At 39.2% G+C, this 57829-nt stretch overlaps 2 protein-coding genes across 3 annotated transcripts; one reads left to right on the plus strand and one right to left on the minus strand.

Moving 5' to 3' along the window:
• The first annotated feature begins 11607 nt into the window (after positions 1-11607).
• Positions 11608-27096, plus strand: tbxa2r (thromboxane A2 receptor). Of its 2 annotated transcripts, XM_088622485.1 has the most exons (4): positions 11608-11895; positions 19274-20157; positions 22298-22431; positions 24173-27096. In XM_088622485.1, the coding sequence occupies exons 2-4, from the start codon at positions 19360-19362 to the stop codon at positions 24324-24326; spliced, it is 1086 nt and encodes a 361-aa protein (XP_088478611.1). In that variant the 5' UTR covers positions 11608-11895; positions 19274-19359; the 3' UTR covers positions 24327-27096. The 2 variants fall into 2 exon arrangements, with proteins under 2 accessions (XP_088478611.1, XP_088478612.1); XM_088622486.1 differs by lacking the exon at positions 22298-22431 and having other exon boundaries at positions 11617-11895.
• A 10027-nt stretch (positions 27097-37123) lies between these two features.
• gipc3 (GIPC PDZ domain containing family, member 3) lies at positions 37124-55921 on the minus strand. Its single transcript, XM_088622487.1, has 6 exons — positions 55610-55921; positions 51714-51899; positions 49790-49970; positions 42981-43093; positions 41265-41346; positions 37124-37461 (listed from the first exon to the last, which is right to left on the minus strand). The coding sequence occupies exons 1-6, from the start codon at positions 55904-55906 to the stop codon at positions 37310-37312; spliced, it is 1011 nt and encodes a 336-aa protein (XP_088478613.1). The 5' UTR covers positions 55907-55921; the 3' UTR covers positions 37124-37309.
• Between the last annotated feature and the right edge of the window lie 1908 nt (positions 55922-57829).

The following is a 57829-nucleotide window of genomic DNA, read 5'->3' on the forward strand; positions in this document are numbered from 1 at the left end:
CCTTCAGGTGCTGAAGTTTGAAGCATGTCTAAAGTAAGGTTTGATGGGTGGGCAGATCAGACTAGCTTGTCTACCCTTTCTCTATGCAGATATAGGAGTACGTACTGTGAGCGAAAAATCTTATAAGAAACAACTGGTGATTCTAAAGTAGGTACTTACAAAAAATAAAATTACAAAAAAATTATCAAATTAAGAACAGTTGCAGTTTAAGAAGGAATCAAGAATTCAACTGGGATGAAAATCGAAAGGGAGAAAAAAGTGACTGCCTTGACCGTTTCTTCTAAACTTCCTTAGAAATGTTCCTGTCTAGCAGACAAGTACAGCAGATCAAATCTTTACATGTGCGGCCAGCTTTTGTTCTTCTGACGCACTTCAGTCTATGTGCTGTGCTCTCCAGATGTTACAGATTTTTTTCATTGCATGGCAACTGCAGTTAAGAATTTATGCAGAAAACAAACCTGTTTTGTATTGAATGTTTTAAGCCTTAGTTTGTTTTTATTTTTAGTTTCTTTAATTCAGACCAGTGCATAGTGTTTTTCAAAGAACTGTGATGAAGGTGCTTCTAATTTACCAATAATAACCATAAAAGCTCAAAATCCGATCTGTGGGACAGCTCCATGTTTTTAATCCATTGTTACGATGTGTCTTTCAGGACCCTATGCAGACAGCACAATCCGGAAGGGAGTGAACAGACAAGGGGGGGAAACGAGGAACTGGGCTGGTAGACAAACTGGGGGGTGTGATGAAGGTGCTCGGGGGGGAGTGGTCCAGGCAAACAAGTCTGAAGGGTGTTCGTAGGGAAATCCGTGGGGCAGCAAATGTCCAGAGCCAGGTGATCAATCCAAGACGAACAAGATAAAGTTAAAAGCCGGAGCGGGATCCGGCGAAGGGTCGGGGAGAAAAAGGGGGAACGGGACCAGGCGCTCCAAGTCCCGGACTCAGCTGGTTCGCAACGCTGAGAGGAGGCGATTTCCCCTTGAGCCGCAGACGTAGGGCGACTCGGTGGTAGGCGGGCGTCCGTGTTCCAATGCAGAGCCCGGAACAGAGTGAACATCTGGCTTTTAAAGGTGTGCTGGAAGAGGGAGCAGGTGCAAAAATCAACTAAAATGTGAAAGAGCCGGAGCGCCCTTGAGGGGGAGGGATTACAATCGTGACATCCATCAATAAATTATTTAACCCATAGCAGTCAATGGACTTCAGTTTTACACTCTCAAGCATGTTACACTAATACTTGGTTAGGGAACAGAATATGGAAAGGTTTGCATTTTTAATGCTCTACCAAAATATTAGAGAATCCTCTAAAATTCTGACATTGAGCAGACACTCAAACTGATGGATTGAAACAGCAGATTTAGAATGTTAAGCTTCAAATGTTAAGTGACAAGTATCTGAGGGATAACTAGTGCTTCTCACTTCTTTTCTGTTTATTTAAATTGAGCATTTTGTATTAGGCTATGTACTTTCTTGATGGCTCTTGTTGTAAAATTGTTCATTATCAGCTGTCAGACATAAAAAACATTGTGACCAGACTTTTACCGGTCATTTGTTTAGTTGCCTTTCCAGTCCAAAACTGGGAAGTTGCTGAGCCTAGTAAACAACGGAAATGTTCAGATTTTCCATAAAATGCTTCTTATTGCTATCATCTGTATTACTGGACTGAATTAAAAGAGCAACTGTGTCAGCTCCATCTAATTGTTTTACACACTGAGCAAACTGGAGTCCCATGAGCGCAAAGGCAATGTTGTGTAGCCCTGTGTGAACTTATGTAAATAGTTTTAATATGTTGTTTAAGAACAATTGTGAATATAAAGGTAATGTGAATATGTTCAGGTGAAACCCAAGTTGCATTTACTTGACCCAGTTGACCTACAAGTACAGTATGTACTGTGCTCATTGAACTCAAAAACGTCTGAGACTGCATGTTGTGAGAGCTGGGGTCCAAAAAAAAAAGAAAGATGGGAACCGTGTGACACTCTAACAGAAATAGATTGGTTTTCAAATATTGTCAATTTGGGATAGGACGTGTATTGAAATTTTCTCTGCTTTGGAGTTTACGTTATTATGAGGCCTGACAGTGTGTAAAATGAAATAAACAAAACCCTAACAGATGCCACTCCTTCAATTTTAGCCCATAAGAAGCAAAACAAAAACAGTGTTATCACAATGCCAGTATCTGAGGTAAATTAAAAACAGAGATGTTCAAGAATCCACCTGACAGCAGATTCTTTCCAGTACAATCATATGAAAACTAACCACAGGTATTTTTATCTGATGGGAATTACAGATACTCTACACACCAGTTGGAAGTGATACAATATACAGTATACAGTCTGTTAACACATCAAAAGGAGATTTAAAAACCCAGTATCTATTATTAATGGCATGTTTTATGTTCCTAGGATACCAAGAGCACTTATTATTTTAACTGTACTGATATTACGTGACCTGCGTGTGTTAAGTAATGGGTCCTCTTTGCACATTTGATGTCGAGACAACAATGCCTTTATCAAATGTAGCATAAACATAGCTCACTTATCCGTGAAATTGTTAAAAACAGACCCAATTCTCACACAAAAAGTATACAAATATAAACAAATAGACCTGTCCCAGAGAAAAAGAAAAACTGAAAATTCTACTGAAAATAAATACAGCAAAATGCTGCATATGATCATGGAATCTGTCTTGCTGTTAACAAAAATTCCAATATTGTAAAATAAATATTGTAGGAATAGAAATGTTTGATTCAGTTTGGTTGACATTTTTGGGGAACTAACATTTCATTTTTTTGAGTAAGATTTTTAAAATAACATTTGGGACGACTATCAAACAGACTTGCTTTTTAATCATATTCTTATAACGTGTACATATTTAAAAGTGTGCAACTGTTTCCAGATTTGCAGGGGTGTTTCATGCGTAGCAAAATTCAGATAATTAGCTATGCCTAACAAATAATACATGTCCTAGGGTGTGAGCTTCTGTGGTTTTACCTGAAATTATGTCTCTATATGTTGTTCTGCTCCTTTTGCTTCTTAATTAAACTCAAATATGTTAATTGTCAGTGACGACTGCTTACTTTCAACTTTTAATGTCTCAATTATATCCCTCCTTCCATTTTCTAATCTGCTTACCCAGTGCAGGGTAATGGGTGTTGGAGAGATTTCGTCTTGCATCTTACAGTTGTTTTTCTATCATTATTATTATTATTTTTGAATTATCAGTGTCCTCTCAGAACCACTACCCTACAGTTTACTCCTGTTTACGTGTTTCTATGGTGATCGCTTCCTGCTTAGGCCTGCCTGTCACAGACATTACTTCTTTAAAAAATTACAAGAATTTGTCTCAAACAATCCAAAGTTAAACATTTTCAACAAATATACAGTATGTGAACAAGGCCCCCCAAATTACAGTCCCACCCCAAAAAGGAAGAGCCAGAGCCCAACCAGGAAAGCAATAGACACAAGACACACCCTGGTGTCTGGATGCCAGTCATCACAGGGCACACACTCACACCAGGCCCAATTTTCCCAGACGCCAATGAACCTCCCAGCATGCCTTTTGACTGTTGGAGAAAAACTGAGAACCTGGCAGAAACCAAGAGGAATGTAACCCAGGGCCCTAGCACTGCAAACACTACTTTTAAGGTAAAATGATCTTTTTGGAAAAGAAATATGCATGTAAATGTACATAGCCTCACAGCCAGTCAGAATATTTTTTGGAAAATTGGAAAATGTTGATTTTGAATGGCAATTTTTTTTTTTGCTAATTAATACAGTTTTCCACTGCTTTGGTCATCTATAATGAATGAATAGTTCAAGATATTCTGATGAAACCATCAGTCCTGGGTTACCTAAGGACTGAAGGACCAGTTATTCAGATCCCTAAAGATATTTCCATGTTTCAGTATGAAAAATGTACCATAGGGAAATATATTTTCTTTTCTAATCAATTAATATAATTTCTAGCAGAATCTACTGCAAGATTCAGACATACATCTATGATCAAGACTGTCTAAATAAAAGAGGGGAAATGAGTCACCATGATTCTTGTTATTAAGTTTTTCTTTTTATTTTGGGAACATACAAACAGTAACAAAATTAATACAGTAATCCTCAACACTGTTTTCAAAAATGAAGTTTTCAACAGAAGATAAAATTCACAAGCAAACCCAAATTATTACTTTGAAAATTTTGGGTTTGGTTCTAAGCAATACTTCGAATTTCTGTATCCCTTTGTTTCTATGCCACGGAAGATTTACCATCTGCAAATATATTAATCCCAGCACCGAGACCAGAGACCCTACATCATCAATCACTATACACCAGATGATTAGCTCTGTGTTTTAGCACAGTTTCAAAGATTCTAAAATACTCCAGCATTCTCACTTGCCTGGTACTTCAATAGTAGTAATCACATTGGCGGATTGAGTCAGTTTTAAAACAGTATACAGTTTTATAGTACAGTATACAGTATACCTTCCTCAGACAAAGGAGTTGCAGGCTAGCCTAAGAAGCAAGTGCAATACCACCCAATCTGCATCTAGGGGCCCCAAAATGGCCTGTAATTCCTGTGAACAGGTTCTCTGGTGTCATTTATTAGATTGGCAATGGGTGGAAAAGGACTGTTACAAAACCTCCATAACTGTAGATTTACCACTTCGTACCATGATCTTTCCATACAAAGATCATGGTACAAGATCATTCATTTGAATGATGTTTAAGGGTGTGATTACTTGGTCAAATTAAAATCCCATGGCACTTCTCTTAATAGTAGGGATGTTAGCTCTTGTGTCTTGGCTGAATTGCACTCTGGTCTTGAACAGTCTGGCCTTCCTCCTTATTTCAAATGAAAAGCAGATCCTCTCTCTTCCCCACCTGATTGTGAGGTACGGTAAAATTATGCTGTTCATAATTACAGATATTGAGCGCTGTGTGGCCGCAGTTCTCAAACTGCCAGACCTCTGCTCTCTGATCAGAAGTTTCCAGTAACTGCTCTCTAATGTGTCACTTCAGTTTATCACACCTGTTTCCAATAATCATCCAGACTTGTATATACACCAGCTTCCCTCCTCAATCACTGCTCACTCTTGAACCTTGTGTCAGCCTCAGCAGCCTTGCTTTTGACCCTGGCTTGAACAGACTTCGACTGTAGTGATTGTTTCTTGGCTTTGACCCTTGCCTGGTTTTTGACTATGCTCCTGCCTAGTGATTTTGTTAATCAAGGTTTTGAAGTTTCGGGGACCACTTGCCTGTCCCTGCTGCTGGCAGGTCCTACCACAGGATCCTACTCAACTATCACCCGGATCTGCTGTGTAGTGGAGTTGTTGGCACATACAGTAGGTACTGCACTTCAGTGGTGGATGAAATGGATCTCTTCAACTCTGTAGAGCACACTGGAATTCATTGGGATGAAAAGTCCTGTATAAGTGCAATTACATAATAATATTTTATATTTACTATATATAATAAATATATACAGTTAAAGAATATTTTTAAATACAAGAACTAACCTTGCTGCCAATCTGTATTGTTTCTAGAGAGGCAATGTCTATGGTGATTGTATTTTATTTTTTACTTGTAATTAAGATATGCTCACACAAGTTAAAAAGTGTTTAAGGGAATGTGTTTTGTAAGCAAGACATGTAGTAAAACAACTGAATACTTCAGGAAATAAGACACCCTCAGCTCATAGAATCACAAATGTTTTTTTATCATATTAACATCTTTAACACATTTATCCGTTGAGTTAAATAATCTTTTTTTTTTTCAATTGACTGAAAATGTGCTACGAAACTATCTTTTCCATGTTAAATTCAATATAAAGTTTATTTGCCACATCAAGACAAGTGCCAGAGACAAATGCTTTGGACAGAGTAAGGTGAGGTATCACGTGGATTGCAACATTTATAAGTTGAGGCCAAGTTATGTTCTTTATTACAGTATACAGTATATGGCAGGAAGTGTTCGTTTCTTCGAGATGTCATTGACCCTGTTTGACTTTTTGAACTATGAGGATTTTAATTATTTTTACACGTGCCTGGTAGCAATTAAGAAGTGGTGCCTGGTTTGCTAAATAGAGCTGGCAGCTGTCCGATTCCATAATTACATGGCAACTTTCAGACTGCTGGAGACTGAAATCGGCTACATCTAAGACTCAGAATTTATTCACCGAGTACATCTGTGTCCTCTCCCTCTGCCTCTAAATGCTTGCAGACAATTGGACAATATTTACTGTGTGTGTGTGATGTTTGGCACTCAAAAAATAATAATATGCAATATTCTAACTTTTTTTTTCTAGTGGACACGTAACAGTCTCTGTCACAGACAAGGTTGTCCTTCGTGTAAAGGACAGATTGCTTTTGGAAATTTAGAACTAATGACTCGCATCTTGGCTCCACTGAGCACCAGACTACTTATTAACAGTAACAACTCTTACATTACTATTAATCTTCAAGCATTACCACGGACATTTGCTGGAGGGGTTCTACTCCTCTAGAATTTTTTACTGCAGGCAAAAAATATCTTGCAAAGCTCGGAGGAGCAACAGCACACAGTTTCTGTTCATGTGCTGTTGCTGTGAATGAGGGACTGTGGGTTATCTTTCAGTTTTTTTCCCAATCTGGAGCAATACTTCATCTACTTTTCAATATACAGATTAAGATTCTCCGATTGGCCTAGTCCTCATAGAAGTCATTTAGTTTTGGAGACTAAACAACATTTAGCTGTAACAGATGTCTTTTTAACTAAATAAGGGACATGCAAACATACATTTGCTGGAAGGAATACCTCATGCATAATTGATAACATAAGTGTGTCACAATTAAAGGGTACCATTGTATTTTAGGTACCCATTTGTATTGTAAAGCAAGTAAAGCTGCTATATACAGTAATGCATGAAAAATGTAACAGTTACTTAACATCAGCTAAATTAAAACATAAATTCTAAACACAAAACACTCTTCTCTGTACTTATCACTTTTTATGTAATAAAATATAAAAACATTTAATCTGACTTGTTTACAGGTCAAGGGATAAACATAACTTAAACATGAATTGAAGTGGCACTTAAATTGCTAAAATGATACTTAAAGAAATCCAAAGATTGAGCATCTTATTACAAATCATGAGAGTGAAAATCAAGGACAGCACTCACAAAAAGAAACATTTCTGAACTCTGTCTTTAAATATTCTAATTTGGGGTTTGATCTGTTTCTCATCTTTCCTACAACTTACTGGTTACATTGTGGGGGATGAACAAACATTCCAGACTCCCTAGAATCCTTCAAGAGCCAGAAGGATGAAAGCCTTTAATCAATAAGCAACTAAAAACCAAATGAGCAAGAGAGGCTGACAGGCCTACTCGCATTCGGAACAGATGTTCTTATACATTAATCTTTCTTTTTGGACGAGTAGAAAGCTGGCAACAGTCCCAAGCACAACTACTGTATAGACTGCTGATCCTTTAAGGCTCAATGTATTTCTCACTCGATAGACTTTTCTGGCCCATTGGAACCTTTTTGTTTCTGCATTGCAATCTCTGGTTACAATCTCACTGGAGGTAGGTTTTGCCTTCCAATTGCTATTTTAAACTGCTATCAGATGGAAGTAGTTATTTTTCTTTTTAAAGTGCAAATAACATTTAACAAGCATTTCACCTGATGCTCTAGCTATAAGCCATATGTTCTTATAAGGTAGAAGTTTTTAAATGTTATAAACCGAGCCTCCTGCTATGTTACAATTTGTGATTGTACTTACTATTAATTAGTGCCAAAGAAGGCTCACACAAGAAGGCTCCACAGCCAAAAGTTGTGTTTCCTTTCTTCTCTTTTCAGCATGGAATAAACCTTTACTTGTTCCTATTAATTAGTGGCCATTATCTTTCTTAGTTTGATCAGTTGTTAAGTCTATTTCAGAGAACATACAATCAGTAAAATTGTCATATTCATTACATAATAAAGGTGAGAATTAGATTTAAATGATCATCCTTTTATTTTAAACAAAAGCCAAGCAAATGAAGACAAATTTGTATTTCAGGTACAGGAATGACTCCAATAGGTTTAGTCCATGAAGTAGTACAGAAAAGTTGAAACCAGAGGCTTCAGCATCTGAACAGTACTACATTATTAAACCTTCTGATATTGTTTTTTATCACATACAACATGTTGTAACATGTTGTAAAATTCTGTATATACACAGTATACCATATGTATATCATATTTTAATCAACACTAAACTAATGCACTAGAATCAGTTTATACACTTGTGCCCATTTTGAGGAGAATACAGCTTTTTAAAGTAAATACAGTATTTATAGAAAAGATTGAAGTGTTTATTGCAATAATTCTTCTGATTTACCTGTAGACAAGATGATTAACTGATTGACAGATGCCAGGGAAGCACGGAAAAAGTTCAAGTGTTTTGGGAATCCTGTTTAAGATAACTACATCTCCACCAACAATTTTAATTGGCTAATTATAGCTGGAATCCAGCAATGTCTGTGTCCTGGAGCCCTTCCTGTCTGCTTGGCAAACCTAACCTTCTGACTGACATGATACAAGGCAGTGCCTTCGTGTAATTAAAGAATCACTTCATCTACTTTGGGGATTAATGCTCCATTGCAGTCTATAGCAGTACACTCATTTAAAAATGAGTCCTAACTATGAGACTGCCTTAAAAGGATAAACCAACTATTCTTCTAAAGCTAACTTCACATATTGTACATGCACCCTGTTTCAGCATATAGTGTAACAATATGCCAGTGTGAAACACATGCTTTATGTCTCCTGACAATATAGCATTATATACAAACATATTACAGAGGGAAAAAAATGATCTCCAGTAAAATTAAAACACACACAGTCTAATTCCTTATGTTGTACAAAAAGAAAGGTTAGATATTACATGGCATGTTCAAAAATATTTTTGAAATTGCTAGATGGGGTGTTAGACCTGCTGACCAGAAAACCAGAAATATTTGAAAACTATACAAAACGGACAATGAATTAGCTTGAAGTCTAATTAGTAAAATTAGCCATGCACTGACAAAAATCCACTGGTTTCTTGCAATAGTGGCAGTAAACTGGAGATGATTCCAGAAGCACTGGGCTCCAGACAGCTCACCAGTCCATTAGAGGACCAAGACACAATTCGGAAACCTATGAACCCAGCTGGCATTGGTTTTAATGTGGGACGCAACCAGACCACAAAGAGAAAACCCAGCAGAAAAAAAAGGCACTCCACACAGCAGGCACCACAGGTCAGAATCAAACCCAGAGCACAAGAGCTGTGGGCTCTGTGAGTGTAATGTAACGTACATAGTAAGCAGAAGTAACATTCTGCATGGATTTAGAAGGAGTCCTTTAAAGAATCAAAGATAAAACTCGATGAGATAAAGGCTTAGTATGATATATCTACATTATCAAAGAGTTCTTGATAACAACCCACATGATTCTTAAGATGAGATAAGTGGGAAGACAAAGCAAAGTATGAATCAAGCTTAAAAACTTCACAGATAACTGTGATGCGAGATTTACTTACTACTTACAGTACTATCATCTGTGATAGGGTTTTCTATTCTATCTCATTGGTTTTGACTTATATCACTTCAGCTGCAAAAGATAGCTCATTAAATGCACCTGTTTGTGTATGGTGATTTATCTTTATACTGAAGGCTTGCTGCCAGGAAATACAGAGATTGGAAGTGTTTAATCTAATTCTCCAATTTGGCTTCAGACGTGAAGTGAACAAATATAGTACTAATGTATGTCTAGCTGAATAAGGTCGGTATGTGTTTTTCTCCATTAATTCAGCTTCAAGTGGAGGAATGTTTTGCGTATGGTGTTCAGAAAGCATGTTTAACTGACAGTTATCTCCTTTTATGGACAAAGATTTCTTACATTGTAAGAAACTGCAGTAATAACCTATATTGAAATGCGACTTATTTACTCCTATCATTGTTTTTTTAATTGAAAACAAAACCTAATTCAGACCAGAATAAAACACCCTTCAACAAGGGCCTCTTAAGTATGTACTTTATATTTTAATGTGGTAAATGACTCAAGATGTGAAATAAACGCTGATTTATTAAACTAAGCACTTCAAATGTTCTAGTAGTTCCTAAGAATGTTGGCTAATGTGACCTTCTCAGAATAGCAAACAAAAATGTTTTAGGAAGTTTTATTTTTAAAGCAATGATTTCCTATATTCATAGGAAAAGATGGGAATGACTGTCATTCATTAGCAAAAACAAATTTGTACATGCAAGTTCTCACATGTGAAATGCATTATTTAGCAGGAGCCTTGTGAAATGTGGATGCTGTGGCTCTCCGCAGATTCATCTTTACTTTCACACACTTTCCAATATTCCAAACCACATCTGCTTTTCTTCATTTTTCCCAAAGTCTTGAGTGTCTGCCATTGTCTGAGAGTCCAGCCTGGTGGGTAGACACCTGAACACCTGCTTTTAAGGCCTCATAGAAAAAACGGTAGGATAAACTAGCCTTTAGCAGTGTGCTTGACTAGAGTAAAAAGCAGACAAATGCCTCTTTCTTATTGTTGTAGACAATTAAATATCCACCTGGTCCAAATATACTGTATATCCCTCCAATTTCTAACCACTTGATCCAGTAGAGGGTCATGCGGGGAGCCTGTGCCTATACCAGGCATGCAAAGGGCAAAAGGATAACAGTCCATTGCAGTGCACACACCAGGTCCAGTTTTCCCAGAAGTGAATTAACCTACCAGTCTGCCTTTGGACCGTGGGAGGAAACCAGGAGAAAACCCACACAAACACAGGGAGAACATACAAACTCCACACAAACAGCACCTCAGAAACGCTGAGGGGCAGCAACGCCGACCACTTTACCAACCTGAAGCAAATATCTCAACCTGTGTTATCATCCCAACTATTCTTTTTATAGTTTTTTTTTATCTGCTGGATTAGTTTTGCAGACACCCTTGATACAGGGAAACAGACAACAACAACAACAACAACAATAATAATAATAATGATACACTTTTATAATTATAACCCAAGAGAGACAAAACTTCCCACTAGTCCTGTGGCCTTCACAGAGCAAAGTACCCCCATCTCCCGGCCACTCTCTCCTGACATTCCTCCCCTGCTGATCTTCCATTTAGGAAACAAAAAAATATCCTTTCAAGTTTTCGCATTGCTTTTTGAATCTTTTAGTTCTCTTATTTTTCTGCAGTGCGTTTGTGAAATGATTATGGACTGATTGACTGATAATGTCCCTGTTGGACTCGGGCGTCTGATCTTCATCTCGGTTATTTCGGTCAGCAGACGCTGAGCTGTGTAATATGCGCTTTATCATCTTGCAGTACCACCGGCACTTTGCGCTTCTGCTCAGCGCTTCTGAAGTGTGACATTCATTATGAGAACATAAAAAAATACTGCAAACGAAAAGCAGCAACCCGGCACGATTACCTGGGTATACAGTATATTATGCCTAATTCATGCGAAGGTTGTATCTAGCTGTCTTCATGAAAGAAGGGGTATTAGCTTCAGCTGCATAGCTAGGTGGTTAATTTCCGAACCCACAACTTCCCCCGTTTTGTAAGCGCGTCCTCGCCTTCTGAGCCATGCGAGCCCGGAGGGATCAGAGGAGAGACGCAGAGTAGCTCGATAGCCCGGAGTCAATTTGTGCGGGGTGGACCGCTGACGTATGCAGCTGTAGTCCTGTGTCTTTAAAAGCATGCAAAACAGTTCGGCATTTCAGAGAAACCGTTACGTACACAGTAACTCCCTGTACTTCACAAGGAAAGAGGGCATTTATCGGATGTATAGAAAGTAGGTTTATTTTCCCCTTCAAACGCCTAAACTGAATTTCTTCGTTGCTGCTGGTTGAGTGGATATTCACAGGCTGTTTCGTCTTAGTAGGTAAGATACTTCTTTTTTTAAAAAAAAACTTTTTTTAGTACCATTTGGGACCAAGGGCAGTGTGTCTGTAATATATTGTATGATGTAAAGTACATGCGAAACAATTCTATTGAAAGGAAACACAACAGAATACAGAATTACATCTTAACCTTTAAACTGAGTTAGCTACAGAGGATGTCCAATATGCTTTTATTTCTACTGGTTTGGAGGGAAGAGCAAATAGATTCAAATCTACACAAAATCAGTAAGATTTGTTTTGTTTTAGTTTAAAAATCAATGTACCATTTTCCCATCAAAACTGATGACTGAGTGTTTCATTTTTGTTTGTTCTAAAAACAAAATAGTTTCTTTTGAGATTTTTACTAGTTCATTGAAACTATTTCCTAATGCCTTGGAATGATTGCACTACAGACGATTCCATACATTTTTCACAGGGAATGAGTGCAACATGTCTGGGAGCATGCATGTACTAACTACAAATCGTGAATTACAAGGGTAAAGCCAATTAAATATTGTAAAATGTAAGATGTTTTAGAACTTTGTTAGTGTTTCGGGAAAGATAGAGTCTTTATTATCCTTATTATTTTATGAGATTAGATCCACCCAATGTGTTACTTATGCTGGAATGCGTAATAATAATACATTAAGTAATTAGATTTTGAATAAGGCTATTTGGAATAATATTTTGAAAATTATAGATATTAATTACGTTTACTTTTGCAGCCCGTGTGACAATGATCTGTAAGACCTTAAACTCCCTGGGAAAAATTGCACCTTCAAAAATAGCGTGGACTCTGTCTTCTAGTGGTGTAAACATGGTGTTGAAAACTCAAGATTTAGATCCATCATGGTGTTATAAGAAGGGTGGTTAATTTAAATTACAATTAGAATTAATAAAATCAGTTGCAAACAAGAGAAGGCCATTATAGCTTATTATGTTTTCAGTAGCTTAAGTTATGTCCAGCCATTTCTTGAAGGAAGCAAAGATATCAACATATCAGCAACATAGCTTGTTCCAAACTCAAACAATGCATTGTGGTAGAAATGACTCCTGTTCTCTGCTTTAAATGCACTTCCCTTTGGTTCTCATTTGTGTCCTCTCGTTTATGTTTCAGTGTTCATTCTAATAACATCAGTAGGGTTGGACAAGAGTATCCATATCCATTAACAAGCCTTTGAAGATACTGAGCACTTTAATCAGGTCTTCTCCTAGTCTTCTCTTTTCAGAACTGCAGTTGTTTAGTTTTTTTTTACTTGTTACCGAAGTGTTTAAATGAGCAGGTCTGATTAAGAGTAAAAGTTACTATACTGTAGTTTGAAGGCATATCCTGACTTCCCTGGTTGATTTTATCTCTCAGTTTATCTTCTCAGTTTCAAAATGGAAAATTTAAAGTTCTGTAGTAAATCCCACTTGGAAGGGGATTACTTGTTAAAGAAGAGATTAGTTTCCTTTAACCTCACTTCACAGCAGGAAACCTAATTCAGAAAAACTAATCTGCAGATATCTCCAGGTTAATCAGGCCTTGGGGATACTGTGGTCAATTTATGATATCAGTTTAGTTTCACCCTCTGCTTTTGCTTTCATTCTGTGAATTATACCAGACTTAAATAAATTCAACTCCTTTTTCCCAAAGATCAAAGTTTAGGAATGCAAGCGCAGTTTTCAGTGTAATAATGATTTAATATCTTGTTTTAGAATTTAAATAAAGTCCAGCAGTTTATTCTGTATTGTAATGAAGCATGAATTCTGAGCTTCTTAAACAAAGTGTTCATTGTCTTCCATCTAAGTATATTGGAAATATCCAGATAAATACAAAATACTTCAGTTTTGAGTCTTTCAAAAATTGTCAATAGGAATGAATGTTACATCTGGAGGACACAATGTCAACCAGATCATCCCTACCAGAAAATGTCAGGAAGTACATTTTCTGCTGATTCTTGGCAGGAATTATGAAAATTACAAAAAGATTCTTTCTTTTTTTTTTAATGTCGACACTACATCTGAAAAAACACAAATGCAGCTTTGTTTCTGAAGTTTTGGGTCTTTTGGGTTTCTGAAGTCATCGATGGAGCCTATGGCACATTAGAAAACAGACACCTGGAATCTCAATCAGTCTTTCTGAGTCAAACCAGAGACATTCCCACTGTTTTTATCACGACCGTGCCAATGTAAACATCCTAATTAAGAGTTAAAACAATATCTGCCTGCTACAAAGTCCAGACACTGGTGTTCTTTCTACACTGACATGCTTTGCCTGGGTAACACCCTGCCAGGGAAGAAACCTAGTGTGATATGGGTACTGTACTGTAATTGTTCTTACACCATTTGAGCAGGCTGGCCATAGAAGCTACAGTAGTCCACAATGTCCAGACACAATAACCTAGAAAGGGTATTTAAATCCCACGGCCTCCTGTTGATTCCACTGTATTTTTGTTTCTTCTTATTTATAGTCATGCTCTTCATTAGAGTGGCAACCAGCAAAATCCTTTCTCCTTTAAACCATTCCAACGTTTTTGGATGATGTGTTGTTGTTTTGAGATAGAACCCAGACAGGAAAAAAGATAAACAAAAAACAAAATTAAACTCAAAATTAAAAGAGTTAATTTGTCGCCTTTTGTCTTCAGGGATTTCCAATAGTGAACCATTATACAAAACGCCTAGAATTTCCAATTTACACATGCACTGAAAGATTGAAAAAATATCAGTTTCTATATAAAGCAGTGGAAAATATTGGCAGGGTCAAAATGGGTGTGTTTGAAACTGAAAATTGGAGACACGTTTTTGCCAACGAGTTGTGGTTATTTGGAGCTTCTCTTTCAACTTGATGTTTATATGCACTGTTTCAGAAGACAATGCGAAACAGTAGGATAATCATAGCATAGCATAGCTACCTAAAACCTATTTAAAAACATGACACTACTTCATTGTAAATATGATCTCAGATCTCAAGCAGGGAGATGTATTGTACCCACACCCAGTGCAGCTAAGTGAAAATGTTTTTTTCCTTTTTTGAGGTATAAATGTGTAAAAGTGAAACTAAAAAGGAGAACCATCTAAGAACACTCTCACACTAAGGTCTAACAACATTGCCAGCAACTATCTTTCTGCAATGATTCAAGTGGGGAGCTGGGTCAGAATGCACTGGAGGCGAAAGAACAAGTAAAGGTTAATTATATCCAAAAATGTAGAAAGAATAAGCACTACATGTTGGCTGTTAAGTTGAAAAGAAAAGGGCTCAACAGCTGAAACCTTTTTTTTTTTTGCTTTTCATCATTGAATTGGACTTGGTACCTTACACTGCCAAGTTACAACAATAGTGCCTTCACCTGAGCCTGGATCACTTCACTAGCCAGCTGTTTGCAGGAGTCCCCAGGCAATGGTGCTCAATGGACAGAACACCACCCAGGTTTGGATTAAGGCCAAGGCATTCTTGGCTTTTGGTGAAACAGCAGCTTCCCAAGTGGAGCAGGCATGTAGTGATGTCAGTGACAGACATGCCACTCCTGCACTCAGTACTGAACACACAAGAACATAAGAGCATTGGCCATATCCCGCCACAATCAATGCCTCAGTTGTCATATAAGTGCCGAATATGAATTGTAAGCGAATTTACAATAGTATGAAAATTTCTTCTCTAACTCAATTAAGAGTGAGCTTTGCGGAAGACAGATTGTACAAACTGAGAAAAGAAATTAGACCGGATATTAGGAATAATGGCATAGGATCTTTAATGACCAAGTTGTCCGGACCTAAATTTAATCTACAGCACAGTGTCCCCAGTCACCATTCTGGGGCTTTTGTTTGGAAATTGTGCTCCAGAGAGAAGAGAGCCCATCTACTGGTCTACCAGCACCACTTACAACCCAACATGGTTTAGTTTGTTTTACTACTACACCTTGAACTTCAGACTAGAGGAGAGAGCTGCACAGGAAGAGGGAATAGAGGATTGGGGATGGGGAGTGATGTGAGGGGAGGCTTCTGTGTACTTTAGCCTTAGTGATCTCCAGTACGATGCCAGAGACCATATAATCACACAGCTTTGTACATCTGAGCATTTGGGCAGAACAAATAGAAAGCAGATGATAATAACATATAATAAAAAGAATCTAAAATCTAAAAATATATTTTTGGAAGAAGAAAGTTGGACAAATTTTACATCGCAGCAGAATGTTTTTAAGGTCTCTTAGCACGTGGAGTTGTATCCTGACAATTACTGACATCTGTGAAAACCATCACTACTGGATTCCATTTATCCCATCCACATGTTTGTACTGTTTAGTTCGTATTATTTTCTTCTGTTGTTCAGGCTCCTGCGGTGTTGTGAGTCATCTTCTGTATAGTTAATCCCTTCGGTGTCTGTTTGTTTTGGTAGCATGGTTTTGCTATCAATTAGTCTTATGAATCACTTTTCAAACAAGAAGGAAGTGAATATGCACCAAACTGGTACAAACTTAAAAAGACTTGTTGCCCACTGCAGGCAAAATAAATTAGCACTTAGGTTACTTTAGTGACTACTGCTCCTCCTGTAATGACAGACAAAATATCTCTAAAAACTGTATTATTGTACTTTTTCTGTTCTATTAATAGCTAGTATAATGGTGTTTCAGAATAATTTCATACAACATACAGGGTGAGCATAAACAAATGTTTCCTAAAGGAAAAACTTGCATTTTTTTAACAATCACAGCAAAAACATGTCCTGGTAATCATTGAACATACACACATAGTCTGTAACCTTTTTATGTTCTTATGTTCTGTTTTGTTTTCTGATTCTATACCTGGAATCACAGCATTTTAGCAATGCAAGAAGAAACAGAATGTTTGTTTCCACAGCACACAGTGGAAAGTCCGACACAAGAGAGGTTCGGATGAGAGGGTGTGCTGAAACCGTACAGCCCATTAGTGAGATCACATCTGGAGTCCCACATACTGTAGAGCGCTAGTAGACACTTCATAAAGTGGCTCAAGGAGCAGTAGAGAACCAGCTGGAATGAGCATCGGAACACAGCTCAGAGCTGAAGGAGATGGGCATGAAGACTTGGCAGGACCTTAATCTTAAACATTAGTAAGACTGGGAGGAAATTTAACTGGTCTGCAAAAACCTGGTTCCTCGTAATAACTTCAAAGTCATTGAAGAATAGCACAACTATTTAACTGGAAGCTTGACCATTTCTCACTGAGATCCGAAAATGCTGTGAGTTATTTATTGCATGAAATACATTACTGAGACATAATGGAGGTAGAGATGATGATAGTTTTCAAGTTCCTGTCTGTAGCTGCAATAAATTAAATCACTATCTATGCAAATGATAGGAATAGTTGAATAAATTGAACCATTTGTTCTCTATTTATACATCTTTTGATGGATCTGCAGAGAATCAGGACATACATTGCAATGTGAGCTTCACACTTCACATGTGAGCTCAGCTTAGATTTCAAAGCAATCTCTTCTGTAGACTGTTTGCTGTTGTGCCATAGGTTCAGAGACAGGCCCCTCAAAGACTAGTTATGAAAGTGTAAGCATTTTCACTGACCTTTATTATAGTAACAACTGCAGTCTCCCATGCCAAAATTATAAAGGGAGTTTTACTATCTGTGCACCAAAGAGCTCTTGTCTTAAATATTTACTGTTTTTTCTTTTTCAGTGTAATGTAATAACGGAACACTCCTCATAACTATGCACTGCTTAATTCTGTCTGTTGTTAAAACATTTTTTTCCATAACTCAGATAAGTACAGTAGTTCACCATGTTCATACCTTATCTTGTGGGCCTTAAAAGGCAAAATCAATGGTTCAGCAGCCATGGGTGTGCTGAACAGTTTCCAAATGTGGTGATGAAGGCAAAGTAGGGATTAAAGTGCAAATTCATGGCAGATGGGTCACACAATCATGTCAGGTGAAAACTGACTGAACTTTTTTGACTTACAATTCAGAGCCCAGAATACCTGATGTATTAAGTACAGTATCACTTCAGGTAAAACTCATACAAGCTTATATGAGATAAGGGTATCGTAGACAGCCATCTACAATGGGTGACAGTGAAAATGTTTGAAGAAAACATTACTTTCATTGTTATTCAACAGAAAACTGTTGGTTGTTCAAAAACTTGAAACTTCTTTTAACACCTCTAAAATTACAATACCTTTCACATTGTAAGAAACTGCAAAAACATTGATTTTCAGTTTTCTTTCTCTGTTCAGAAAGTTCTGAAACATATTTGAGCAAATAGTATTTAAGCTGGCTGTGGGCTTCAGAGCATAACAGTGTTGGTGGCTATTTTGAAAATATATTTTTCTTAAGATATTTTCTGGAAAAGTCACCCCCAACAGGGATGGACACGAAATAGTGCTGAATCCATAATACTACAGGATTACATAATAGAAAAATGATAACAGTAGAAACGAATATTTTACATAAATATATCAATCAGATTTTTTCTTTCAAAACCTCTGAGTAGGATAGACAAATTCAGCTGTCTGTAAGAGTGTAGGGAATACCCTTCATATCCTGATCTGAAACAACCATTTCCAGGAATGATTCCAGTATGATTAAATCTGTGTGTGGTGTAGTATGTTTGCTCTGTGTGCTCTTCCCTGCATTCCTGTGAGCAGTGAGTGTAATCAGCAGGGCTGTTTTGAATGTTTTCACTCTGATATTGTAACGGGAGCCAGTCCAGGCTCCTGTGAAGCATAGTTCAGGACCCTATGCAGACAGAATAATCCAAACGTAAGTGGAAAAGGACATCCAGGGAAGGTACAGCAGGATAGTAGGGTAGAGAGACAGGGGACATGACGACGGTGATCTGGCGCTCGGGGGGCGTGGCGACAGCAAACAGGTCCAGACAGTCCAACACGGGAAATCTGGTGTACAGTCCAAAGTCCAAAACAGGATGATCCATCCAAGACAAGACGGGGTTAAAATCCGTAACAGGAACAAGAAGTTAAAAAAAGTAACGAGGCCAGGCGCTCCGACCCCTGTACCTAGACGGTCAGGATGCTGTGAGGAAGCCTATGCCGTCAGGTCTCTCCTGGATCTGCTGGTAGGCGGGCTTCCGGGCGTCCATCTCCCAGTGCTGAGCCAGGAATAGCGACAGCGCCCGGCTTAAATAATGAGACACAAAACAGGAGGCAGGTGCACATAATCAACTAAAATACAAAAGGGTCGGAGCGCCCTGAAGAGGAGGGATCCCGATCGTGACGGATATTTAGGTGCACCAAAAACAAAAGATGACTGCATTAGAAATCCATTTAGGACGAGCAGAATCATGACACCATAGAAATTCTTGAAAACATTTCATGCATTATTTAAATCATCTAAAGTTTACTTAATATAATTATTAATATGCCTGATTAGGAGTCCCTCCTTGTCTTTTTCCAGGTTGAGAAGCTGAGCTTCAGAGAAGCAGAACACTCCCAAGCTGGATTAAGAACTACAGTATTTTTTAAAATTTGTCTCCAGAAATCATGGGAACCTCATCCTCTTCAAACACTTCAGCATTAAGCTTGTGCTTCCAGAAAAACAACCCGCCTTTCAACTACACCTTGCCCATTGCCTCTCAACACTTCTCGACTGTCTTCACCACACTAGGACTGGCCTCCAACCTGTTCGCCTTTGTGGTGCTGGTCAAGTCCTACCAACGGACACAGAGTCGTTCCCGGTCCTCTTTCCTCATCTTTCTAGGTAGCCTGGTAGTGACGGACTTTCTGGGTCTCCTGGTAACTGGATCCATCGTCATCTCTTTCCACACTACCCACTTCAACTGGAAAGAGCTGGACCCAGACTGCCATTTCTGTAACTTCATGGGCATTTCCATGGTCTTCTATGGATTGTGTCCCTTACTTTTGGGGGGGACCATGGCTATAGAACGCTTTATGGGCATCAACCAGCCTTTTTCCCGCCCCACAAACATGTCCAAGAGGCGTGCCATGTCCACTGTGCTCGTGGTGTGGGTGTTCGCTGGCTGTATTGGTCTCCTACCTGTGCTGGGCCTGGGGAGTTACCATATGCAAATTCCTGGGTCCTGGTGTTTCTTCAGCATCACTTCTGAGCCCTGGGACCTGACCTTCTGCCTCATCTTCTCCATGGTGGGGCTGCTGTCCTTGGCAGTTTCCTTCGTCCTGAACACAGTGAGTGTGGTGACGCTCTTCAGGGTGTGCTGCAACCGCGAGTCTGTGCAGCGGCGGAGGGACCATGAGGTGGAGATGATGGTCCAGCTGATATGCATCATGATCATCGCATCTGTCTGCTGGTGTCCCTTGCTGGTGAGTGCTCTCCTGGCACTCTACATCTCGTGCCACAGTCGTACGTGACCGAGGGACCTGTGCAGTGCACTGCAGGGTCACATCACAATAATGTACAAGAAATTTGTAGGAATCTGTGTTGATCATCAGACAAGGAAATCAAAAGCAGGGCCTTTTCAGCTAGATAAATCTGAAATTGTGTATTACCAAATAACCCCAAGATTGTATTAAATAACCCACAAGACAATGCACTTGGATCACTCAAAATGATTTGTGTTTCTGTTTACTTAGATCAGGGGTCTTCATTCCTTGTCTTCGGGAGCTTCAGTTCAGTTAGTCTCATACTGTAGGTCACCTGTGTTTAGAGACAGACTTTAAACACCTGTAAGCTATTGATGAATCAAGCAAAAACTGTTAGATGAAAAGAAATTTAGGATTTTAATCCTAAATGATACATGTCACTTTTATGATAAAATTACATTTGACTTTCCTAAAAAGATCATGTTACTAAGAGTGTTAATATAGAAAAAAAAACACGTCATCCGTTCATATGAGTCAGCAAAGAGATACAAACTCACTGACTTAAGGAACAAATCAAGTTAAATAAATGAGAAAATATTTTATTAAGGTTTCAATTTAGTAACAGAGAATACAAATGAGTATATATACAGGTTGTCCAGGATCAGGTCTAATAATGCTTCTTATTCTTACTCTTATTCTATCTTATTACAACATTACCTGTAATATACATTTAAGGAGATCTTCAGAGTTTAATTTACAAATGCAGAGAATGGTATTCTCCTTTCTCCAAAGCTTTTCTTTTCTAATGAATATATAGATTTAATTAACAATGGAAAGCATTTTATTCAGTAAAAGTTTAAGTTTAGCTGAAGGGAAAATTTTAACATTGGAATATTGTGGTATACTGATGAAATATCGTGTTCCTCTCAGAAGAAAAAATATATATTCGGTATTTTCAGCAAATTAGCAAAAATAATCTGTAGAATAAAAAGACGTTGTTTTCTTAATAATTTTCTGTTCACTCACGTGGCTGAGGAAGTGACAGTGCTGGCCTGTCACATCCCCCTCACTTGCAAGGAATGAAGCAGGGTAGATGGTTCAGAAAATACATAATGCTCAGAAATGAGCTTAGGCTTAGCAAACGAGACTTTTTTTGCACTCTAAGAAGAAAATGAGGGAGACAGTAACCCCCCCCCCCCCCTTTCTTTACAGTTTCAGTTTTTTAGTATTTCAAAAATGTTTGCCAGCAAGACAGAGGCCTGTTTGGATATTCCGGAATGTCCTGGAAGTCATAGCTCTTTAGATTTCCTTACTGCAGAGTGGAGCTGCCTAGCTCTCCCTCTCTCAGACCACTTTCCTCTGCTCCTGCAGCAGATGTGCCAGCGTGTGTCCTCCTTTGATATCCCTGTGGTTGCGGTTATCTTGCTCTTCACATGCACACAGGCCATGACAGGAAGCCCTTTATTTGTTTCATGCTTTCTTTCTTCCTCCCAATCTATGTGCAGCATGAGATGACAGTTCCACACTCCCTACATGCCATGATGTTCATCGGTTCAAACCTGTCTAGAACATTTGTGTTTTTTGTTGGTAAATATGTTACAGAAAAACAACAAAGGAATACGGGAAAGAACACAGAGAAGGACAATCACAATGATATCGGGCCAGAAATGTACTGTAATGTAAAATAAAATTATTTTTTCTCCATAAATAAGACTCCGATGAGATCTGACCAGAGATTTAAAAATCCAGAAAATAAACTGGCAAGATCAAGCCTGCAGACAGACACATTTCCTGTAAACTTGCAAAAGAGCCAGTCATTATCCTATGTACAACTAATCTCGGCACAAAAATAGAAGAATATCCTTCTTTACACAAAGCCTTGTGGGTGTGTGGAATCAGATGCTGACTCTAGCAGTTGTTGGGGGTTACTTTACATCCATGTTAATTACTCTGTTATTAGGGAAAGGTCTGGATACTCTCACAGGTGTCTGTAGTGAATAATACAAACTCAGTGTCCTAATGACTGCCAAACTAAAAACACAACTGTCCTATTCCATGGCAATTCTGGTCCTTCACAATGCCTTTTTTTATCATAGCAGACTGCAGGTTCTCTCTAACCCTCTTTGCTTCTCCTACACAGATCTTCATTGCACAGAATGCAATGTCAGGCCTTCTGGTAGACCACATATCCCTTTTAATGTATGTGCGGTTTGCCACCTGGAATCAGATCCTTGACCCCTGGATTTACATCCTTTTTCGGGAGTCCTATCTCAGGCGAGTAAAGTCCCAGATGACCACTGCAGCTCTGGCCATCACTTTCGAAAGGAGAAGCTTTGGTAGCAGTGCCCTTGGTCTTGAATCATTACCTGCCCTGCTCTCATCTTAATAAGTACTGGATAGTGCCCCATCATAAAGTCATCTGCCTTGGCTTCATTCATCAGTCTTCTCAGCATGTTTAACCTTGGCTGCATCATTAGGCTGTCACGTTTGCATTATAGATTACACAACCGCAAAATTATTCGCATATTCATCCCTAAATCCAACCCTCATGATTTACAAAATACCAGCCATCTTGCTCTTCATTGCTTAACAGTCTTTTGGAATAAGGTCATATTGAGTAGCACATCTGAATACCCATCATTGCTTCCATATCCTGTCTTTTGTCAAAATGCCACATTATCATTCCATCTTTCTAATTAAAATGTTTTGTGAGCGCTTCTGTCTCTATTTTGAAGAGTGCTACTACTGAGAGATACCTCTGCTTTTCTTCCGGGGGCTGAATTAGTCTTCTTTAAGTGCCACAGTGGAAGTAACATTTTGAGCACTATGAACACCGTTTTGTATTTCCGTGCTCAGTACTGTCTGTGTATATTTCAGCTAGCTCTATGAAAGCATAACACACGCTGCAGTAACTTACAGTCTAAAAGTTATTTGGGTGGTAGCTGACAAGAGGTTAGCTATTCAAAACCTGAATCCTCAATTTGAGGACATCTATGTTAAGATAAGTTACAGTAAATGTAAGCAAAAGCTAATTAGAAAAAAAATGTAAACATGTCGACTGCCTAAGTATTTAGACCAGTGAACTCCATATCTGGTGGAAGCACCTTTGGCATCAATTTCAGCAACAAATCTTCTAGAGTAAGTCTCTATCGGCTTTGCACACTGGCCTGATGCAATGCTGGCCCATTTTCTTTGGCAGAATTTCTCTAGCTCTCTCAAGTTGCTTATGGGTAGCAGTTTTCAAGTCTTTCCACAGGGCAACGAAAGGACATTTGGTCATCTTGACAAGCTTTCTATTTCCTGTTGATGAGATGCAGAATTATAACATGATGCTGCCATGGTGTCACCGCCATGCTTGACAGTATCACTGTATCACTTGCAGCATCACTAAGGTGTTTGTTGCAAACCCTGTGTATGATTTAAGATGCTTGTTTTCACTTCAAGCCTCCTTTCTTACATGACAGGAAAAGTTTATACCCATAGATATATCTATAGATCTCTGCCACTGAACTCTTTCAATGTTCACTGCTGTCGTAATGGTGATATCCCAAACCTTGTCCAGGTTATGAGTTATTTATGAGTTGTTTTGAAGGCTCCTGGGTCTTCATGGTTGAAAACATCCATCCATTTCCTTTTCTTGCAACCAATAATTTAGCAAATTTACTTCTTCCATGCAAAAGAATCATCAAATATTAATGGGTCTTACTGTAATGCAGCAAAATAAGAGGATCATGGATGCAAATTTTACAAGAGTGCATTGTGAACGAAAACAGGAGATACTGTATTACATTGAGCCTAGGCCTGCAAGGCAGCAATGCTAACTGCATTGTCACTGTACTGTACTATGGTTCAATCATGGTTTCACACCTTACACAGATGGGTGTATTTATTCTGAATCATGAAAACCCATTACAGAATGGCGTTCGTAACAAAGCCGCATCAATATACAAGTAATAAGTCAGATATCTCACCTTTTCTCTGATACTAACCTGCTTTAACCTTCTCCCCCCCATAGGTGTTTATTGCGCAAAAAGTGCTGTCAAACACCCCCCTCAACATCTCACGCCTGCTGCTCTGGATCCGCTTTGCCACTTGGAACCAGATACTTGACCCCTGGGTCTACATTCTTTTCAGGAGGGCTGTCCTGCGGAGGGTCTACCCCAAATTGAACAGGTCTCGGGCCTCCATCATGACTTTGTATCCCAGTTTCACCACTACACTCACAAAAATAACTCGGACATCCGTGGACAATTGATATGAACTAATTGATTTGAACTACAAAACGCAGGAAGAAAGGAGCTCTGTGAAATTAATAAGGGGTACAGTAAGAATGAGTTGTTCTTGTCAATTATACCTCCAGTCTTTGCCACCTTGCTTTGCAGTTGGTCAGTAGCCAGTTGGTATCAGTGTTACAGATGGCTGCAACTTATATGATGTAATGCATTCGTTCATAAATACCTTAATGATACTAATATATATATATATGCTTATGTGGCATCTATATCAAGCACATCCCCACCTTCAAAGTGTTTGAAGCTTCGGAGATCATGCCTCTGGATGAATCACTGCTCCATTGCTTTGTGTTCAGCAGAGGGCTTATATAGAGCTTTGTCACACTGCTGGCAGGGCCACATGTGAAGAGATACCATGCAGCTGGGAAGGACTTAATTTTTCTGACATGCAACATGATGAAAAATAGATGTACAGCATGATGTCTTTTTCTGGGGGGTGCAGGGCTGGGACTTTTAGGAATTTACTATAGCACCATGAATCTCCAATGAGTATTATGAATACCACTTCATTATTACATATAACATTTTTCCCACTGCTCCACATAACTTTAGAGAGCGTGTTTCAGAAAACATAAGATTGTACGTGTCTACGTTTTGCAACAGATGTTTAACATGCCTGTCATTTTTTTCCATTAATAAATTCTTTACATTTTTACATTAAAAAGGTTTGACGTTTATCGCTGTAAGTTTTCAAAGCATCTTCTCTCCTGCACTGTTTTGCAATTTAGCGGGATTTTGCGTACCTTTCTTCTGTGCTTTTTATCACAGGAATGCTAAAGAGAAAAAAGAATTATAGTACCATATAGTGGGTAACTACAGTGGAGAATTTAATTTAACTAGATTGGTGATAAAGAAGTGGGTATAGGATATAACATCCATGAGAGAGTGAGAGGTGGCTTTAAGAGAAAGCCAGCTATTAAGTAGAACAGCCAGTGCAAAATGAAGCACACCAGAGCTAATTTGAATAATTGATATTCAGAGAGAGTGAGATTACACATGAGGGAGAAGAGCAAATAGGATAGTAGTTCAGGTGGGGAGCTGCGTCAGCATGCGTAGGCTGCAAAGGAACAAGTAATAGGTTTATTCCATGCTGAAAAAAAGAAGAAAGAGAACACAACGTTTCGGCCGTGGAGCCTTCTTCAGGTGTGTCTGTTTGGAACTGGCCACTCCCCCTGGACTGATGGCAAGTTGTTTAAGAACATCCAGGAGGAAAAGGGTTTTAGTTCCTGTTAAGGCTCCAGCATGAAAGGGGGTTGTGTTTGCTAGAGGGGAAGCCTTCATAGCAATGGATAGAGCTGGCTTACAGGCTTGTAGAACTCAATGAGTTAAGGAGGCCACAGAAACTATTGTTAGACTATACTTAGGGCTATACTTATCACAGGTTTTGGACAGGTGGATTGTAGTGGGAACTTTGTTCACTAGGCTCAATGAAGTTGAAAGGCTTTGCTGGGAGATATTACTGTCTACAGGAGTAGTGAAGTGCCTGGCAAGGTAGCAGTGTATTGTCTCCCCATAGCTCAAAGTGAAAGGAGTCTAGACTGCACAGTTGGAGTTATGAGTACTCTCTGGCTAGATTATCAGCAGACAAGTCTATGGCCTCTGAGCGGGGGTGGAAACCTGGCGGCTGCTGCTGTCAGGGGTGTGAGTGGTTGCTACTGGGGACAGAGATGCATCCCTGGCCAGACAGGATCAGCTGGTCTACTTAGGAATGAAAAGAGTGAGATGTTGTTTGGGAAGAGTATGCACTTGGGAAAGATTGGGTTGAATTAGGTTAACCTTATTATATTAGTGACATGTGACAAAGGTATTGAAGTGATAAGGGAACATGGTCAGGTAGAATGCTGATTAGTGAAGACCTGGTGTTAAGGAAAGATCTGAAAGAAGAACAAAGGCTGCCTTTTCCCTGAGAGGGGGACTAATGAAGCATCTAGGAGCCTGAAGGGGTTTCAGCTGCTGGATACTGGATAGTTAAAATATGGAACTTTAAGGTGACATGCTGAGTGGGCTGTTATCATCGTCACAATCCTGTTTACATCTAAAGGGTAATTTGTGATCAGCCATTCATAAGAACTTCGTATTGTTAGGTGGTGCTTAAATTTAAGTAAAATGGGCAAGTTGAAGGAAAATCTGCCACTGCTTGTGGCATCACTGTTTCAATCTGCTACTTAATACCACAAATCGGCTCTTACTGCACTCCAGAGGTGGACCTTTCTGGTTACACAACATGGGTGGCCCTCAACATCAATTTTGCTTTTATTGCTTGACCTCTGCACCGCTGCAAGTCTGTGAGAACAGGAGGCCCGCAAGCCTATCAAGGATGGAGAAAAAGGGTGAATATTGCTCAGAATGGCAACACAGTAGCGGGGATACCCTAGCAGATGGAAAATAGTACATGAACATTCACTGCACAAGTGGTATGGCATTTTTTTAAATTCAAATGTTGTGTACAGCTGTCTAAAGTGTTTTTACACTGCTTTTCATTAGGCATTGTCAGTGATCCAGATAGTTATTATAAGAATGTAAAATGCCATGCAGCATAGTCTAAATATGACCATGAACTGTATGTGTTGAGACATTTTCTTGTAGAGTTGCACCCTTTTATTTCCATAAATGCCAGCCGAGGGTGATTAAAGGAGTTATTTCTGGATCAATGGCTTTTTTCCCTTCTGTCTTCATATGATACAGTACAGAACAATTCCCAAAACAAAAAGGCAGGAGTTCTGACATTTTGTTTCCAAACCTACTGTATATGGCTTGCCTTTATGTATATCTTTAAAGCTTTATTTACTTTGATAAATGCTTCTGTAACATTTTAAAGGTGTCATACCTAGATTAGGAGGGGAGTAATTTATTTGTCTTTGTTCTTTTAAGGTTTGAGGAAATTGCTTGTACTTTATTTGACGTTAAGAGGATATCCTGCAAATACTGGACTGGGAATAAAATGGAGGAAAGCAGTGAAGTTAACATCCTTTTTAAGATTATGTAGTAGCTTCCGAAATGAATTATAAAGTTTGTTAGATTACCAGTGTTTACGTTCTGATTACAATAACGTCTTCCTTCAATGTATCTTGACTGTGAGACCTGTCGCTTCACCCTGGACTGCAATGGAGAAGGATTACACTTCAGCTGTGGTAGAGAACTGCCCAATTCTGATGGGATTGAAGTACTGAAATAGACCTGCTAAAACAGCCTGATTGAAGAACAGCTGCAGAGAGACATTTGTTGCTTTTGTTTTCCCTTTTTGGACAATATAAAGGGTGTTATGGTGCTATTTGTCTTGCAAATCCTGATGTGCATGGTCATTTTTTTCCCTGTGGATTGGAACAAGGTCATTTAGTCCATCTTGCTCATCATAGTTTCTGCTAATCTGAAGATCCAAGAATCACAATAAGACATTTTTCCTGTTTTCTGCCATGATTGTTTGCAAATTTTTGCCCCAGTTCTCATGATGCAGATATAAACATCTAACAGTCTGTTATGAGAAAGTGGCAAGAGAGTCTGTGGCAACTTGGGGTCTCTAGTGAAAGAACTAGGGTACAAGGGGGGATAACACACCGGATGGCCAGTCCATGGCAGGGCTCACTCAAACACAGAGGGACAAATTAGAGACACTAACTAACCCTGCCAGCACCTTCTGGACAGTAGCCAGAGCGTGTGAAGGATGTGACCCCAGAAAGAGCATGGAGCAGACAATCACCACGCCACTTTGGTGGCCTGTTCAATCTGTGCTTTATTGTAGTAGTGCAGGAGACCCATCGATTATGTAGATATCATCACCTGATGCAAGGCCTGTTCAGGCTCCTGAGAGGGTCTACAAACATTAAGCGTCTTCCAACCTTACACGGATAAAATATGTGCCTGGATTATCAGTGTTTGGATTCACTGATTGTGATTCAAAAACATGCAGTATTTGATTCACCTTCACTCTGTCCAACAACATAAACACATCAATATACACCATGCACATTTTCTCAAGTGCATCTCGTCTCATGTGCATCTCTTTCTCTACTTCATGATTCTGCAATATTATGAACACATACTGTACTAAAAAAGCAGAATTTACATGTCTTTGTTTTACAAAGAAAATGAGTTATTGAGGTTTTTTCCCAATCCCTGGGACAATAAGCCTAATCAAGTCCAAGCAGCTATAAAAATGTCTTCAGTACAAGAAATACTTCTAATGATTAAGTGTATCCTATGTATAAACAGGAGATCTTGGCATAGTGTACAGTCCTGTACTTTATTCTAAACTGTACAGCATCAGTGGGATATTAGTGAGATTATTGTGTGAAAGGGAAACAAGCAGGATACATATGGACCGATGCAGAAAAAAGATTCCCTTTGTATTTGAAAACCAATTCCTATTTAGTAGAGCCTGTCATTTCTGTTTAGTAATAACAGGATGAACATGTATATAACATACTTTATTTCAATGTAAAACCTTTGGTTTTCATTTTGATTAACATCTGAGACCACCCACTACCCACCAACAATGGGACTACAGAGAAATAGAACCAGATGAGCTCAATGTGTCTCTGTTATCCCCACCTTTGTTTTCTTTGGAAACCAGGGGCTTCAGGAGCTAAATTCCACACGGGGCTGTCTGGACTCAGGCCGATTGTTCCAGCATCCTCCCTCCAATTAATGGGCTAATTCCACCAAGTCCAGGATATTTAAGCTTTTCTCGGCCACTGATCTGGTGCTCTATCATTGAGATTCCTTCAGACCTATGTAGTGCACTCAAGTATACTAACCTGCGTCTGAGAAGGATACTCAACCTTAATCATACCCAAAACATCCCCTGTCCGTACTAAAACTGCTATGCCTGAGCGTAACCAGTTGCTTTCACAAACACCAGACCAGTAGTACAGTTCTTCTCTCAGCCCGTAAAATTGCCACAATCTACAAGAAATTGGACGATTTTGTATTTTAACATTTAGAATTTCTAATGATATTGAGCTTGAAGGAGCAGATACTGGTGAGTGTTTAGGTTTGTAGGCAAAGTAGGGAAAAATACAAGGGCAAACAGAATATTAGGTTATATGTAGTCTATTAAGCTTTGTGTATGTTGTGTAGAATGTAAATCAAGGGATGCAAAAATTATACAAGGCAGTTAGAAAATCCCATTTAGAATATTGTGTACAATTATGGTCATTTGTGCTCTGGAATCAGTCCGGAAAAGAGTTACCAAATACTTTCCCAGACTTAAAGGAATGTGAAATATGTTTAATCCTGGGCAATGAAGACTGCCCAAGATTAAACATATTTCATATTCAAGCATTCAAAATCCTCAGGGGCACAGACTAGGTCAACCCAGTGAAAACCCAGTCAGTATTTTTCATTACAAGCCTTTCATGTAATAAGACTAGCAACTAAGAGGTCTAGCTGTAACTAATGTGGATCCAAACCCCTTTTATTTATGAGCATTCCTCCCATTCATATTCTAACAACTTATCAGGTACTGGGTCCCCAGAGCCTATCCCAGCGAGTAAAGGCTGAAAGATGCGTTACACCCTGGATGGAACTCGAGTCCTTGGCAGGTCACACACACAAACACAGATACACAAACTCACACCAGGGCTGCTTTTCCTTTAAGCTATTAAACCTATCAGTACTGTAAGTCATTGGACTGTGGGAGGAAACCAGAGCACCCAGAGGAAGCCCATATGAACCCAAGACGAACATACAAATTCCAAGGAGAACATACAAATTCCAAGGAGATAGCACGTCAGGAATTGAAGCCATGGCCTCAACACTGCAAGACAGCAAATCTAACCATTGCACTTACATGCCACCCACAATGAGCATTCCTTCTACTCCAAAATCACAACTGTGGTTCACATAAATGTAATAATATTCCCTGATTCACACACATCTGTAAAGGCCAGTTTATAAGGAGGCTGCTGTAAATGAGTGTAACTTTTTTTAATAGCAATGTAAGAACACAAAGAAACAATTCAAAATCAAGTGCCTTGTACAGTCAGGTCTTCACAAGATTCAAGTTCATAGAGTAAAAACACACTAGATTAGTGTCTTTCATGAGCTAAATATATGACCTGATCCAACAGCATCTACCAGAAAAGAATTAGTCGGTCAGTTACTGCAAACAGATCTTCACATTATTTTATTCTTGTGGGAAAGGGTCAGGAAACTACCATACAGCAGCATACAAAGCACAATCCCATCTTCTGTCACCCCCCTGTCTCCAAAACCCTTCTCCCTATCTGTCATCACTGCACAGGTGGAGACTCCCCCCTCCCCTGACCTCGGAGGACCCCGTAATTCCCCATCAGACAGCAGTATCGAGGGGTGGGGTCAAGAAGCTTTGACGTCGTCTGCTCCTGCTATCCAGCCCCACTCGTAAACCGCAACGAAGTTGGTGGTATTTTTATTAACATTCTTCAGAGTCTACACATGAATGCCCTACACTACACCATCTTGAGGTTATTAAGTTCCTTACGGAGAACCCAGTTGAGTCCAGAAATGTTCAAATGTTTCCTGTTTGTTTGTTTTTGCACTAAGAAAATGCTGGGAGAAATGGGCTGACAATCTCAAAAAGACCCCAAGCTAAAATACACTTCATTTTTAAAGAATCTTAATTGATTTATTTTAAAAAAGAGGACTTGCTATTTTTGGTCTCTTCCAGTATTAAAAGCGTTTTCCATCTTTGATCCCTCTTTGACTTCAAAGAGACAAACAACAAATTGGACATAACATTTACAAACTGTCTTTTGGACATTTGTAAATGTTATGAAAATATTGAAGTAGATTTGGGAAAAAGTAAAAACAGTAGTGTGTTCAAAGAGTTTAGAACTAAAGACTTTGTTTTCTATAATATTAACATATACTGTTTTATTTTTTCTTAAATGTTTTGGTCTGCTGATATTTTTTGGACTGTGTTCATTTTTGGTCATTTTTCTGTTCAGCAGTGTCTTCCAGCAGTAACAGTGATGATGCAAGCTGAGACTTTGGTCATTACCTCCTTCTGGAGAGCGAACCGGACACACCTGATGGCCCAATTTGGATTGATTGGTTCCTTATGGTAATTGGACATTCCACACAATTAGCCATCAGGTATATTAATAGCCAGGTGAGGGTAGGCTAGAGCTTTGTGTCTGAGCCCTGCAGTTCAGGGAGACAGTGGTAGTTTGGACTGTAGTAGGTTTAAAGCATGTATGATTCCTGTGCTGTCCTATCAACAGGTAGCCATACAGTATCAGTAAAGGTTTGAAGGGTTTGTGAATGTTAATGAAATAGGTGCAAGGATTTTGTTTTTGATTTAATTGAAGCAAGATGGTTCCAAAGGGAATTTTAGCATATTCACTATGGAATGTATTCCTGGAATTAGTCCTAAAAGTCCAGAGTCTCTGTGGGGTGTTCATTGTTGATTGTAGTGGATTATGTATAAGGCTAAGTCTTGAAACCAGTTGAGTGCCAGGGATACAGTGCGACAAAAGAGCGCATGTGCTAATATCTTGGAGAGACAAACTGAACTTTGGGCTCTGCAGGCTTCTCCACAAGGGGACTGCTGGTACACCACAGAGACCTGGAGGGGTTTTGGACACCAGATATAGTGACAGACCACTCACATGTGTACATGAGATCAGATTATTTGCAGAGATGAGGCTACGTTTTGTGGTTCGGAGGATTGTCTTCACCACAGTATCTTAATAAATTGACAATCCAAAACTCAAAATTAACATTCCAACATAAAAATATTGCAGGCTACCTATCATGAGAATGTGGTGAAGTGGCAACACTAAGCAATACATGTTCAATAGTGAAACCTGCTGTGTGGAGTTTGTATGTTCACACTGTGGCTGTGTGGGATTTCAGAGTGTTCCAGTTTCCTCCCAGCTCTAAAGAGTTAGGTTGTGGTGTTTAAACCTTCCCCATGTGTGTGTGTGCCCTGCAATGGACTGGCCTCCACTCCAGTTGCATTAATGCCTTGCCCACTACACTCTCCTGATGCTTCAGGCTGATCTGATCCTTTGCATGAATATTTGGTAGATGTTATTAAATGCAAAGAAGGGGGATCCACTGTCATTTGTTTTTCATCTCCAAAGAAACTGTTTATTTTGAATCGCCTTCAATGTAGTTGAAGTCGTAGTGAAGGAAGAATGCTTGCCTGGCTTGAAATTGTGTTGCAGAGCAGCGCATGACGTTAATGTGTCATGATGTTTTCCAGAATACAGCAACCATGGCAGCCTTGAAAGCAGGCACTGATTGTTTTGTGCTAAAGTAAACAGCATGACAGATTTAAAAGTTTTTTTTTTGTGGAGTTCTTGTTTATGGTGCGTGATCAATGTTTTTAGCAATATAACATCTGAAATGAGTGTTTCTTCAGTCAGAACATATTTACTATAAAAAATAATTCCTGAACGTACAGTAGATCAATGTAAATGCTGAAAAATAGTTTTTGTTTCTCCTCTACCTAAGTGATTGATAGAAATTTAATGATGCCCTGCTTGAATTTACAGACTTCAAATATTTTCATTCATATTCAGTAATTACAATATATGAATTCATACTTGATTAACGCAGGTACTATTATTTCATGTGCCTTAAAATTGACATGAATTGTGTATGGCGATAGTGTGGCAGGTCTGGGGTAAAAAAGAAACTATTGTTGGAACTCCTGTAACTCCATTCATTCCAGTAATTCAGGCAGTATCCATGGACTCCAGACCCCTTCCTTGAGCAGATAGATGATGAGGCCCTTCTTTCAAATTCTTTCTTACCCAGGCTGACAGTTCATGAAATGCTAGGCTGGATAGAAGTCACTCAGTGACATGAGAATAATAATCACAGTCAGGTCACTCTCTTTCATTTCTGTGCTTTTTCTCATTCATTTATTAAAGAATGACTATTGCCTTTCCATGTTTTTCTAAATAACCTATTATTTTACAAGAAAACATTTAAGAACAAAGTTGCCATTTCAATGATGACTTGGACGGCAACCATTTCCAGGAAAATTACTAGAACAATTTGAGTGAAGTAACATTCAAAAGCACAGCAGCCGTTTCCCACTGAAGTAAGAAATATAATTTGTCCTAAACCATCAATCCCACTTTGCAAAGCTAAAGCAATAACTGTAACTTGGACATTCTGTTCTGTTTGCAATGTTGTAGGATCAGGTCAGTTTTTTTGTAATAAACAACAAAGCAAGCAGACCACAGCACAATAAATACAAATACTTGTGGATAACCATTTGTATACAATTTGATAATTACAAAATGCAAAGGAAGCAAGTTTGGGGAAGTCCTGGGGGTATCAATTTGACAAACAGCATGAAAAAAAAGACTTGTATCTAAGTATGACACAGTGCAATTGCAAATTTTAATCATGCAGAGGCTGGTGGAAAGACCTTTTCCAGGTCAGTTACAAGACAAACAGGGGAAAAAAATATCATTCCTCTCAAAAAGAGAATTTTCCCAAGCATTTGCATCTAACATGTTATGGTGACCCTGTTAGAAAACACCAAATTACCATCCAAAAGATTTAAAACTTCTGATCGCATTTTGTGTTAAATCTGAACATTATCCTTATTTGCTTTTGTCTTCCTTATATTGACCACAGCCCAGAGATAACAAAGACTTTGTTTTTCTCCAAGAGCAATATACAGTACCTCACACACATTGTGAGTGTAAATGGAAGACTGAACTGTGGAACTGTGGGATGTTTCTGTCAGGTGATCCCAGACCTTTAGGTTGAGAGAAAAGGCAAAACACTTACCTCTGTGGCTGTATATGACTTACAGCATTGTTAGTTTTCTTTAATTTCCAGTACAACCTTCCTGCTGATTTTTAGTGGTGAATCATGAGCTGCTTGGTGGAACTACAGTTATGGTATTTCACTAGAGACAAAATCCAAGCACTGAACACTTTGTGAAAGTGTGGAATACTGGTGAGAGAGGAGATTAGTTAATGTGGCCACAGCACAAGGGGCCTTAAGCCCCATTCAGAAGGAGTGAGCCAGGGGGCAGCTGCAAGGTGGAGACGAGGTGGAGAAGCTGTACTTCAGTCAAATGCAAGGGGTGGCGTTGGTGTCCAGTGCATAGAGCCAATTCCATAATGATGGTGATTAGGTACAGCAGCATGTGACTGACATGTTATCCCTCCAAAACTTCAGTTAACTTCAAGTGACAGTGACTAAAGATTGAATTCACGAGGAATGACGGCAGCCGAAAGCTTGGGAGAAATTAGAATCATTTATTGAGATGTGGAGGTTTGGCGTAACCCGCTTGGCTGAGGGCCAACCTCCCGGCCGTTGGACGGGGAAGATAGGACCCCCATGCGACCAATGGGGCAGCTGCAAAGGTGGAGAGGGGGTGGAGGAGGGATGCAGAAAACGAACGAGGAAGAGGAGAGGGTGAAGTTTGGTATATATGGAGACCGGTTGCTTACGTCAGGATTAGTGAGAACTGCGGCAGCTGTGTCGAATGAGCTCGGCTGCTTTCATTCCTCCCGAACTTTCATTAAAAACTCCATTTATATTCCAAAGCAGCACCTAACCGGGGAGCCATCTTCATAACTAATCTCTAAGCCCTGCACCACAAAGAGTGTTTAAATGATTTATACAGAAGCAGATGTTTTACGCAGAGGGGGACGCAGGCTCACTGGCTTCTTTTTTGAACTACTGTACATATAAATATCACCATTCAAGCTCATTGGAAGCTTGTAGCCAGCTGGTTGCTCACTGCCTTTGTTTTCCCATCGTCCACCCCACTGCTGCAGCAGCTCCCTGGCTCATTCCTCATAAATGAAGGGAGGGGGGTTCCAACAGCCTCGCCGCAAAGGACAGGCTGCTGTTTTCCTCAGACAGGGGAGTTACGCAAAATAGTTCCAATCATGGTTTACATAGGGGTTTGGCCAAATTTGCTGAAATTACTATACAGGCCACGTACGGTCATGTCAATAGCATACTGACCAAGTTCTGTCACAGTTGAATGATAGAAACTTACCAATTATCCTGTTTCAGAAAAAGTTTCCACTTGTGTTAACTCTCAATCATTTTTTACTAAATGTTTTTCAACCTAAATTTAGATGAGGTATGGGTGGCACAGTGGCGCAGTGTTAAGCATTGCTCCCTTACAGTGTTGGTGTCCTGTGTTGAATTCCAGACCTGGGGTGCTAACTGCAAGGAGTTTGAATGTTCTCCCCATGTTCACGGGATTTTCCCCTGGGTACTCCAGTTTCTTTCACAATCCAAAGCCAAACTGGTAGGTTAATTGGCTTCTGGGAAATCTGGTCATGTGTGTGTCTGTCTGTCTATCTGTATGTCTGTTCTTATATCTATGTGTGCCCTGTGATGGACTGGCTTTCTGTCTAGAGTGTGCCCATTGCTTGCTGGGATAGGCTTCTGCTCCCCCACGACCCTGAATTGGATGAAGCAGTTAGAAAATGTATTGATGAACATGAGGCCACATACAGTATGATGTAAAAAACAGAAAAATGAATCTGCTGTTTTTGTGGATACAGGAGAAAAGTTAGATTGTTCAATTCAAAATGAAGACCTTCATTTTTTTCAGGCACAGGTATATATAAGAAGAAACCATTTTTATAAAGCTTCACAGTTAAAGTAAATTACTGTTTTTTTCTGCCATATATGTATCACATAACTGAACATGGGACTGGAGATTTTCCCATCATTTAGGTTTTCTCCTGGGTTCAAGAGTATGTTTGTGTGAGGGTTTCTGATTTAGTTTGGCAGGTTTTGTTGCTTTTAGTATTTTCGTATGATGTGTGGGATAAACTGCCCCTGCTTTTCCCATTAATCTGGAGAAATATATATTTTCAGATTTTGAAATCCTTGCTTCCCATGCTAGAGTGATGCAAAAGACAAAACATGTCCCTTTTACCCCATCCCTTTCACTTTATCCTCTCTCCTTCTGGAGACAATTTCTTTACATGAGCAGCATGAGGATGTGCACTATCCTGCTGAACTGCTGTCCCATAAGGATGAGTCTGTAGGAAGGACAGCAAGCAAGTTCCCAGTACCTGATCATTGAAGGTTTGTGTAGTCAGGTTGCCATCAATCACTACAAGTGGAGTTCTAGGGTGAGTAAGTGCTTCTGTCCAGGGCATCACAACTGATCTGTTGTACAAAACAATTAGCTAGCATATCAATCTAAATATCTACACCACTGAGATGGTGCACTCTCTGAGGACTCTACTCATAACCTTCATTCATTGCTGCAGGACTTGACTCCACTGCTCACAAGTCCACCTCAGGTGTTACTCAAATATACCTACGGCACAAAGGTGTTGTTCTCTTTATAAGCAGGGCCCATTGATTCTTTTCCTTCTGCCTTCATCTTGCTTGACATTCAAGCAGTCTCCTCATCATCTGTGCTCTCTCACTAACAAGCACTTTAGTACTGATGTAACTGTCAAAGTCACTCAAGTGTATCATGGTTAGTCATGAATGATCAATTAATCAAAATGACAAGGAAAACTATTTAATTAAATTCGATTATTTCTGAATACCTCATTTTTCTAAAACTATACTAGCATAAATGGAGTGATAAGTCTCTTTTGATGCTTTTGCGCAGACCGCCACTATCGAACAGTGGAAATTCTGTTTTGCTACTGCTGGATATGTTTTGTTTTGTTTTATTTAAGCCTTATTTTAAACTGATTGATTTTTACTAACAATAAGGTGCTTAAAACAGGTTATTCATTCAGGTCTGTATTAAAATAAGTAAAGGAACAGGGATACTTATCAAGGTTGCAGCTCAAATGCGAATATTAGCATCAGTGAGGAATGGGATTCCATTGCTAGAGGCCACACAGTCAGGGGATCCTGATGGAAAATTGGATTTACTGTAGGGGTGTCCATAAACTGCATGTCCAACGCTGCTACACTCGGCCATTCTTCACATCTCCTATGGCCCCCCACACGTCGAAAAGGAATACATCTGGGAAGGCAAAGTCACCCAGGACCGAATCCAGAGCTTCTGCAAAGTCATCCGGGTTCTGTTTGTCTTTCCCAGCTTCTACAATCGTTGCCGCTGAAAGATAGAATTAACACCTTAGGTGTGGAAAGGCACTGCAGAGAATGGTGAATGTGTCCCAGAAGATCATTGGCCGTGGTCTCACAGAGATTAAACAGCTCTGCTGCAGTGGTAGAATTCTGGCCATCACAGAGGACAGTCACCACCCCGGGCATGAGCTCTTATCCCCACTGCCCTCAGGCAAGAGATACAAGAGCATACAGACACTTACCACCAGATTCTTCAATAGGTTCTACCCCCAAACAGTGCAATTGGCGAACACATTTGGCCATGCCCCTCAGACCACACCTACACCATATACATCATTATAATTATGTATTGCACATCTGCAGTCATTGTTTACATGTCTGCATTGTTTACATTCAAACTGTTTACTTGTTTACTTGTACATCATCTACAGTTTGTTTGTATATTGTCTTGATGCACTGTGTGCACTTTGTGTTTTTACACTTTTTAACAATCGAGAGACTTTCTGTAAGTAAGAATTCCAGTACATGTACCGGTTACATACAGTTTGGCAATAAAGTTCAAATTCAAGTTATGTTATTTCCCAAAATATTTTAATCCGTGGAAAATCACTGGTGTCATCACTGCATTTCTACTGGGGCAATACATGTACATCCAATATTAAAGACATCTATGAAATTCAAACTCTATCAAAAAAACCTAATTGAGAATGTTACAAAAGGAAATGGGCCTTAGATTTTTGCTACCATGGAAATCAACCCCCAGTGAAAGGCTTTGTGAAAGGGGACATTTTTGTTTCCCATTTTTAAGGCTCTGATTTCAAGCTGCTTTTCGATATTTTTTTCTAAGAGAACTGAAATTAAGAAAACATTACTATAAGATGGTCTTTGTTTTCAAATGTTAAATTCAAGACATAATGAATGACTGCAGTGGGAGGTTATCAACCTAGTCCGGTGAAAATCCAAAGACTGGCCAAGTGCAACAAAAGTGAGGAGGCACTTGTGTCCATTCACACTTTACACTAGCGACTTCCTCCAGCTTTGTTTAGATGCCAAGCAGATGTTTTTCCTAATGTGTTGACATGCTTGTGTAAGGAAAGCTGTGAGGTCTTTGGTGTGGGTGGGCAAGATCAAAGCTTCTACATGATATCTTGCGTCAGATGCTCTGATGAAGTTTCTTTTAGGACAGAAGTTTGAGAAACCAGGCACGGAGAATTAAGAGCATGCAAGCTGTAAAGGGCTGCTGAGCACCATATCATAGATCTTCAAAATCTATATTTTATGATTTAGTGCTTAGTGACCTGTTGAGATAAGAAATAACACTATGTACAGAGAGATGCCTCCATCACAAACCAAGGACTGAAATTCTACAGTAACTGATGCTGTCAATCTTGTGATAACAGAATGACGAAGCATCATAAAGAGCTCATTTAGCATGATGAGTCTGTTGTGGGGATATTAATCCCTATGGTCTTCATCCACCCACATCGGTGTGGGAGATTGATGATACTTTCCTTTGTGTTACATACTATACAGTATGTATGTATTTGAGCACTGTGGATAGGGATCTCAGAGATTTGCAACAGACGGCCTTCAGTTACTTCAAGGAATTTCCAGTCATAGTTTTGGAATATTACCCATGAGAACGCATAGGGTCTATTTTCTCTCTCCTGCCATTCCACGGTTCGTCCTTTCCGAGATCCCTGACATGAGGCATGTAAATGTAAGGCATTCATAACATTGTAGGTGTCTACTGATCTGCCTTAATGATTAAGTATCATTGCTTTTTGTATTACTACCTTGTGTGGCCTCTCGTACTGTGACTGAGGGGACCTTCACACTAAAAACACTGGAAGGCAGCTGTGTTAAAATGGCCCAGGGGGTTTTTGATTTTTAAACAGAAATGTTTCTGCACATATAAGGAACACAACTGAATAAGAGAGAGTGACTTATACCTCCCCTTCTATCTACAAGCAACCCAACCTCATGGAAGAATGAGCATTGTAAACGTTCACTTTTAAACATTCTAAAGCCATTTAATTCTAAACCATTATTTGATTATATAATGAGATCGTTACACACAGTGAACTATTTGCATGTGTAATTGTGTTTTGGCGTTTCTAGTGGTAGATGTTTCTAGTGGTAGATGTTTTTCATGGTACCTGCAGAAACCTTTAAAAAATTGCATTTATATTGTTTCCCATTTCCAGGGTATAGATGCCAAGTTGATTTTCTGCCAGTATTTCACTAAATGAAATTATAAAGACTTATACTAATCAGGTTTAATATGAAAGTTAATAGAAGCCAGGGCTTGACTGACTGTATCTTGTTTAATAAAGTCCCTCTACTGTTCATTCTGTTTGAATTCTGGCATGATCTTTCACCACTGGCACAAAATCTGTTGTGCCTTGGTTGCATTCCTCTTATCTTGAGGGAGGAACATTTATATCTTAGAACGGATAGTGGGATGATTAGCTTAGCATTCGTCCTTGAACCGCAATGTTGCTGTCCTTGTGCTTTGGAGCTACAGTATGCTCTGTACGAGGCTCTGTACTGCCTCGAGGGACAGATTGCCTCTATTGGAGTGGACTTCAGCCCTCTAATGACGAAAGGGCCGCTAGAAGAGGCTTGTTCATTGGGGAATAGTGAACTTGTTATACTGTAGGTGTACTGTATAGATATAAAGACCTTCGAATAGGCATATCCACCAACACATGTACGTATATTTGCGTACGTATAAAAGCACCAAAGTAAAGTACAAAAGCAAAAATTCGCTAAAGGACATATAGAAAGATTCCTTTACCTTGAAACAAGTGCTTTCATTTTACTCTGGGAATTCACAAGTTTATAAAAACAATACACATTGCAACCAAGATGGCTTCTGAAGCTCCCCTATTAGTTCAAATTGACCAGCTGTAAAAACATCTCATCCAACAGGTTGAAATAGATGTCATTCAGCAACTTTTGACCATTTAGAGGCTTAAACCTTCTCTATAATTAGCATATGTTTTACTTTTTTTTTACCTTCAACATTATAAGAAGCCCTCTAGGACTGGCAGTAGTGAAATACTCATTTATTCATTTCATTTTTTTTATTATTTAACATTTTTGTAAGGCTGAGAAGAACCTTTCCAGGTCCTGTCTTCATAAAAATTCTTGCAGATTTTCTTATATCTCTTCAACCACAAACTTTTCCAAGGTAGTAGACACTTTAGAGAAGACCCAGAAAATTAAATTTACATCCCAGGAGTGCCACAGCTCCGAAATGGACTTTTTAAGGTTTTTATACCTGTGTCCACATGTGTGACCACCCTCAGCTGGAGCCTTTAAAGGGGATGAAGTGAAGAAGCCCCTCGGACCAGACCTACACCATCTACCTCATTATGATTTCTTAATTATTGCACATCTCCAGTCATTGTTTACACATCTGCATTGTTTACATTCAAACTGTTTACTTCTTTACTTGTACATTGTCTACTGTTTGTTTGTATATTGTCTTGATGCACTGTCTGCACTTTGTGTTTTTACACTTGTTTTAACAATCGAGAAACTTTCTGTAAGTAAGAATTCCATTGTACCAGTACATGTACCGGTTACATATGTCAATAAAGTTCAAGTTCAAGTTCATTACGCTGCACAGCAGCTATACTGTAAGTGCAATAGCAAGACAGCAACATCCTCCAGGGCTCTTCCACGCAGGAGCTGCTGAACTGCTCAACCACAGTGGCAGCAAATGTTTGCACACTCTCTGCTAATGTTTGCCACATATATTGTATAAATATTATATTTCACCTTGCATTGTTTTCGCATCCAAAACCCAAAACAGAGACTCACCCAACTCAAGATCCCGAATCCCCATGTAACTTTCCAGGAGATCGTCCACCTTCTTTGTTGCTCTTTCTTCAAATTCATTTGGCTGAAAGAAGTTCATTATTGCATTAATTCCAGTGGCCTCCATGTACAATTACACCAGACTGAATTTCAACTGAGCATTGTAAAAGACATTATGGGTGTATTCACACAGCAAGTGCTCTATGGCAGTTCCTGAAAATAATGTAAATGTAATAGTAATGTAAAACACCTCAATCTTCACAAGTAAGCTAGTATCCAAGCTTCCTTGCATGGGACACAAGTCCTTTGCAGGGCACACAGAAATGCAGACGCATACAGTCACACCAGAACCAATTTTTCAAGAAACCAATTAACCTACAGTACAGGTGTGTCTTTGGACTGTGGGAGGAAACCCATGTGAACTTGGAAACATGTAAACTCCACAGAGATAGCACTCCAGCTCTGGAATGAACCCAGAACCCCAGTGCTGTGAGGTGACAATTCTAACCACTGGACTACTGCGCCGCCCTTCAGCCTACCTGCATGTATTACGCATCCTGATTTTGTGAGGGCAGCATGCAAAGCACTCTGGGAACTTTTCTCTGCAGTAAATATGGCATGCTTTTAGCTTGTCAGAATGAAAGCTCTGTAATGGAAGCCAAATGTTGAGTTCCTAAAGTGAAACCTAACTTTTTAGCCCTACAGGGCTTCATGATGTCACCAAGCAAAGATCCTTTGAGGATGTCTGCTTATGTTCTGTTACCACATTTCCAAGACTCACATGGTTCTGTTTATTTACTGCCATGTGAAGTGTATATAAACAAGTCGGAGTCTTTTGCAATCAAAAGGATTAGACATAATTAACTGAAAATATGTGTGTATCATATTCCAAACAAATGTTTCAGACATGAAAATGCAAGTTTAGGGTAAGGAGGTAGGAATCCCAGAGAAAACATATTGATGGTGTTTGACACTGCTTATAGAGCATCTATTTTATAGGATTACCACAGAGAATCATATGCTTTGTGTTGACGTTGATGTTCAAAACTGATCACCATGAGATTGAAATGAGATCAGAGTTGTAAGTATTTCATTATTCTTAGATTAGTGAACATTTCTGAGAAAAGCATGTGGGGTCTTCATCCCTTTTGTGACAGTTTAAGGGCTGTACCAGAAAAGCTCAGATGATTAACAAATACCCATTCCAAATCTGTGTGCACAACAAACAAATTAACAGTTCAAGTTGTTTTTTTTGTAGAAAGAAAATACATTGTCACTCTTAGTGCACAGTCATTAAACCATAGTCACTGTATGCGTGGTTACTGGGAAGAGTCATTATGATTTCCTTTAGCTATTACACATTTAGCCACATAATAATACAACTATCTACTGCTTTACAAATCATGTCATTTTAATTGTATTAGGCACTATCGTCACAGACAAGGGACTCCTAAAGTTGGTGATTCATGGAGAATGTTAACAGACACAAATACAGATACAGATTTATAATTTCTAAAAAAAGCACATTAAATACAAAATTGGACCTTATGGGATATGTCTTTCACCACCAGAATGCCTAGTAAATCTTAAAATCCAAGACATCCTGTTAGTGTTCTATAAATAAATGCCTGCGCAATGCGACTGGAAGGTGAAGAGCAGACACTCACCTTAATTGTGTTTCTTGCCTACCTGCTAGAAAATCAACACTGTTTTACTTACTGCTTCCTGCACAGACGCAGATCCCTTCGATCTCAAACGCAGAGTTTCTCTGCCACTTCCCACCTTCCCTTCGCCACAGGACTTGGCTGACTTGGTCCTCTGTGCGATCATGTCTGTGGAGGATTTAGACCAGGGCTTGTAGACACAAGAACTGCACTGCATTTGCTCAACAAGAGGGCTCCCTGAAACAGTTTCTTAATTCATTCATTAGATATTGACCCATCTCTTACGCAGCATAATCTGACCCATTTTTAAAACACACCTATCTTTTGAAATTTACTACATAAATTTAATCTGTACTATGTATAGATATATTAACCACACCTCTACATTATCTTCCACAATAGAGAGTATGAGTGAATGAGTGGTGGATCCAGCAGAGTTTGATTTGAAGCTTAGTGACAGTATAAACTAGTAAAGTGATACACATTACTGGTCGTCCACATTCAAACATTTGCCTGGTGCTCATGCTGACTGAGGTTCTAATTATCTAATTTAGCTAATTGTTTTCTTACTTAGATCATATTTTCACTGTCAGGGATTAGGAAGTCAATAATATTCCAACGCTGGAGTTTGAGAGTTTCACAGGTGATAGATACATTTTAGAGAAAATAACAGACTGCTGTTGTCGATTAATTTCAAGAGTTTTTATCAAGCTCTTCCCTCTTACAACCAATAGTTTTACTAAGGGATTTGTGTTTGCTGAAGTTAAGGTACCAATTTTTTTCCAAATTGTATCCAGGTTTCAACTCCCAAAATGTAAAATGTGATTCATGTCGAAATTTGCTTTAACTAATTACATTGTTCTCATATGGAAGCCATTCACATCAGCCTTTAATAAAGGCCTGGCCTGTTTTTACACAAATTTCAGTTAAATATGATATTTGAATAGCTTGTAATTCATGAAAGAATGCTTAGCTAAGATAGTTAAACAGACTTAAGTACTAAATCATCGTTTTTTATAAAAAAAGAGTAAATAGAATTGGTTAATGGACTTATCTCCAATGTAATGGAATGTAAATGTATTAATCTATCAATTTCTCAACTGTTTCTCTAAACTCTCTCCTTATAATTAAAGCGTTAACTGTGCTTTAATTGGTTCCAGGTTCCTGTGCCCCCATAAAATCTGCACACATGAGGCCTTGACATTGTAACCCTTCATTTTAAAAGCCAAAAATTAGATTTTTGTATCATCTCAGGAGGTTTTGGGAAATCTGTCCAGCATCTGCTCTTTATTAAAGTTTAACCAGGTACCCACAGTACTGAGTTGCAACACGCAGCCTATGTTCAGCTTGTGTGAGCACTTTCAATTAGGTCAAAACCACTTCGGGTTTATCATAGAAAAGACATGATAATTCACTGGAACAAAGCAATGAAAAACAGATAAGTCTCGCTTGTGCCTGTGATTTTTTTTACGATAATTAGCTCTCTACAATTTCCTCATGTATGTCACTTCCTGTTATTCTCTGTCTTCTGTCTGCATTATCAGCCTGGATGTTTGCCAACTTGTCTGTACAGACTGTTCTCCTCCCTGCTTGTTAATGCACTGACCAACAACTGAGGCATGTGAATTTCCAATTGAGTTTCAGAATCCATTAATCCCAGGCTATCCGTCAAGTAACAACTGCCTGATTGCGATACCAGACAAGATCCCGAACATATTTTTAGCCATTGGCCAGTATGTTTATTTGTTTGATAAGGTGTTTTTTCCCCTATGTAAGGTGAAAGATTAAGGTAACAAGGTTTGGGAGTGGATAGTTTTTTATGGAAGAAATCAGCTGGTCACATTTTTAAGTAGCATCTGAGACTGCGAGCATTTTTGTCGCAGTGATGAAGATTCATTTAGAGATCAAGTAGAAAATAAAATGGCAAGAGCTGGGTACCCAGGCCATTTCAATTGATAAGCAGCAATATCTTATGAGGGAACCCTCAGCAGTGTCCCAATATACTGCAGTTATTGAGTCAATATTTAAGAAATAAGAAAGAGCAAACCAGTTTGAAAATCTAGTGATGAGAATGGGAAGAAAAGGCTTGGTACCTGTTTAAACTTGTTCATCTTAAAACAAAGAAAACCCATTAAATAGAAACACCAGCATCACATGTACTAAGAGTAAGACAAAGGTCACGTCTGCAGTAGATGCCTGCCTTAGAGGCAATATAAGGTATATGTACTAAACAATGGAGAGGCCAAGAGACTGCTTATCTTAAAACCAGTACAGTGGATCTCCAATGTAGAAGCGTGAGAAACAGTGTTTTTCAGAGCTCATGAGGACTGAGGAAGATAAAAATGGAAAAGAAATGTGACAGCTCCTAAAGGACTTCGTGGAGAAACAACTGAAGATATGAGCTGAAGCGGCTGAAGAAATACAGTTTGAGGAGGACCACAGGCTTGGGAAATGAAGACCTGGTTCTAACAGACCTCGACTCGTAGTGACAAAATTCTCTAGTTTTAAAATGCAGCTGCATGTCAAAGATAGTGGCAGTAGAGACCCTATGCTAGCAGGAAAAAGGGGCAACACGGAGGTTAGCCCAGGCTCAGGGGGACGGTCAGTATCGGGGTAGAAACCTATGCCCTCAGGCCACGGACGTGGGACAACCTGGAAACGAGGCGGGTCTCACGACATCCGTACCCTCAATGCTGAGCCAAGAGCAGAGGAGACACAGGAAGGAAATAAGACACACCGGAAAGACATGAATAATCACAGGGAACTAGGAAAAGGACAGACGTGGAGCGCCCTCTAGGGGTTGGAGAGGAGCGTGACACTGCCGGTATTCCGTCATGGCAAGCAGCTACAAGGTTTGACATATTCCAGGAATGAATCATTTCCAACAGGAATAATGGAGAGAGGCAGAAGAAACTTACACCAATGATGAAAACATATAAAGCACAAAAAATCTAAGTGGCCAAACGAGTACCTTCAAAAAAAATACACTGCCTCTACTGGAAAATCATAGGTCACTTTACCGATTAAATTCACACAGATTCAGAGGTAAAAGATGTAGCTGTGAATACCCAGCTATGTGTGAATAATTAGAATTTACAGAAAAATTACAAAATGTAAAAAAAATAAAGGAAAGTGTGGTAGGTTGTGTAGGAGTCAAGGAAACTTTATCCCCTTTCAATTCCTTGTATTTTTATGGTTTTGGTTAAATTCCTTATGTGATGTTGCGTTCTTTTATTAACCTGACTATTAACATTTCTAAAAGGCAATCCATCAAATTAGTGTTTAAATATAAAAGCAATTTGAGTTTGTAAATCTGAAATCCCCTGGAGTGAAAAAATTGTGTTTGTACACTTACAAGAGTAATCTCTTTTCTGTGGTTTAAGGAATTACATTAAAAATTTAAATTGAAGCATTTTGTCTTTGTAATTTGTGATTATGCTGGGATATTAACTTGTAATGATAAATGGGATGGATGGTTTGCCAGACCATTGACTCTCATTTAATTAGCTCAAAATAATTGTTTAGCTGGAAATTGATAGTGGCCTGATTAATTGCAAGCTGCTTAATTGATAGTGAAACTGTTTGGTTCTGTTTCAAAAGGGATAGGATATACACAGTTCTGCATATTGAATAGGACTACTACATAAAAATTGCTTTGAACTGCATTGAAAGTTTACTAATTGTTACAAATAATTTACTATAACAGTTAGTAAACTTTGAACAGACATGTCTGATGTAATTACAAAAAACAATTAAATTGCATGTACTGTATAACGCTGACTTCTCCTGTTGGAGGTATAATTCAGATGGAATAGATTCATTTCACTTAAAGTTTTTAGGGCCACCATGCAGTCTTAGAGTACACTATAAAGAATTTATTTAAGAAGAAATTACGGATCTGCAAGGAAAACAGCATAATATATTTGATATTTGATATCAATAGCTCATTGGGCACGCACTGTACATATTGTTATTTCCATTGAATTTATTAGCAGAGGTATGGTACTAGTGTAAATTGTGGATTTATTTCCAAAAGGCTTTTGCTACAGCTGAATACAGAGATCAACTAAATATAAGGATCATGGTTAGCACTCTCTGACTCGGAGAATCAGTTGGATTCCGATAGATGATTTGAAATAATTTGAACATTCACAATATACAACACATTCAGCATAATTTGAGATGCACTTTACTGGCCATGTACAGGAATCATTTGATCTTGACCTCCATTGTGTTTTTTATAGAATTACATTTAGGACTGGGAAAATGGTGTAAGAGCAATACAGCATATTTAGCATTTGCCTGAACACTTGAATTAGCTAACTAGAACATTAACATGTCTGGGAGCCAGCTTTTCTGGCTTCTTTTTCTTACTGTTGTAAGTAGCCAATTCCTGCAGCAGCTCATTGAAAGGAAAAATAATTAGTTATTCCTTCTTCCTTAAGCGAGACTAATGGTTTTGTGTTGGCCAGCAGTTTTATTTTAATTTGTGTTCCAGGATGGATCCTGCTGTTAGCAAAACTTTAAAGCATGACTTTGGAACTCTGATCCTTATGATTGAAGTGACTATTAGTTTTCAAACTGCCATGCTTTTAAAGTATTTTTATGTGGTTAATTGAAGGTGCAGATCTCTACATCTTTATCATTGTTATCAACTCCTTAAAGGTGACAGGAACCTTTTAAAGTAACAATGAACAAATTGTAAGATACATTTTAAGTTTAATCTGTCTTAATACAAGGGCAAAAAGCATGTTAAACTGGATTATTTCTGAACTAGGAGAAGTGAGGAATAGCTTTATCAGGTGCAGTAGCACAGGCACAGTAGTCACCAGACAGTAAAATCCTGAGTTAGAATTTACCATGGAATAACCTTTGCACTATGTTCTTGGATAGGCACTTTCACATACACAGGTACCCAGGACTTCTAAATTAATTCAGTAATCATCTTTATAAAAACTGCTGTACTTGTAGGCAGCACTTCTGAGATTCCTAGGTTTCATGTCCAAAATGTAGATGTTAGACTAAAATTTCCAATTAAATAACATTTTGGTAGTGCCTACTATCTTAGAACTCACCAGTAAAATGTAAAACATTTCTTTTTCTTCAGTATGTTAATCAAGATACTGCACAGCTCATTTTGTAGTATTTGTAAAATACTTTAACTTAGCCCCCTTCTTTCCAGTAAATTTGTACACTTTACGTAAATGAACATTTGTGACTTATTGTATAGCCTCACCAGTGTTTGTATAAAACAAATTAAAAGCTCTTTTTGTAAATCTCCAGTAGTGCTGAGCTAAAAGCTTGTTCTGTTAAGTACACAGTTTCATTACACTTCACTTTGAAATATTTGTAATTATGCATCACGCCTGTTTATGTGTTGAATTCCACAGGGATTGACCTTCTTTAACATATCCGCCTGCTTCCTGCTCTCACTGAGATGGCATAAGCAATGGATCACAGTCAGGATGTGGAACAGAAATGTTGTTCTCCTGTATTGAAAACATGCACTGGCTCCCAGTCTCTTATAGAGCCTGTCGGCTTGCCAGGCCCTGAGCTACCTTCAAGAGTTACTGTGTCTCAGTTTATTCACTTAGTTCTTCTGGTCTCAAGGACTTCACATCATACATGAGGAGATCATTCTTTTCCAGCAGTAGCCCCTTGTCTTTTTGTCTTTGGAATATTCTTTCTGAATCATTTATTAGAAATGCACCCTCCACTGATGTTTTTCCTTAAAATGTACTTGGTTTTATCAATTCTTATATTTGATTGATTGACTGACTGACTGGCTGACTGACTGATTGATTGTCAAGAACTGTCAGTTCTAATGCTGTGGAGGACAGTTCTGAAGACAGCTTAGAACAATGCTGTCAAGTACATTACAAAACCACTCAAGAAACAAAAATTATCATGTTTGTAAAGAAGTAAATAAACTAGTGTTTATTATGTTGATTGAATCTTTAAATTCAAAAGAAAAGGGTATTTTACAGGGAACAAAGTATCACCTGACTGACAATCTGCACTATTTATATTCCATGCAATGGAACATAACTTTATCAGTTTCATGATTTAATTACAGTAATAAAAACTCCATTCACACCCCGAACAATCTCACAATAAGTGAAAATAAAACCGTCACATACCTTTCACACACAGTTGGTGTCTCTTAACATTACAATTCTCTCAATTCTCTCCCTTTTTGTCAACTGAAAATGTGCAGAAATACAAGGCTTAGGCTGAGAAATAGTGGCCTATATCTGCACAAGTACATCAGATCGGTGGGGGTTGCTATTCCTGAAAGAGCCACTGGGAGGGGCTGCTGATCTTTCAGTTGAATAAAGGAAAACACAACAGCAGGGAGGAGACTGAGCTCCAAGTGAAAACCTCTCTGCCAGTACTGCATTAGATGTAGAAATGAAAGCATTAAGCTTACCTGTGGTTTCTGTTTTTCATATTAGACACAAAGTGGGTATGAGATAATATTTTAAGATGGAACCTTTACAAGAAGGTTAAGCCAAAATGTCAAAATGTTGTCCACAGTCTAGGAATTCATACGTGTAGTGTAGGTTTTCATTGTTATTATGAATTGTCATAAAAGTAATAATAACTCTGAATGTACTCAACAATTTACAGTTCAATAGAATACTTTTATATGAAGATACTCTTTTCTAGATCAGTATTATTTATGTTTGCATTGGTTTTAGTCCCAGTCCAACAGCTTGCGCCCTGGCCACTACCTGGAAAACTCACAAAGACCTTGCAAAGTCTACAACTTGCATTAGATGAGCTGCAGAGGCCACTATAACTACATAAAAGCAGCACTGGATTAGAGTGCCACTGTCCTGAGGAGAAACAGAAGTCACGTACCAAATGCTTTCTTGGGCTCTACCAGTCTCAGCGTGAAAGGTGCTCCTCTGGGGAGCTCCTTCAGCATCTTGGCCACTTCATAGTGCCGGCAGCCCACGATGCTCTGGTCGTTGATGGCCTCAATGTGATCCCCAACACACACTGACTTCAGGTGGTCAATGGTACTGCCTTCCTTTATCCTCTGGGAGTGGAGATAGGGGTGGTAAGAAACCAGACACAAATTAAAAAATAAGTATGTGATCTGGCCGTGTATTTCTTCACTTCAATAGCAATAACACAAGAACAGTTCCAAACGAGAGGAGGCCATGCAGCACATCTAGTCCCTGTGGTAGTTAGTAGCTAATTGAACCCAGGATCTCATCCAGCCATTTCTTGAAAGAAGCCAAGATATTGGCTTCAACAACATGCCTGGGAAGCTTCTTATTCAGACTCAAACAGCCTGTGATCAGGAAGTGGGCATGATGTCCATTAAAACCCAAACTCCACAACAGAATGCATTTTAAAGTAAAAACCCAACTCTGTGCTTCTTAGAAAATGTGCCTGGGGTTCTTTGAATACTGAGAACATAAATGTCCCTCCCGGATGGAACAGCTCCATTCAGACCAGTTCAGCGTTCAAACCAGGTAGTAGAAGACAGGTCAGGTACCAAAAGATTTTTCTCTTTAACCTTTCACATAAATAAAAGAAAACACACAAACTTCTCCAACATGACAATTTTATGTTTTGTGAACTAAACAGTTCTATAAACATATAATTCAAGTTGGGCTCTGTTACTGTTTTTCACTTCATTGGGACTCACCTCCAAACACTCTATTACTGTTAGACAGAGCAGTCCATTCCTGTATGGGAGAACTGAGCGTCTGCGCACACAATGAACTGTTCCCCCCCTTTATTTATTCAGCTTGTTGGCCTATTTCATCAGAACGCTCTGAGGGTTCAAGGTGGGATATGTGAAACAGCTGTTAAGTCACTGTCTGTGATTGGTGCAGGGGGCAGTACATTATGTTCCTGGCATCTTTGTTGGATTTAGATTTAGGTTTATCTTACATCTGCGGTGCGTCAGTGTCCCTCTCTGTGCTTGCAGATGCTTGATAAACCCTGATTAATGATTTTACACTCTGAACACTGATCCTGAGCTGTGTCATGTCGGAGTCAAAGCCTGAATTATGTAGTTGAGTTATTTCAGGTTACTCAATTCTGATCGTGTGTCGCTCACATTCTAGTTTTTGTTTCCATTCAGCTCACAATTACAGATTATACCCTTGAAACACAGTTTTAATTGCTAACATGGTTTTTGTAACTATTTTCATCTTGTAACAGGGTCACAACTCTGCATTGACTTTGTGCTTTCAAATCTCCCTTTTATTAAGTGTTAAGACCAGGAACAGGTCTAACAATGCTATTTGATAGTAATAACAGTGTAATTTTCCTCTGTATCTGTACATCATTAATCATGAATTAAATCTTGTGAAGGATTGCTTGGATCTCTTTTTTAAAGATTAAGCATTGTTTAACTTGCTACATTTCTTGGTAAGCATGAATAAAAACTAAGAACTGAGTGTTTATTCTCAAGAGTAGTTACAAGCGGATTCTGTTAAAATGACTGGTAATTGATAACTGTTTTATGAATTTAGAATAATTGTATTTTTAACTGTACACTTATTGACTTTTCATTATTGGAAATTAATCCAATAACATGGTTCATGTATTCATACTTTTAATTGCTGTATACTAAATATAGATTAGAATTGTTTTTTTAAGAATTGATGAGGAAAATATGTTCTAAATATTCTTTAAATGGTATCAGGCCTTTGGAAGGAATATCAAAAGTCACAGAGCTTCCACTGTGACGGAGCTGGATGTTCAGGCTCAGACTGTACTGTATAGAGAATCTAATGAGGTTAGGACATACTGTATACAGTACCTTGATGAAAGCGTATCCTGTTCCATTATCAGTAATCGTCAGCCCAAGAGCATCCTCTGTCTTTGTCACCTCCACCTCTTTGGTCTCCCCTCTCACATGAGCGAAGATGAAGTCCTCCAGGCCAATCTGCCCCCCAAGAAGCTTCTGCATGTCCACTTTGTGGGAATTCAGGGTGCAAAAGAGAATCTGGGAAAAGGAACGGTTTCTGGGTAGTTAAAAGAAGTAACTCAAGGAGTCCCAGGGGAGATCTTCTAAGGCCAGAATCCTGGATTTAAATCAGTTTTAATTGGAACTGTTTAAGCATTTTCCATGTGCACAACTGTTGTATCACAATGTTTACAATTCCCATCAATTCACATTCCTACTCTTTAAATGTAAAACAATGACTGGGGATGCATGCACAGCTGTCTTCATCCGATCGTCCTTGAGGCAGTAAACACAGTCAGACAGCTATACTAATTTCTTAACCAAGTTTAATCCATTTGTAGATAAGTCATTAAGCCAGCATCAATAGAGACGCAAGTATATAAGACCACACAGAAACAGAGTCAGACAGAAGAGAAGAAATAGAAGTGGGAGTAGAAACAACTGGACTGTGAGCGAGTTAGCTCCTTTATAGATTGTGAATACAGAACTTCTAGGTAATTTGAGCACTTAATAAATGAAAATAAATTATCTTAAGTAAGGGCCTGTTGTTTTATACTTGTCGAGACATTGATTTTCTATTTGTGGTTTCCACCGTGTTATAGGAATTTCTGACTTGAGGCAAGTATCCTTATCAATGACTCTCAGCATTTTTATATGCTCTGACTGATTAGCACTGATGTGCTGATTAGATCAAATGAATAATGCGGGTGCAACATGTTTCTTGTCATTCCTCCACTCAGTCAGTTAATGCTCAAACAGTCCCCCCTATCGGGCTCCCACAAAATCCTAATAAATCATAACAGCTGGGCCATCGATCAGAGGGACTCAACCAGTACAGGTGACCACTCAGTGAGCAGACTGAGCTATATTCTAATGGATTAGGTCATTTCCCCTGATAGTGGTTTTAAGTTACTGTAGTTATGTGGGATGCCATCTTTATCTAAACAGACTAGATAGGCTACAAATGAGAGAAGTACATTCAGCTCTTCTTACAAAAAGGCAAACAAAATGTTAGGATGTATAGTAAATGTGCAAAATTCAGATTCAAGGGATGTTGTGTTAAAAATAAGCAATGCACTACTATGATCACATTCAAAAATTTTTTGAAATTTTGGTGTCCAAAGAAGAACAACTAGAACTTCTTCTTCTGACATCACTAGCCATCCTAGTCTGCATCCTAGTGTCAGCTGTGCTGATGCCTAAAAGTGTCCAGGAAGTGTCCACAGCTGCCTGCTGGGGAGCTGGCAGGGCATCACAAGGCTGGACAGGACTGTCCACCGCTGCTCCTGGAAAGGAGGGGAGTCTCAGGTGAGTTTCAAGGCTTTAAAGCAGCAGTACCTGAAGAGCTTGGAAAAGTAATTCAATTGGTCCAGGTAAGCCAGTAACTGCACCAGCTGGTTAGCTTGTCAAGAGCTGGATTCTAGACAACACGGGCTGCCCAGGACCAGGACTGGACACCCTTCGGCTAGTGTCCACATTCTGCAAGTGAGCCGTGTCTGTCAGCAGCTGGGGATGTCAATAGTGGGAGAGTATAGAGACAGAAATAATGGCCAATTCCAACTGTATAAAGGAGACAGCAAGGATGCTCTAATGGCTATAATGGCCGTTTTAATGGCTGCAACACTTCGTCAGCCTACACTCAAACGTGCGAAAGCCCCCTCTGCTGCCTCCTTTCTAAATCTCAAAACACATGCAGTCCAAACGCTTAACGATGCTCTGAATTTCTCCCTGGCATCATGTCCCTGTCGACAGGAATATGCTTCAGAGTACAGAATGTACAGATGAGTACCAGTGAAAGGTTTAACAGCTCTGAATTTCATTACAAGCTTACAAACAAACAAAAATTAATAAATGAACAGTCTTCCCATTCAGTACTGTCTGAATCAGTCATCCGGCAGGAACCTCCATTACACTCCTCTCTGCACAGCGACTAATCTTTGGTTTACTGAAGGGACATGGCAGGAAATAAAATGTGAGCATTTATTCAGCCTGGAATAAATATTTAAGAATTAAAATTTTAAGAAGGATTGCTTTGGCTCATATTTCTTAGTGAAGCAGTCCAGGAGCACAACGCAAAATCTACCATGCTGTCTTTTACTCACATCCACCCCAAACCAAATAATAACCTAGAAATTGCAGTCGCTTCCATTGTTGCTTATCATCTACCTTAGGGAACAGATTCATCTCTAACGTCCCATCTATCTAGGATTTTGAACGTAACAAGTTATTTGTTAAGAAAGTATACAAAGCATTTCTACAGTGAGCAAAATGTGCGGGACCTTGCTTTTATTTGTCTGAAATGAACACACAAACACTTTCTCATTGCTCAATTTGCTCAACAAATATTTGTGAAGGAAAAAGGCTTTCCTAGTCAAATACTGCAACTCTGACTAGGAGGTGCCTTAGTCTATTCTGAGACATGTTCACAGGTTCTGTCTTTGTAACAAAAGGCAAGTTTGTGAAACTGTAATCTTAACAACACATCATGTATTGTGCAAAAATAAAAAGAACAGTAAAATTCAGAAAACACAAATTTCAAAACCCCCCTTTGCTGTGTTTGGTTAAACTTATTTGATTAAATAATTTATTTGTAAAACAAAACATTCACTATTTGGAAAATGCAGAGACATAAAGAGAGAGGAAGGTATTCGAGGAATCAAAGACATTGTGGTCCTACAGATTATTCCTCCTGATTCATCAATGGGAAATCTCATTTTAAGAATAAAAGCAAAATTACCGTTTTTCATTCAGTTTTGGGAAATGTTTAAAATGAGTGATTCATCATTGCTCTGTTCACAAAAAGGTATTACTGTGGAACAGCATTTGAATATAGGTGTTTAAATTGAATACCATTTGCCACGGTTATTTTTAAATTTTATTACACTGCTTGCACCCTGTTTCTTGAAAAAGTCTTTAAAATCATAAATCAAAGTGTACAAATTCAATTTATTTCCCCGAATTTCGCAGTAACCTGGAAATCACTTTCCCAGAGTTCTAGTCAAAAAGGTCTGTAGAAAAACAAACCGTTTATCTAATCCAGATTACTAATGGCTATGAATTCATTTAAACACTAACAAAGCCTAACACTAAGGTCTGTTGCAGATACAGTTTGTCTGAGCAGATCAACCTAGGTGACATTATTATCATCTTCAGAAAACTCTAGTACTCTCTACTATATTACAGGACCTGATCTACAAATTAAGAATGAAGTGAGACAATTAAACACCTTTTAATCCCATTTGTTGAAAAGCAGTAACTACAATGTTCATTCTTCATTGTGAGCTGAGCTCTGCTGCTTTAATATGTTGAAAATACCCCAAACCAAACATTTGCAAGATTAGTGGAACTGAACCTTTAAATGACTTAATGTCTTCCGAAGTCTGGCCACAATCTGTAGTTTAACATACAAGGATGTGACACAATATTTTGGTCATATTCTAACAATGTTGTTATCATCTCTAGTGGTTTCTAAGATATCCCCACTGTTATGTATCTTTTCTTTTCCTTTTTCTAAAAGACTTAACAGAAATACCTGATATTGTGGAATCCAGGCCTTTTAGGCCTCATTGGGTGAGTCAAAAATTCAAGGAAATGTTTTTCAACCCAAACAAGAGAAAGACATTTTTGATGGAACAATCTCTTGTTGTGAGTAACAGCCTTCTGACATCATCCAGACAACTAGCAAGGAATATAGACCTACCTGCACTCCATTAAAAAGGAAACCACGGACACAGCAGATGGTTGCCTACCTCTGAGGGAGAGATGTCAAAAACCTCCGCGATCTTCGTGTACAGCTCCTTGACGTTGGTAAAGCCCTGGATCCGGCCTGTGGGGCTGCCGTGGGCCAGCTGGGTGTGGAAGACTAGCCTGGGCCTCGAAGGGGGGGGAGGTGAAGGCAGGTTCGGTGGAAGTGAGGGTGGAGCGGGTTGGGGCATCTGCTTGGAGTTTTCCCCAGACCCCTGTGGACGCTGTGTCTGTGGGCTCATGGGCTCTCCGTTCTGCATCGGCCCCAGCTCTCTGTTCTTCCTCCTGGACCCCTGCAGCATGCTGCTTGTCAGGCACCCAGCGCCTGCCTGGCCACTGAATTAATGATGACCGTGGCCAGGTAATGGGATACAGGCTAAGGTTACCCTCGCAAGGAGGAAACTCAACACCCATGGAACAGGTGATCTTTTTGTGACACCGGAGAAGGGGCAGAAGACTGTGGCTAGTTCACAAAAACAGAACATTACAAAACAACTTTGTGAAAACAGAAGACAAAACCAGTCAGCCTAGAAGAGTCAGACTTGCTGCTGCTGCAATTGTGAACAGAAGACACCCAGAAGGACTCCCTCTGATCATGGTGTGAAGGCTTGATTGTTCATGACTGTCACTCTTTCTCTAAAGACATGGCATGACTCTCCACATGTCTTCCTTGCAGCTAGTTTAAAAAGCTACAGGTACAGGTGTAAGCTCGAATTTTAAAGCAATTTCCTCCGTTGATTAACATCACCCCATCCTTTTAGTGCCGCAGACTCAAACAAACCTTCACAGCGGTCTATCCCCCGTACATCCTTCTGACAAAAGGTGTCATCGTGAGAAAACAAAATACCTGTTTCAGTAGCAAAACATCAAAATATCTCAAGAGAAGATGAGGCAACTAGACGAGGACTGTACAGATGCACAGTGGGACTTCTTCCTTCTGAAAAATGAGACCTGTGATGTTCCATTTTGGTGCCCTTCTCTTAGTGAATAAATTGCTTTTCATGATCTTCTGCATCTCATTAATCCCACAGCATTAACTGTTTCTTTTCATCGGTATTTGAAAGCACCAATTATGTGTTATTAGCTTCCATCTACAATGTGATTTTGTAAGGTAGAGCTGCTGTGCCTTGTCAGGGGAGAAGCAGAGGCACAGGCCCAGCCCGTCAGCTGTTCCAAGCTGCAGGGTCCACAGCTCTGACCAGGAGAGTCTGTCCCATGGCAGCAGTGGAACATCTTTGTCACTCCAAGCCAGCAAGTGTCCTTGGTGTCCTTGCTTTTTGCACAGGGAGTCTGTGCTGCACAGGAATCTCAATGTCAATTCTTCACCATTACTTGTTCAATCCTGGTCACTACTGGCTAATGTTAAAACCCAGGCTGTAAGTAGTGATATCTGCTCCACAGAGGTCAGTCTAGTCTGTGAGTGAGCACCTTTACTGGTTGAGTCTCTGGAGAGCCCCCAGTTTTACACTTTTGATCACAGCAGCTCAATATGTGATGCCATAACAGTTATTTCATACTTCATATGTAGGCTAAATAATTCACAAGATCATGTTTGTACTGATATATCAATTAAGATACAGTGTATTTTGAGTGCTTAAGGCCATGTGCCCACACCCAAACAGTAATTAAACATTATTAATAATGAATCACTTTCCTCAGAATGTATCCCTGGTCCATGTGAGGTTTCGCCAGGTGCTCTGGTTTCCTCTCATTGTCCGAAAGCATGCTGGGTAGGTTTGATTGGCTGCCTCAAATTGTTCATTCCCGGGATTGATCCCCATGAGGTAAGGAGCAGGACATCCCACCTTTACTCTCTCGAGGCAGAATCAAGTCCGGGTGGCCTAGAGATGTAAGTGGGTTTGTCTTTCAAACGACTGTACATTTACAGCAGCTGTCAAGTTCCACAGGTTTTTGCTCAAGCAGCAGAAGATAGAGCTGTAGTAATGTTAAAAGCCCTACTGAATTCCCTCAGTGTTGGCCCTGCTCTGTATGTAAATTGCCAACAGAAGGCGATCTGTTATTCAAAATCAGGTCTCATATTTTAACAAACAGGTGCTGTTATTTAAAATAATAATAGTTAATTATTAAAATAATAGCAAAATAATATTCTACACACTCATTGACTATTAACATCACCCTAACCCTAACTCTGTGCCCCCACGTATACACCCGCCACCAGCACCTTCCGCCCACAGGTGTTTGGGTGCATTTTATCCTTAATCACC

The sequence above is a fragment of the Lepisosteus platostomus genome, chromosome 27 (assembly GCF_059453375.1).
Source record: "Lepisosteus platostomus isolate fLepPlt1 chromosome 27, fLepPlt1.hap1, whole genome shotgun sequence".
In the NCBI taxonomy this organism is placed as follows: Eukaryota; Metazoa; Chordata; class Actinopteri; order Semionotiformes; family Lepisosteidae; genus Lepisosteus; species Lepisosteus platostomus.

Excerpts from the sequence above, each read along its gene's own strand:
- tbxa2r (XM_088622485.1), top strand. The coding sequence starts at position 19,360 with ATGGGAACCTCATCCTCTTCAAACACTTCAGCATTAAGCTTGTGCTTC. Across the intron at positions 20,158-22,297 it reads TCTGCTGGTGTCCCTTGCTG|ATCTTCATTGCACAGAATGC; the intron begins GTGAGTGCTCTC and ends TCTCCTACACAG. Across the intron at positions 22,432-24,172 it reads TTTCGGGAGTCCTATCTCAG|GTGTTTATTGCGCAAAAAGT; the intron begins GCGAGTAAAGTC and ends TCCCCCCCATAG.
- gipc3 (XM_088622487.1), bottom strand. The coding sequence starts at position 55,906 with ATGCTGCAGGGGTCCAGGAGGAAGAACAGAGAGCTGGGGCCGATGCAG. Across the intron at positions 43,094-49,789 it reads AGAGCCCAAGAAAGCATTTG|ACATGATCGCACAGAGGACC; the intron begins GTACGTGACTTC and ends AATCCTCCACAG. Across the intron at positions 37,462-41,264 it reads GATTCGGGATCTTGAGTTGG|CGGCAACGATTGTAGAAGCT; the intron begins GTGAGTCTCTGT and ends TCTATCTTTCAG.